Source organism: Papio anubis, chromosome 1 (assembly GCF_008728515.1).
Source record: "Papio anubis isolate 15944 chromosome 1, Panubis1.0, whole genome shotgun sequence".
Taxonomy (NCBI): Eukaryota; Metazoa; Chordata; class Mammalia; order Primates; family Cercopithecidae; genus Papio; species Papio anubis.
Window position 1 is genome coordinate 7,780,684 of NC_044976.1, and position 60,948 is coordinate 7,841,631.

General features: G+C 47.6%; 1 protein-coding gene and 1 long non-coding RNA gene across 9 annotated transcripts in view; one reads left to right on the top strand and one right to left on the bottom strand.

Moving 5' to 3' along the window:
* LOC116274127 overlaps window positions 1-5,886 on the bottom strand; it is an 11,940-nt gene extending 6,054 nt beyond the window's left edge. The window contains exon 1 of the long non-coding RNA XR_004182630.1: window positions 5,250-5,886. This is a non-coding gene — a long non-coding RNA (uncharacterized LOC116274127). The remainder of the gene's footprint in view (window positions 1-5,249) is intronic.
* A 10,571-nt stretch (window positions 5,887-16,457) lies between these two features.
* CA6 (carbonic anhydrase 6) lies at window positions 16,458-59,604 on the top strand. 8 transcript variants are annotated; one of them, XM_031664213.1, is made up of 10 exons: window positions 16,458-17,903; window positions 21,777-21,961; window positions 23,755-23,895; window positions 27,182-27,361; window positions 36,821-36,969; window positions 38,575-38,667; window positions 42,773-42,842; window positions 47,798-47,955; window positions 51,609-51,723; window positions 59,233-59,604. In XM_031664213.1, the coding sequence occupies exons 3-10, from the start codon at window positions 23,805-23,807 to the stop codon at window positions 59,322-59,324; spliced, it is 948 nt and encodes a 315-aa protein (XP_031520073.1). In that variant the 5' UTR covers window positions 16,458-17,903; window positions 21,777-21,961; window positions 23,755-23,804; the 3' UTR covers window positions 59,325-59,604. The 8 variants fall into 8 exon arrangements, with proteins under 8 accessions (XP_031520073.1, XP_031520072.1, XP_031520076.1 ...); XM_031664212.1 differs by lacking the exon at window positions 21,777-21,961 and having other exon boundaries at window positions 16,458-17,966; XM_031664216.1 differs by lacking the exon at window positions 21,777-21,961 and having other exon boundaries at window positions 16,458-17,966; window positions 23,773-23,895.
* Window positions 59,605-60,948: the final 1,344 nt, after the last annotated feature.

The window sequence follows — 60,948 nt, forward strand, 5'->3', positions numbered from 1 at the left end:
CTATGCCAGTAATCGTTTTTGCAAAATTTTAAGAGGCCTGGCAAACAGACCCAGGATGTGGTCGCACCTAGAAAATTCCCAAGCCTTTCCCCCTCTATCAACCCCCCGCTTTGCTAGCCTGGGGCTGCCTTCTCTGACTGTTTGTAAAGGAGCAGCCCGGGAGGTTAATAAACTTGCTGGCCTGACTTTGGGTCTACTTGTCTTACATTTTAGTGCCAAAACCCGGAGAGGGGATAGGCTCTGGCTGGGCATCCTTAAAGGACTCTCCCTCTCTCTCTCTCTACTCCCCACTGCCATCTCCCCCTCTCCCGGCTGACCTTCCCTTCCCAAACCTGCCAAAGACCTGAAGGATCTCCTAGACTCTTCCATTGCTGGCAACTGCATCCACCATCAGGGCCTCCACAGGGGTGAGTAAGAGAGACCCTTGCCATTTACCTGGAACCCTTGACCAACTATTTCTTGCCTGAAAGACCCAACGCTGGACCAAGGGCTTCCTCCAGCCTCCAGGCCTTTGGTTCCTCCATCTCGGGGATGCTTGATTTGGGGGTTACCTCCCTTCTCCCAGCACGATCGGCAGGACAGGGGACACCTTCTCCCGCTGTTCTTGTCATTGGCAGTCTCTTCCTCCTCTACCCTCTCCTTCCCTTCACTATGGGAGCCTCTCAGTCTACCCCTTCCAAGACTATCCCCCTTGGGTGTCTCCTGCACAATCTCAATGCTCTCTGCCTCTGCTCAGAGGTCCGTCCTAAGAGGCTTATCTTTTACTGTAACACCACATAGCCTCAATATAAATTAGACAGTGGTTCCCAATGGCCCGAAAATGGCCCCTTTGATTTCAGTGTACTCAGGGACTTAGATAACTTTTGCCACCGCAATGGAAGCTGGTCTGAGATTCCTTATGTCCAGGTTTTTTTCACCCTCAGTTGCTACCCTTCTCTTTGCCGATCCTGTTCAACCTTCCAAATCCTCCTTGCCTGCTCCAAGCCCGACTCGTCTTCTGCTTCCCTCCTGTCAGCTCCAACTGACAACTCCTCTTCTTTTGACCCTGCTGACTTTTCCATTCCCCAACTGTACCCTAATCCTCCTCCCCATCACCCTGACCCTTCACCATATGCCCCAGCTCCAGCTCTGTCCCCTTCTCCTCCTCTCTCAAACCACCTGGCTTCAGACTCTAAGTCCTTTCTGTCTCCACTTCTTACCTGCTCCCAGACCCAGCATGCCCAATAGCCAGCTTCCTTACTCCCACTCCGAGAGGTCGCAAGAGCTGAAGGAATTGTCCATATCCACGTTTCTTTCTCTGTTACTGATCTTCCCCAAATCAAAAAGCATCTTAGGTCCTTCTCCTCTGATCCAGATACTTATATCAAAGAATTTAAATATCTCACCCAGTCTTATAAACTTATTTAGTATGATCTCTATATTATTCTCTTTTCTACGCTCCTTCGGGAAGAGAAGGAAAGAGTGTGGCTCTCAGCCCAGGCACACGCTGATGACCTCCATTGGCAAGATCCTACTAAGCCAGTAGGGGCTGCGGCAGTACCCCAGGAAGAGCCTTCCTGGGAATACCAACCCACAGACCCTGGCCGAGTGTCCCATAACCATATGGTTACTTGCCTCATTGTAAGCCTTAATAAAGCTGCTCATAAAGCTGTAAACTTTAAAAAACTCAAAGAAATTTCCCAAAGGGCAGATGAAAACCCTGCTGAGTTTCTTTCCCACCTTACAGAGGCTCTCCAAAAATATACCCATGTCGATCCTACCGCCTGTAAAAGGACTATTGTCCTCAATACTCATTTTATTTCCCAATCAGTCCCAGACATTTGGCGCATACTTAAAAAGGCTGAGGATAGCCCTCAAACCCCACAGCAAGACCTCCTTAACCTGGCTTTCGAAGTCTTTCATAACAGGGTTGAGCAAAATAAATTAAAGCCCAAAGAGATTGTGCTAAATACCAGCTTCTAGCAACGCCTATCCATCAGCCTAGGCATAGTACCCAAGGGCACAAAAGATCCAATAGCAGCGTCCCTCCCAGGCCTTGTTTCAAGTGCGGCAAGGAAGGCCACTGGGCTGGGGCATGTCCTAGTTCACGAGGGCCAAAGAGCCCTTGCCCGGTTTGTCAACAGACAGGTCACTGGAAATCTGACTGTCCCCTCAACAAGCAGACAAGCCTGTCCCTCCAGACTTCCACCTCTTCAGCAACACAAAGGATGAAGAGCTGCTTGCACTCCCACAGCAACTTGGCCTCGCTGCTAAAGATTGACAAGGCCCAGGGCCCCAGGCCCCATCTGCCATCACTGCAACCTCTGCCTCCCAGGTTCAAGTGATTCTCCTGCCTCAGCCTCCCGAGTAGCTGGGACTATAGGTGCCTGCCACCGCATCCGGCTAATTTTTGTATTTTTAGTAGAGACGGGTTTTCACCATCCTGGCCAGGCTGGTCTCGAACTCCTGACCTTATGATCCACCCACCTCGGCCTCCCAAAGTGCTGGGATTACAGGCGTGAGCCACCACACCCAGCCAAGGATGCCTTCTTCAGCATTCCTTTATACCTGGATTCCCAAGACCTCTTTGCTTTCACCTGGACTGACCCTGACATCCTCCAGTCACAACAACTCACATGGACTGTCCATCCTCAAGGCTTCAGGGAAAGGCCTCATTTATTCGGACAAGCTTTAGCCCAGGACCTCACCTCCTTAGACCTCTCTCCTAGCCATCTCCTTCAATATGTGGACGACCTTCTCCTTTGCAGCCCTTCTCTAAAAGACTCTCAAACTCACACAGTGACTCTTAAATTTTCTCACTGCCAAAGAGTATAGAGTTTCCCCTTCCAAGGCCCAGCTCTCCACCCCCAAAGTGACTTGCTTAGGAGTTCAACTTTCTCCTGGGGCCCAGGCTATGACCCCAGCCTGAGCAGCACTCATAAACAATCTGCTCCCACCTTCCTCCAAAAGCAAAGTCCTTTCCTTTCTAGGGCTGGCATGCTTTTTTAGAATATAGATTCCCAACTTTGCCCTTCTGGCTCACCCCCTCTATGAAGCAGCCAAAGGCCCCCTCAACAAACCCCTAAACCCCTCATATACTCCCCAATTTCCACAAACTCCAAACCATTCTTGTCACTGCACTGGCTCTGTCCTTATCTGATATCATGCAGCCTTTCACTCTCTATACTGCTGAGAACCGAGGAAGAGCCCTCGGTGTACTAGGGTAACAGAAAAGAAATCCTCCTTCCTTTGCCCCTGTAGCCTACCTCTCTAAACAACTCGATAACACAATCAAAGGATGGCCTGCTTGTCTTAGGGCTTTAGCAGCAGCAGTCATTCTAGCTCTAGAAAGCAGTAAACTAACATTCAACCAAAACACCACCATCCACAATCCTCATAATCTATAAGATCTCCTCTCCTCCCGAGCATTAAGCTCCCTTCCTCCTTCCCGGATTCAATCACTCCATGCTCTTTATCAAAAATATCGAATTCAGCCTTGCCAAGAGTGCTACCCTCAACCCAGCATCCTTCCTGGGAATACCTTACTCCCTGTATCCTCTTCTCCTCCTACTCATTCTTGCACTGACATCCTAGACCACCGGTAGCCACATTTCCCAAACATTTCCTCCGAGCTTCTCAGCGACCCTGATGACCAGCTATTGATAGATGGCTCCTCTTCTGGGTCCACTGGCTCCCGCAAACTTGCTGGATACGCAGTTGTTTCTCTTGACTGAGTAATTGAAGCCAAACCCCTACCTCCAGGAACCTCCTCCCAAAAGGCAGAACTTACAGCTTTCACCGGAGCCCTAACCCTTTCCAAAGGCAAATGAGTCAACATTTATACAGACTCCAAATATGCCTATCACATCCTTCATTCCCATGCCACCATCTGGCAAGAGAGGGGATTCCTTACTGCCAAAAGGACCCCCATCACTAACAGCCCCCTTATTTACCAACTCCTTCAGGCTGTACACCTCCCAACTCAAGCAGGAGTTCTACACTGTCAAGGACACCAAACAGGATCAGAAAACATTTCAAGAGGGAACAGAAAAGTTGATGAGACAGCAAAAGAAGCCTCCCTTTCGTCTGCCCCTGCGTCTCTCCTCCTCTTGTCCCTGCAATCCAAGCCCAGTATTCCCTCACTGAGAGAGCTTCACTACTACAACAAGGGGCTCTGCCCTCACCCTCACTGGAAATTATCCTACCGCCTTAGCTAACAGAGCTACCAACTGCCAACTACGACTGCTCCAAGCTCCCTCACCCTGCCATTCAGGGTCCCATAACCCTCGACACCACTAGAATTGGCCAAGTCCCCTTATGTATCACTTCTTCCAACAGACACATACACATAGGCACCATCCCTCCTTCCACCTGTAATTCAACCCAAACCATCTCTCACCCTTCTTCCCACACCTCATTCCGAGTAGGTTGTTCAGTCTTTCCTGAAGCCAACGGTCTCTTCACTCAGCCCCTTCGCATCACCTCTCCCCCTGCCTCTCAGACACAGAAACGCCTTCCCCAAACAGGGGTTCTCAAAGGGGTCTTTCTCTCCTCCTCACTCTGGGTTGCTGAAGCCAAGCCTAGTCCCTCTAAATGAGGAAGGTACATGCTACAGCATCTGTTCTCAATTCACTTGTGTGTTTGTATCAATACCTTGGGCATCTTTTTCCTCTGTGGATCCACAACCTACTTCTGTCTCCCTACTGCCTGGACAGGTACCTGCACCTTAATTTACCTTACCCCTGATATTAATCTCGTTCCCTCAGACCAAGAACTCCCTATTCCCGCCATAGTCCATGCCCATTCAAAGAGGGCAATACAATTTATTCCTTTGTTAGCAGCCCTTGGGGTCACAGCAGGTGTTGGACTAGGAGCTGGAAGCTTAGCAACTTCATTCTCATATTTTCAGTCACTCTCCAAAGACTTTCAAGCATCATTAGAAGAGACTGCAGATTCTATCACTCACCTCCAAAATCAATTAGGCTCTCTAGCAGTTACCCTACAGAACAGCAGAGGCATTGATCTTCTTACAGCCAAAAAGTCTGTGTCTTTTTAGATGAACAATGTTGTTTCTATCTCAACCAATCTGGGTTACTATGAGACGCGGTGAAAAAACTCAAATACCGAGCACAAAAATTAAGGGACAGTCAATCCACATCGCCCCAGTGGTTCAGTAACTCCTGGGCTCCCTGGCTTCTGCCCCTCCTAGGTCCTGCCATAACCCTCTTTTTCCTTTTAGCATTTGGCCCCTGCCTCTTACGTCTCCTTACCCAGTTTTTACAGAACCATATCAGAGCATTCACCCATGGAACAATAGAAGACATGACGCTGCTCCAAGGCTACCAACGGTTCCAAACCCAACCTCCAGCAACCGGCCTTTCCGTTTAACCAGCGACCCTCTTCAGCTTGAAGTAGCCAAATGAGAATGGCGCCCCTCTTCTCTTATCTATTATTTATTAAAAGGCTGAAATATTTGAGACAAAGCTACCCCTCCCTTTCCCCATAAGCCTCACAAACAGCTCTTGTAACTCCTCTGTGAGGCTGTTAAACTGCTATAACTTCCTCCTTAGACTGCCCCCATCACCCGTCTTCTTTGTTCTATGCTAGTAATTGTTTTTGCAAAATTTCAAGAGGCCTGGCAAACAGACCCAGGATATGGTCGCCCCTAGAAAATCCCGAAGCTTTTCCCCCTCTATCAACCCCCTGCTTTGCTAGCTCAGGGCTGCCTCCTCTGACTATAAAGGAGCAGCCCATCAGCTTAATACACTTGCTGGCCTGACTTTGGATCTACTTGTCTTTTCTCTCAGCAACACTTACAGTCAGGAGTTTGAGACCAGCCTGACCAACATGGTGAAACCCTGTCTCTGCTGAAAATACAAAAATTGGGCCGGGTGTGGTGGCAGGTGCCTGTAGTCTCAGCTACTTGGGAGGCTGAGTTGGGAGGATCCCTTGAACCCAGGAGGCGGAGGTTACACTCCAGCCTGGTTGATACAGTGAGACTCCATCACAAAAAAAAAAAAAAAAAAGAAAGAAAAGGAAAAAGAGAGTAACCTGGGGCTCATGCTAGGTTTAAGCAAACACTTCTAACCAGGGTTATTTACACCCATGGGTGGGTCCATCTGTAAGTCTTAAGGATTTTAATGATTCTTAAAAACTACTCCCAGCTGGGTGTAGTGGTACGTGCCTGTAGCCCCGGCTACTCAGGAAGCTGAGGCAGGAGCATCAGTTGAGCTCAGGAGCTTGAGAGCAGCCTGGGAAACACAGCGAGACTCTGTTTCTTTAAAAAAAAAAAAGCCGATTCATGTTCATGAAGGTGGGAATATTGAAATCCCAGGCCCAATCCATTAACAGACCCTAACAGGTCTACCTTCAATGTATTTTCTAAGTTATGCTTAGAAAATATACACTGAAACAGTGTGTATCTGATGATGTATCACTTAGGAATGCTTTCAGATGCAAGTAACAGAATATCCAACTACCAGTGACCCAATAAAAGAGGAGTGGCCGGGCACGGGCATGGTGGCTCAGCACTTTGGGAGACCAAGGCAGATGGATCACTAGGTCGGGAGTTCAAGACCAGCCTGGCCAAGATGGTGAAACCCTGTCTCCACTAAAAATGCAAAAATTAGCCAGGTGCTGTGGTGCATGTCTGTAGTCCCAGCTACTCAGGAGGCTGAGGCAGAGAATTACTTGAACCTGGGAGATGGAGGTTGCAGTGAGCCGAGATTGCACCACTGTGTTCCAGCCTGGGTGACAGAGCGAGACTCTGTCTAAAAAAAAAAAAAAAAGAGGAGTAATTTTTCTTGGAAGACAAGACATCTGGTGGCAATTGCTGGTACTGCTTCAGGTGCCCTATGAAGCTTTTGAGGATCCAAGCTCCTCTTCTCCTTTGCTCCACTGTCATCAGCATGCTGGCTTTTTATCTTCATGGTTGCAAGATAGCTGCCACAGCTCCAGGCATCAGACCTAATTTTAGAACCAAAGAAGGGAGAAGAAGCAATGTTGTCAGGCTCGCCTGCTCTCCTCTGTCTTGTTTTTTGTTGTTCTTTGTTTGAGACAGGGTCTGGTTCTGTTGCCCAGGCTAGACTGCAGTGGCACAATCACAGTTCACTGTAGCCTCTACCTCTTGGGCTCAGGTGATCCTCCTATCTCAGCCTCCCCAATAGCTGGGACCACAGGTGTATGCCACCACATCTGGCTAATTTTTTTTTTTTTTTGAGACAGAGTCTTGCTCTGTCACCCAGGTTGGAGTACAGTGGTGTGATCCCAGCACACTGAAACCTCTGTGTCCTGGGTTCTAGTGATCCTTCCACCTTAGCTTCCTGAGTAGCTGGGACTACAGGCACATGCCATCACAACTGGCTAATTTTTGTATTTTTAATAGAGATGGTGTTTTACCATGTTGCCCAGGTTGGTCTTGAACTCCTGACCTCAAGTAATCACCAGCCTTGGCCTCCCAAAGTGATGGGACTACAGGCATGAGCCACTGCACCTAGCATGGCTGACTAATTTTTTACATTTTTTTTTGTAGAGATAGAGTCTCACTTTGTTGCCCAGGCTGGTCTCAAACTCCCAGCCTCAACTGATCCTCCTGCCTCAGTCTCCTAAAGTGCTGGGATTACAAGCATAAGCCACCGTGCCCAGTTGCCTATCTTTATAAGAAAGCAAAACCTTGCCCAAAAGTGTCTCCAGCACCCTGTAGGTCTCATTAGCTAAAAGTGAATGACATGTCTACCCTTAGCCACAAGAGGGGCTGGGAAGGGGGCAAGGGAAGGGGATTGGTGTCTGCCACAGTTGAGTAAATGGAAGAGATTGATCAATAAAAGATGACACTTATATAAGGGACCAAAAAAGCCCAGCAAATATAGACTGAAAACTACAAAAGTCTTGGGAAGATCATTCAGCCATTTATTCATTCATTCCTGCTATTCAATCCTGTTAGGATTTTTACATCTAAGTTCATGAATGGCACTGGCTTATAACTGTTTTTCATGCTGTTCTTGTTAGATTTTGGTGCCAAAGATATATGAGCCTCACAAAATGAGCTGGAGAGAGTTCTCTGCTTTTGGCAAACTTTTCCTGTAAAGGGCCAGATGGTAAACACGTTGCATTTTCCAGGCCCTGTGTCTCTGTTGTGACTGCTTGAAGCAGCCGTTAGAGTGTGAGAGTAGCCACAGACGATACGTAAAAGCCAAATTGGGCCCACAAGCTGTGGTTTACCTAGCCCTGTCTAAGCTATGTTTTATGTAATTTTGGAATTGTTTGTTTCTTCAATGTTTGGGAAAACTTGCCCGTAATATGTTATGGGCTTGTTTTTGATTCATGAGAATAGTTTTCCACTGTTGGTTCAATTTATTTAATAAATACAGAATTATTCTGTTGTCTCCTCTTAAACATTGTTAAGTTATATTCTTGTAGGAATTTGTCTATTTGATCTACGTTCTCAAATTAATGGATAAAGAACTTTTCATTATTAACTTCTTAAAATCATGGTAAAATATACACAACATAACATTTACCATCGTAAACTTTTTGTTTTTTTTCCGAGATGGAATCTTGCTCTTGTCGCCCAGGCTGGGGTGCAATGGCACGATCTCGGCTTACTATAACCTCCGCCTCCTGGGTTCAAGCAATTCTCCTGCTTCAGCCTCCGGAGTAGCTGGGATTACAGGCACCCGCCACCACACCGAGCTAAGTTTTGTATTTAGCAGAGATGGGGTTTTACCATGTTGGCCAGACTGGTCTCAAACTCCTGACCTCAAGTGATCTGCCCACCTCGGCCTCCCAAAGTGCTGAGATTACAGGCATGAGCCTCTGTGCCCAGCCTGTCCTAATCATCTAATCATTTTCAGGTGTATAGTTCAGTTATGCACGTTCACATTGTGGTGAAACCAATCTCCAGAACTCTTCATCTTGTAAAACTAAACATTTAAGCCACTTACTTGTTTATTTATTTTTTGAGACCAAGTCTCACTCTGTCGCCCAGGCTGGAGTGCAATGGCACAATTTCAGCTCACTGCAACCAATGCCTTCCTGGTTCAAGCGATTCTCCTGTCTCAGCCTGCCATGTAGCTGGGATTATAGGCGCCCACCATCACACCCGGCTAATTTTTTGTATTTTTTTTTTTTTTTTTTTTGAGACGAAGTCTCGCTCTGCCGCCCAGGCTGGAGTGCAGTGGCCAGATCTCGGCTCACTGCAAGCTCCGCCTCCCGGGTTTGCGCCATTCTCCTGCCTCAGCCTCCCGAGTAGCTGGGACTACAGGCGCCCGCCACCTCGCCCGGCTAGTTTTTTGTATTTTTTAGTAGAGACAGGGTTTCACCGTGTCAGCCAGGATGGTCTCGATCTCCTGACCTTGTGATCCGCCCGTCTCGGCCTCCCAAAGTGCTGGGATTACAGGCTTGAGCCACCGCGCCCGGCCAATTTTTTGTATTTTTAGTAGAGACAGGGTTTCACCATGTTGGACAGGCTGGTGTCGAACTTCTGACCTCAAATGATCCACCTGCCTTGGCCTCCAAAAGTCCTGGGATTACAAGTGTGAGCCACTGCACCTGGCCTTAAGCCACTTTTAAGTGTACAATTTGATGGCATTAAGTCCAGTCACAATGTTGTGCAACCATCACTGCTATCTAGTTCTAGAACTTTTTCATCATCCCAATCTGAAACCCTGTATCCCTCAAAAAATAACTCCCCATTCCCCTCTGTCTCCAGCCCCTGTTAACCACTATTCTACTTCCTGCCTCTATGAATATACCCATTCCAGGTACCTCATATAAGTGGAATTATATAACGTCTGTTCTTTTGTGCCTGTCTTATTTCACTTAGCGTAATATTTCCAACTTTCGTCTTCATCATGGCATGCACCTCTCCGAATCCCATTAGCTCAAAGTGCATGACATGTCTACCTTTAGCCACAGAGGGGCTGGGAAGTGGGTGACCACTTTATTTTTTATTTTATGTTTATTTATTTATTTTTTGAGATGGAGTCTCCCTCTGTACCTCAGGCTGGAGTGCAATGGCACGATCTCAGCTCACTGCAACCTCCACCTCCCGAGTTGAAGCGATTCTCTTGCCTCAGCCTCCCAAGTAGCTGGGATCATAGGCACCCGCCACCATGCCTGGCAAATTTTTTTGTATTTTTAGTAGAGACGGGGTTTCACCATGTTGGCCAGGCTGGTCTTGAACTCCTGACCTCAGGTAATAAACCTGCCTTGGCCTCCCAAAGTGTGGGATTACAGGTGAGAGCCACCATGCTCTGCCATGAGCATTCTTTTTTTTTTTTTTTTGAGATGGAGTCTTTCTCTGTCGCCCAGGCTAGAGAGTGCAATGGCCGGATCTCCACTCACTGCAAGCTCTGCCTCCTGGGTTTATGCCATTCTTCTGCCTCAGCCTCCCAAGTAGCTGGGACTACAGGCGCCCGCCACCTTGCCCGGCTAGTTTTTTTTGTAGTTTTTAGTAGAGACAGGGTTTCACCATGTTAGCCAGGATGGTCTCGATCTCCTGACCTCGTGATCCGCCTGTCTCGGCTTCCCAAAGTGCTAGGATTACAGGCTTGAGCCACCGCACCCAGCCGAGCATTCTTATACATGTCTGTTGGCACCCAAATGTACAGATTCCTGTTGGGTATATACCTATGAGCAGAACTGTTAGGTCATAGGATTTGGATGTATCAACTTTAGCAGATAGTGTTTTCTGAAGTGGCTGAACCTATTTCCTGCACCCTCACTAGCAATGTATGACAGTTCGCATTGCTTTGCAATCTTGCTCACATTTGGTATTGTCAGTGTATTAGTCCATTTTCACACTGCTAATAGACATACCCGAGACTGGGTAATTTATACATGAAAGAGGTTTAATGGACTCACAGTTCCACCTGGCTGGGGTGGTCTCAAAATCATGGTGGAAGGCAAGGAAGAGCAAGTCATGTTTTACATGGATGGCAGCAGGCAAAGAGAGTTTGTGCAGGGGAACCCCCTCTTATAAAACCATCAGATCTCGTGAGACTTATTCACTCTTATGAGAACAGCACAGGAAAGACCCTCCTCCATGATCAATTACCTTCCACTTGGTCCCTCCCACAACACGTGGGAATTGTGGGAGCTACAATTCAAGATGAAATTTGAATGGGGACACAGCCAAACCATTATCAGGTAGCTTTTTAAATTTTTGCCTGCAGGGTGAGGATGACTTTGTAGTGGTATCACTATGGTTTTAATTTTCATTTCTCTTGTCACTAAAGAGGTTGAACCTCTTCAGATGTTAATTGGCCATCTGGAAATCCTCTTTTGAAAGGTACTATGAGTCTTGGCCTATTTGACTATGAGCTGGATTTTTTTTTCTCATTTATTTGTAAGTGTTCTTTATATGTTCTGGATATGGGTCATTTGTTGGTTATATGTACTGAAAATATCTTCTCCTGCTATGGGGCTTGACATCTCACTTGGTATGATATGTTTTGATGAACCAAAGGTTTTAGTTTTTCTTTTTTGGGGGGTACAGTTGGGGTCTTGCTATGTTGTCCAGGCTGATCTTGAATTCCTGGCATCAAGTGATCTACCTTGGCCTCCCAAAGTGCTGGGTACAGACAAGAGCTACCATGCCCCTCGAGTTTTTAACTTCTGTGTTGCTCATATAATCTCTCTCTCTCTCTTTTATTTTTTTTAAGACAGAGTCTTGCTCTGTCGCCCAGGCTGGAGTACAGTGGCACGATTTCGGCTCACTGCAAGCTCCACCTCCATGGTTCACACCATTCTCCCGCCTCAGCCTCCTGAGTAGCTGGGACTAGAGGCGCCTGCCACCACACCTGGCTAATTTTTTGTATTTTTATTAGAGACGGGGTTTCACCGTGTTAGCCAGGGTGGTCTCAATCTCCCGACTTCATGATCCACTGCCTTGGCCTCCCAAAGTGCAGGGATTACAGGCATGAACCACCATGCCCGGCCCATAATCTCTTTTTTTTTTTTTTTTTTTTTTGAGACTGAGTCTGGCTCTGTCGCCCAGGCTGGAGTGCGGTGGCCGGATCTCAGCTCACTGCAAGCTCCGCCTCCCGGGTTCACGCCATTCTCCTGCCTCAGCCTCCCGAGTAGCTGGGACCACAGGCGCCCGCCGCTTCGCCCGGCTAGTTTTTTGTATTTTTTAGTAGAGACGGGGTTTCACCTTGTTAGCCAGGATGGTCTCGATCTCCTGACCTCGTGATCCGCCCGTCTCGGCCTCCCAAAGTGCTGGGATTACAGGCTTGAGCCACCGCGCCCGGCCCATAATCTCTTTTTTTAATATCCTATTTAAGAAATTCTTTTTTCTTTTTTTCTTTTTTTTTTTGACAGAGTCTTACTCTGTCTCCCGGGCTGGAGTGCAATGGCATGCTTTTGGCTCACTGCAACCTCTGTCTCCTGGGTTCAAGCAGTTCTCCTGTCTCAGCCTCCCAAGTAGCTGAGGTTATAGGCATGCACCACCACACCCGGCTAATTTTTGTATTTTTAGTAGAGATGGGGTTTTGCCATGCTGGCTAGCCTGATCTCAAACTCCTGACTGCAGGTGATCTGCCCCCTTGGCCTCCTAAAGCTCTGGGATTACAGATGTGAGCCACTGCACCCAGCTCTGTTTAAGAAATTCTTTTTTCTTTTTTCTTTTTTTTTTTGAGATGGAGTCTCACTCTGTCACCCAGGATGGAGTGCAGTGGCACAATCTCAGCTCACTGCAACCTCCGCCTCCTGGGTTCAAGCGATTCTCCTGCGTCAGCCTCCAAGTAGCTGGGACTACAGGTACGTGCCACCACACCCTAATTTTTGTATTTTTAGTAGAGACGGGGTTTCACCGTGTTAGCCAGGATGGTCTCGATCTCCTGACCTTGTGATCTGCCTGCCTTGGCCTCCCAAAGTGTGCTGGGATTACAAGCATGAGCCACTATGCCCAGCCAAGAAATTCTTTAAAAAAAAAAAGAAATTCTTTAGTAGCACAGAGACTGAAGAAAAAAATTCTTGCCAATTTCCTCATTTATTCAGGTATTGAATTTCTCTCAATAATCTTTGGCCAGGTGTGGTGGCTCGCACCTGTAATTTCACACTTTGGGAGGCTAAGACAGGCAGATCATTTGAGCGCAGAAGTTCCAGACCAGTCTGAGCAACATGACAAAAACCCATTTGTACAAAAAATGCCAAAAAATTAGCTGGGTGTGGTGATGCATGACCATAATCCCAGCTTCTCAGGAGGCTGAGGATTGCTTGAGCTGAGGAAGTAGAGGCTGCAGTGAGCCAAGATCATGCCGCTGTACTCCAGCCTGGGCGATAGAGTGAGACTCTAAAATAATAATAATCTTTTATTAGTTATTCATGGGCATCTGATATTTTCTGATGCCATTGTAAAATGGTAGAAGTTTTTAAAGAAAGACTTAATTTTAGTATAGTTTTAGATTTACAGAAAAGTTACAAAGACCGTACAGAGTTCTTGTAGTGGTATAATTTTTAAAATTAAAAACTTTACATTTCATTTTCTAATTGTTGCCGTTTTGTAGAAATACAATTGTATTTTGTATATTGACTCTTTTTTTTTTTTTTTTTGAGACAGAGTCTCTCTCCCTGTTACATCTTTTTTATTTTTAGATCAATATAGTGAAAGTTTGCTGGGTGCAGTGGCTCAGGCCTGTAATCCCAGCACTTTGGGAGGCCAAGGCAGGATGATCACTTGATCTTAGGAGTTTGGAACTAGACTGGGTAGCATAGTGAGACCCCATTTCTACAAACAATTAAAAATTAGTTGGGGATGGTGGTGCAAACCTGCAGTTCCAGCTACTTGGGAGGCTGAGGCAGGAGGATCACTTCAACTTGAGATTTTGAGGCTGCAGTGAGCTTTGATTGCACCACTGTACTCCAGCGTGGTTGATAGAGGAAGACTCTGTCTCTAAGAAAAAAAAGCATGGGGCCAGGCACAGTGGCTCATGCCTGTAATTCCAGCACTTTGGGAGACTGAGGCAGGTGGATCACGAGGTCAGGAGTTCGAGACCAGCCTCGCAAACATAGTGAAATCTCGTCTCTACTAAAAATACAAAAAATTAGCCCGGCGTGGTGGCGAGTGCCTGTAATCCCAGTCATTTGGGAGGCTGAGGCAGGAGAGTCGCTTGAACCGGGAGGTGGAGGTTGCAGTGAGCCAAGATCACACTACTACACTCCAGCCCTGGTGACAGTGCAAGGCTCTGTCCCCAAAATAAATAAATAAATAAATAAAAGAAAAAAATATGGTAGAAGTTTGTGTGGGCACTAAGTAAAAGACTGTATATTTCTTTTTTCTTTTCTTTTCTTTTTTTCTTCTTTTTTTTTTTTTCTTGAGACGGAGTCTCACTCTGTTGCCCAGGCTGGAGTGCAGTGGTATGATCTTGGCTTACTGCAACCTCTGCCTCCCAGGTTCCAGCGATTCTACTGTCTCAGCCTCCCGAGTAGCCGGGATTACAGGCGCATACCTGGCTAATGTTTGTATTTTCAGTAGAAACGGGGTTTCACCACGTTGGCCAGGCTGGTCTTGAACTCCTGACCTCAGGTGATTTGCCTGCCTCGGCCTCCCAAAGTGCTGGGATTATAGGCCTGAGCCACCGCGCCCGGCCACAAGACTGTATATTTCTGATGCGGAGCTTCCCTCTACATGCCAAACTGTGATTCAGCCAAAAGTTGACTCTTGTATCTTGGGTGAGGGAGGCCACATTCAAGGAGTGCTGGTCCCACTAGCTCCCGGCAGGCTGACCACATTGGGTCTTTTTTTTTTTTCTTTTTTTTTTTTTGAGACAAGGTCTCACTCTGGTGCCCACGCTAGAGTGCGGTGGCGTGATCTTAGCTCACTGCAACCTCTGCCTCCTGGGCTCAAGCGATTCTCCCACCTCAGCCCCACAAGTAGCTGGGACTACAGGTGCAAACCACCACACCTGGCTAGTTTTGTTTGTTTGGTTGGTTGGTTGTTTTTTTGAGACGGAGTCTTGCTCTGTCACCCAGGTTAGAGTGCAGTGGTGGTGATCTTGGTTCACTGCAACCTCCAACTCCTGGGTTCAAGTGATTCTTCTGCCTCAGCCTCCCGAGTAGATGGGACTACAGGTGCGTACCACCACGCCCAGCTAATTTTTGTATTTTTAGTAGAGATGGGGTTTCACCATATTGGCCAGGCTGGTCTTGAACTCCTGATTTCATTATCCGCCCGCCTCGGCCTCTCAGAGTGCTGGGATTACAGGTGTGAGTCACCGCGCCCAGCCCCACCTGGCTAATTTTTGTATTTTTTGTAGAGATGGGTTTTCACCATGTTGCCCAGGCTGCTCTTTAACTCCTGAGCTCAAGTGATCCACCCACCTCAGTATCCCGAACTGGTAGGATTACAGGCATGAGCCACTGAGCACGGCTCACATTGGGTCTTTGACCCTGCTTCTCTCTTTACTGTTGTGCAGGTTACCAGGACTTTTCCAGTCTGGTCAGCTGACTCTGGTCATATCACTGTGACCATTAAGAGCTCAGAAAGGCGGGCGCGGTGGCTCACACATGTAATCTCAGCGCTTTGGGAGGCCGAGGCAGGTGGATCACGAGGTCAGGAGGTTGAGACCATCCTGGCTAACACGGTGAAACTCTGTCTCTATTAAAAAATACAAAAAATTCTCCAGGCGCAGTGGCGGGTGCCTGTAGTCCCAGCTACTTGGGAGGCCGAGGCAGGAGGATGGTGTGATCCCAGGAGGCGGAGCTTGCAGTGAGCCAAGATCTCGCCACTGCACTCCAGCCTGGGCAACAGAGTGAAACTCTGTCTCAAAAAAAAAATAAAAAAAATAAAAAAAAAAGAGCTCAGAAAAGTTCCTGGCAATAGTACATCCTCTAGACAGGCTAACCCTTGTTCATTTGGCTCCTCTATGACCCTCTTCATTCCTGGTATATTTCATGATATTGCTGGGTTATTACTTCGTTCTCTGAAGTCTAAATCCAATTTTCAGCAACTCATGGTTTAATTTATCTTGGTAATTCCCAATATCTTTGTGGCAGGCTGAATAATGACCCCCCAAAAATGTCCACATCCTAATCCCCCGGAACCTGTGTACGTAACATTACAGGGCAAAGGGGACTTGCAGATGTGATTAAGTTAAGGCTCTGGAGACGAGATCATCCTGGATTATCTGGGTAAACCGTAAATGTAATCACAAGGACCGTAATACGAGGGAGGTCAAGAAGACCAAAGGAGGAAGTAAGGGAGGGGGCAGTTAGGGGCTGGTTAGTAGATAGAGAGGGAGGGTCTCTGGAGAAGGACGGAGAGAGACAATGTTCACAGGAACAACTGAAGAACAGCTGAGGGGAAGAAATGTGGTTAACAATTTCCCCTTGTGCCAGGATGTTGCTCAAAAGTGACTGTCCCAACTAAGGCGCAGGTGCAATAAATCAACCCAAATGTCCTTCACTTAACCCAGCTCATTATAATGTCATTAACATAACATTAGCATTGTGGTTTTAGCCCCCCTGTGGGTTTTGTTTAGGCCCTCATGGATAATAACCAGGATGGAGTCACTCTGGCCAACCCCAGGCATAGGTAGATGCAACACTCCTAGGAGGGAATTTTACCCCTCCCATTGGAGCAAAGCCCACGGAGACTTCCTGGCTGTTGCGGCATAAAAGACACAGAACTCAGTCCTGTTTCTGGCAACCTGCTTTTGTTGCAGTAAACTGAGGAACGGAGAGACCAATAGGAGAGAGACCGGAGGATTGTTTATTTTAGGTATGCACTGGCTCAGCGGACTCACATCCAAAAAGCTGAGCATTGAACAAAGACAGAGCGGGGTTTTTTATAAGTGGCCTTAGAGAAGCAAAACAAAAGCAGTTAATCATATGGCGGCAGATCACGTAATCTATAGCATAACATAACTTGTGACCTTGCATAGCTGGTGGCCTTGTAGCAGCATTGAAAGAAAAACAAGAACTGGCTAAATACAGACATTTGTAATACATAATAATGCTTAAGAAGCCTGAGAAAAGAGTAACAGTAAAAGAATCTTTCTGTCTCTCTTTTTTTTTTTCTTCAACCTTGCTCTAGAAGCGGGGGAGTGTCTGGAGCCCATTCCTTTAGCCTTGGCTATTTCAACAGCATTATAACTGTCCTTGAAATGAGCTTGCTAGGCAGAGGAAAACTTGTTCTTTTCTTTTTCTTTTGAAACCTTGCCTTGCCACATTCTGGGCCTTAGCTTTTGCTTTTCTTGGAGTGAATAAGTGCAGTACTTATTATTAATATTATTTTTAAATTTCTGCCTCACTTTCAGGAACCCTCTCTTTGCTGAGAGTTTTCCTTTTGTTTAATAAATCCTGTTCTATTCTACTCCCTCTCCACTGTCTGTGTGCCTTATTCTTCTTGGTCGTAGAGCAAGAACTCAGACGTAGCTGCACTAAGGACTAAGAAAACTACAAAGGAAGCAAGAGATTGGAGTGATTGAAGGAAGAGACCATGAGCCAAGGAATGCAGGTGGCCACTAGAAGCTGAAAAATGCAAGGGAACCAGATGGTCCCCTCAGAACCTCTGAAGGAGCCAGCTCTGCCCACACCTTGACTGTAGCCCAATGAAACTGATTCTGAATTTCTGACCTTTAGATTTGTAAGAGAATGAACTTGTGTTGCTTTAAGCACTGAATTTTTGGCAATTTGTTACAGCAGCAGAAAACCAATATAGTCCTCTGCTTGCCTAATGGGTCCCTTAGGCATGAGGGGAGGGTGAGGACTCATTATGGATTTGACCAGGAAGGGTAGATTTGACCTGCTTATTGACCACGGAAGGGTGGAGCTGAAAGACATACGAACCTGCCTTGCAGATGTAAACTAGGGGTGGAGCATGCTGAAGAGATATAAGCAAGACTCTGGTCTACTCTAGGAAGTAGAAGGTAGTGCCAGCAGGAGATACAAACAGAACATCCAATTCTCGTGGCAGGAGGACGGTGAGTTTGCACAGAGAAGGGGCACAGGATGTTGATGGCAGGCTGAGCTGTAAATATTTTTAGGTATTTGATTCCTATTTTGCTTATACCTAAATTAATGATAGAAAAGAGGATTTCCACTAGGGTTTTGGTCTGATTGTTTTTGGATGTGGGTTACTGGTACCCAGTGGGGAAGAGGATTGAGACACAGGAGGAGATGCCTGTGGGGAGACACCCCTACCCGACAGGTGCTGAATTCCAGGAGGATGTGTGAGGCTGGAGATGCTCTCTAAGACTGCGAAATTCATCACCAGAAGGCTAGTGAGAGAAAGCAAGGGTACCCCCATGGAGTTGGACCTGACTGTGGCTGGATATTCTGCAAGTGGGTTAGTTCACACAATGACTTACTCATGTTGATGCTCCATTTATATGGATATAGCTGAAAGTCAGAAAGGAAATATAAATCTGTGAGTGTAGCATCGAAATGCCGAAGGCATGTCAGAGTGTGTGTACTTTAGGTAGAGGACAGCCTCTGGGCTCTTGGCTCAGCTCTCTCCATTCTTCTTGTACATGTAATTCTAAGAAGTGTGGTCATCTGGTTTCTGCCAAACAGATGAGGAAGCCAGGAGATGAGAACAGACAGACAGACAACCCTAAGAGGCAACAGCTGGAAGCTTATGTTAGAAATGCTAACAGTGGGCCGGGCATGGTGCCCCACACCTGTAATCCCAGCACTTTGGGAGGCGAAGGCAGGTGGATTACCTGAGGTCAGGAATTCGAGACCAGCCTGACCAACATGGTGAAACCCTATCTCTACTAAAAATACAAAAATTAGCCAGGCGTGGTGGCAGGCGCCTGTAAACCCAGCTACTTGGGAGGTTGAGGTCAGAGAATCACTTGAACCTGGGCAGTGGAGGTTGCGGTGAGCTGAGATCATGCCATTGCACTCCAGCCTGGGCAACAAGAGTGAAACTCCATCTCAAAAGAAAGAAAGGAAAGAAGGAGAGAAGGAAGGAAGGAAGGAAGGAAGGAAGGAAGGAAGGAAGGAAGGAAGGAAGGAAGGAAGGAAGGAAAGAAAGAAGGAAAGAAAGAAAGAAAGAAAGAAAGAAAGAAAGAAAGAAAGAAAGAAAGAAAGAAAGAAAGAGGGAAATGCTAACAATGAAAAAACAAATCAATTCACACACAATAGTACCTCCAGCTGCTCCTGCCACTCAGCCCTTCCCAAGAACTTCCCAATCTCCCTACAATCCACCAATCCAGGGTTAACTCCTGGCAGAGCAGGGAGCTTCCAGACTCTCTTCCACACCAAGTCTGGCTTCTGTTGTGATTGGTTATGCCCCGGCCCTATGGATACCCGTGAGCATAGATGTGCATTACTTTAGTAATCAATTAAGTTAGCTAACTTTCTCCTCTCAATACCTGGTAAAAGAAACCCAAAAACATCACAGTTAGGGGTCTTTTCTTTTCTCTCTCTCTCTCTCTCTTTCTTTCTTTCTCTCTCTTTCTTTCTCTTTCTTTCTTTCTTTCTTTCTTTCTGAGACGACAGAGTCTCCTTCCTGAGCCTCCCAAGTAGCTGGAATCACAGGCACATGCCACCATGCCTGGCTAATTTTTGTATTTTTGTAGAGGCAGGGTTTCACCATGTTGGCCAGGCTGGTCTCGAACTCCTGACCTCAGGTGATATGCCCCCCCCTTGGCCTCCCAAAGTGCTGGGATTACAGGTGTGAGCCACCGTGCCTGACCAGGGGTCGTTTCTTGCCCGGAGAATTTTATATATATATATGTTATAGGCCCAGCGGACATCAATATATTACAATGCAGGAGAATAACTGATGTTCATATTAGTGGAACTCGGTCATTAAGAAAAGTTTAATAACATTCAGTTTTATCTATTTAAAAATGTACCATGCATTTTAGAGGTTTTAATCATTTTGGTGCTTACAAAGGATTGAGCCTGTAACCATCAGAACTCACTTGTTCAGAGTGACTCATTCTTCAGGATGAGCTCACACTCCTGCATGAAACAGAACAATAGCCTTTGTGTGTTACTTACAGCCAAAATATGCATATTCTTGTGTAGCCAGACTCATTCTTTTTTGTTTGTTTGTTTCTTTGTTTTTATTGTTGTTTTTGAGACAGAGTCTCGCTGTGTTGCCCAGGCTGGAGTGCAATGGCACGATCTCAGTTCACTGCAACCTCTGCCTCCCGGGTTCAAGTGATTCTTGTGACTCGGCCTCCTAAGTAGCTGGAATTACAGGCACACACCATCATGCCCGGCTAATTTTTGTATTTTTAGTAGAGACGGGGTTTCACCATGTTGCCCAGGCTGGTCTTGAACTCCTGACATCAGGTGATTCACCCACCTCGGCCTCCCAAAGTGCTGGGATTACAGGTGTGAGCCACCGCGCCTGGCCCACCAGACTCATTCTTTTATGCTGGTCCTGTGCAGCCTGGGCTAATGGTGCCTCCCTAGTCATTGGTTCATCATCTGTCCTTGCTCACCTGGGCTGACAGTGCTTCCCTGCTCACCTGGGCTGATGGTGCCTTCTTGTCCACCTGGACTGGCCATGCTGCCCTGCCCCCTTCTTTTTCCTTGCCTCAGTGGGCCTTATCAAGGGGCAGTGGTAGAACCAAGGAAGAACAAAGGCTCCTTTCTCCCTTTGACCTTATGTTGTAATAATGATACGCTTGTCAACTCATCTCGGACAGCCAATCCAACCATAGGCCCTAGAAAAATAGGAGTTTAGAATTAAAAAAACAACCTTGATCAGCCAAGGATGTGGTTGGATGAAGGCAGAAGGAAGCTCATAGCATAGAGAGACTCACTAAAACTAAAAGCAACAAAAACAGAGCGAACATAGGGCATGCACCTGTTGTCCCAGCTACTTGGAGAGGACGAAGTGGGGGGAGGTTGCTGAGGCAGGCGGATCACCTGAGCCCTGGGAGGCTGCAGTGAGCCATGATTGCACCCCTGCACTCCAGCCTGGGCAACAGAGTGAGACTCTGTCTCAACAAAGAAACCAAAACCCAAAAAACAAAAACAAAAACCCACCACCACCACCAGCAACAAAAGCAAACCCGAACAAACAACGTGTCTCCCAAATCCAAGAAGAAGACTCATGTTCAAAGGTGATGGAAAATTTCAGGGTTGAAGTAGACAAGGAGTCAGAAAATAGGCAACCCTACTTACCATACCCGATTCTGGGTCCAGCGTGTCCTTGGCAGGGTGCTGCATGGTGAAGGGACGTGAGTGACCCTCTCTCTAGAAATGTGCCCTCGCTGGCAGATGGCCTTGCTACTCCAAGAGTCCATCATCTGATCTGACCCCCTTATTGCCTTAATCACTCACTTTCACACCAATTCTCAACACCAGCCAGGTCAACAGGTTGCCGGCCAGCCCAGGCTCTTGCCTGAGCGAAAGACAGGCAAAACCAGGGCAAAGCGTCAGATGTGATGGGTGGATACGCTGCACAGCAGTTCTGCGGCAGGGCTGCTGTCATCACAGCCACACAGATGCAGTATGTGCACTGTGTTTTAAGGAGCTGTGTGAGGCAAGGAAAGTCCCAGGGCCCTCCTGGGAAGCCAGCCCCAAATGCCTGCGGCAGGGCAGTGAGACCCATGGGGCTGGGAGCTGCCAGGAGTGGTGGGCCCTCTCCATTTCACTGTGCTCTTCCCGGAGCACTCCTCTCTCTGACTCTCCAGGGCCCTTTCCTTCCTCCCTCCCTCTCTGGGCAGTCTTCCCCTCCTCCGTGGCCCAGGCTTTCTCTGAGCTCCTTCCCGCTCCAGTCCCCCTCGCCTGGGCTCATCCAGTCCCCCCAGGCTTCCACGACAGCCTGATATTTCAGTCTCTGCCCGTCTGCTGCTCCCTGATTCTTTCTGGGTCTCCCAATTCAGATTCCCAAGAAAAAATTCAGATGACCGAGTTCGTGTTTTCCTGCCAGTTCGACGTCAAGGGTCCCGCCCAGGCTTGTAAAGGGTCTTGCTCTCCTCAGCAGAGGTGGGGTCTCGTGATTTACAAGGTAGCCCTTTCCCCAGGGCTGGGAGTCAGCAGGTGTGCGTCACTGATTTAGCAAGGACAGGTGAGTGGGTTTCTCATTTTTGCAAAGAAATGGTCCATAAGCTGGAGATTGCAGCATTTTTCCTCCTGTTCCCTCACTAACCAGCTGGGTGGCAATGGTAAGTCACTTCCTTTTCCTGTAAAGTGAGGGGTCTGAATAGATGCTAATGCCATTTGCTACACACCAGGCACTGCTCCAACTACTGCAGGCACATTTATTGATGAATTTCCACAAAGGAGGTGCTATCACTAACTCCTTTTAAAGAAAGGAGGCGGCCAGGTGCGGTGGCTCACGCCTGTAATCTCAGCACTTTGGGAGCACCAGGCGGGAGAATCGCTTGAGTCCAGGAGTTTGAGGCCAGCCTGAGCAACATGGTGAAAACCTGTATCTACAAAAAATACAAAAATTAGCAGGGCGTAGTGGCATGCGACTCTGGTCCCAGCTACTTGGGAAGCTGAGGCAGGAGGATTGCTTGAGTCCAGGAGAAGTGAGCTGAAATCGTATGACTGCACTCCAGCCTGGGTGACAGAGAGAGACCCTGTCTCAAAAAAGAAAGAAAGAGAGAAAGAAAAGAAAGAGATAAAGGAAGAAAGAAAGAGAAAAAAAAAAAGAAAAGAAAAGAAAGGAAAGGTGAGGCACAGAGCACTGAGTAACTTGCCCAAGGTCACACAATTAGCAGGTGGCAGAGATCCGGTCTAGTTTCAGAATTCTTGCCCTTGACCATGCTTTGCTCTCTCTCTGAGATTCTTTCAGCTCTTGAGCTTTAGAAATTGAAGTTTCCAGCAAGTTCTTTACAGCAGCTGATGTTCTCTATTAAATGACAGCGGGGAGTCTTTGAAATATTCAAGAGAGCCTGGGTTCACTGCTAACATCCTTGTTGTGAAGGCCTGCTGCCGTTTGCCATTCCAGGACCAAGTGGATAATGAGTTAAGCTAGGCTGGGAGGGGGTTCAGCTCCCCACAACAAGGCAGGGGCAGCCCTTTGTGTCCGGCAGCATGGTAGTCCCCGTGCAGGAGCTCCAGCTGCCCTTTGTGTTTGACCTTGTGGAAGGGCATGGGAAACGCTGGCCTGTCAGCAGGCATAAACTCAAAAGTTTCTCCTTCAGCTAGTTTCAGGGACGGTCTAGCCAAGTAGATACACAGGATGAGGTAATCCATGGATCCTGTGAGGGCAGTTGGCTGATTGACTTAGGTGTGCCCAAGTGCCTGTAGGTGTCAGAACAAATCTATGCAGAAACGCGGACACCCACACCAGCTCGGATGGCCTAAAGGCACGCATTGGAACGTGGCTCATGAGCTGGGACCCGGGATCAACCGCTGGTTTAAGGAGAGGACCGTGAAATGCCCGAACGTGGATTCCAGGCCGTCTCCCCGGGTGCCTGGCTGAGGGCAGCCACGTGTCTGCAGCGGTGGCGTGTGTCCACGACTGAGACAGGCAGAGTTTGCAGGCAGCGGTAATCCATCAGCAGTCCCCAGATCTCTAACGTCAGGCGAAAGGGCATAGGAAGTCCCACTGTCCAGGAAAGTCCTTCATCCTGCTTCTCCCTGCCTTGGGCCTTTTCCCATTTCCGCGGTCACCTGTCCACAATGGCTGCACTGTGCAGCCCTGCAGGTGCTCCTGACACTGAACAACCAGACCCATGGACTGACCGGATATGAAACTGACGTGGGAGGAGATCAGGCAGGTGCTGGGGCTGCCTGGCCCAATGCACAGAGCCAGAAAGGCTGTTGTGGGGAGGGTGTTATTGTTTTAGTGGGTGCAGCAATGAGTGGCTTAGCCAGTTGGGCGGATCACTTGTAAATTGTTATTTACAGTTTCTGATCCTTTAAAAGAAGAGCTTCGCGGGAATCAGTCTTCATTCCAGATGTGCAGCACCATGAGGGCCCTGGTGCCTCTGTTGTCCCTGTTCCTGTTGGGTGGCCAGGCCCAGCATGGGTCTGACTGGACCTACTCAGGTAAGCCCCTAGCCCCTGCACACTCCCTCAGTTACCCTCACACCCTTACAACAGGACAAGCGCCCTTCTTTTTTTTTTTTTTAGACAGAGTCTCACTCTGTTGGCCAGGCTTGAGTACAGTAGTGTGGTCTCCGCTCACTGCAACGTCCGCCTCCCGGGTTCAAGTGATTCTCCTGCCTCAGCCTCCCGAGTAGCTGGGATTACAGGCACCTGCCATCATGCCTGGCTAATTTTTGTATTTTTAGTAGAGAGAGGGTTCCACCATGTTGCCCAGGCTGGTCTCGAACTCCTGACCTTAGGCGATCTGCCCACCTCCCAAAGTGCTGGGATTACAGGCGTGAGCCAGCACGCCCGGCCAAGAGTCCTCCTTTAGGGCATTTCCCAGGATGGCCAGGCAGCCCACCTGCCATCTGTTGGGGATCTGCTCATTGTGGCTTCAGATGTTACCTTTTCAGTGTCTCAGAAGGTATGGAGAACAAGCTGAACTGAAACTTCAAATAAGGAAAAGAAGGAAATAGCTTTCCCTTTCACAAACTCCTGATTTATTTACAGGCTTTTTGCTTTTTTTTTCCACTCACAGTGTTGGCTGGTTCAAAAGCACACTCACTGCTTCTCTTCGTAAAGACATTTGCTTTGTTGGTCTGTGTAAGTGGAAAATAAAGTTCTTAGAAAAGACTCTCGCTAACCTCACGGAAGGTGCTGTGGGGTTTACAGAGACGCTCTTTTCTTGGCGGAGAATTTCATAGTGAGCGGATTTTACTTTCGAACATCTTACTTGACATAAGAACCAGTTCCCACGCTGGTCTGGCCCAGGCGGTAAAACCAGACTTTTTGAGACAGAATTAGCTTTGTTGCCAAAGCTGGGATTCAGTGGTGCCATCACCAAATCCACTGCAACCTCTACCTCCGGTTTCAAGCAATTCTAGGTGTCTCAGCCTCCCAGTAGCTGGAATTACAGGCACTCACATCACCATGCTGGGTAGCTTTTTGTATTTTAGTAGAGATGGGGTTTTACCACGTTGGCCAGGCTGGTCTCAAACTTCTGACCTCAAGTGATCTGCCCACCTTGGCCTCCCAAAGTGCTGAGATTACAGGTGTGAGCTACCACACCAGGCCCCAAACCAGACTTTTAAAATGTGAAATGTAAAATCCTGGCATTCAGCATGGGTTCTGGTCCACATGTGAGCCAAAGCTAGAAGGCCGTGTCTGTGGGGTTTGTGGACACTAAATGGCCCTTTCCAGGGGCAGTGAGGAGAGCTTCTTCCCGCGTCCCCCTCCTTTCTGTACAAGACCATGGACTGGGGTCCATGAGGAGGCTGGTGGCCACTGGCCGATGCAGGAAGTGAGACAAACATCTGCTTCCTGCAGAGTCCGCCCCAGCTCAGCTGCTCCAGAAGCATTCCTTCAGGATGAATGGGATGATCTGTTAAGTCAAGGGCAACGGAATTAGGGACATCCTGGGAGGTTCAGAAAGTCCAGCCAGCTCTGACCAACCGCTGTGTTCCTGAGCACAGTGATCTTACACATGGCAGCGCCTCAGAAGCCTGGGGCATTCTGCTTCACTTGGCCAAGCAGTGCAGGCAGGTGGCTCAGAGGTGAAGGAAGAGAGAATTCAGACAATGAAGTCCTTGTCCTCCCCAGGCTCTGCCCAGCCTCTGAGACAGTGGGCTTCCTGGAAAGCTACTAGGGACTCTGGGAGAACCTGAGAGTAGTATAGCTTTTGTAAATGACTTTCAGGGACACCTGAGAGATGTTCCAGTATTGACAGTGGCCTGGGCCAAAGCATCTTGCTCTGAGAAGGGGTTGTGCTAGAGGCCTCTTGCTTGATTACAAACCAAAAAGCGCTGAGAGGCCCCGGTACAAACACCTTTTTTTTTTTTTTTTTTTTTTTGAGTTTCACTCTTGTTGCCCAGTCTGGAGTGCAAAGGCACGATCTCGGCTCGCTACAACCTCTGCCTCCTGGGTTCAAGCGATTCTCCTGCCTCAGCCTCTCGGGTAGCTGGGATTAAGGGCTTGTGCCACCACGCCCGGCTGATTGTTTTGTATTTTTAGTAGAGACGGGGTTTCTCCATGTTTGTCAGAGTGGTCTCGAACTTCCGACCTCAGGTGATCCGCCCGCCTCGGCCTCCCAAAGTGCGGGGATTACAGGCGTGAGCCACCGCGCCCAGCCACAGACACCTTTCTTAAAACAAGCTGTGTACTCACCACACAGCTACCCCCGCACAGGGAACAGAGGAGAGATTCTCCATGCCACATGGCTGACACCAAGCTCCACAGCTGGTTGGGGGCCAAGTCACCTATGATAATGACTCATCTATGTTACTCTGTCCCCTATGATTATCAATCCTCTCTGAAAAGATCAACTTTCTCCTTATGAGTTCTAAAAAAGTACTCACTCTGGGTTGTCCTGGAACCTGATGCTTCCCTAGTTTCCCTGAATCCATAAGTGTAGACACCTAGATGGTCTTTACCATACTGGGAATCCATAAAAGGGGCTGGAGCAAGAAAATAGTGGTGGGGGGTTCCTGCAGCATGGGGAGGTGGGGGCTGTGTTCCTGTTGGGGGCATGGAAGGACAATGGGGCCCTTAAGAGGAAATGAGGAAGAGGCCTCAGGAACAGCACAGGAACGGCAAGCCAAGGATCCCTCCCTGCATTCATCAGGCGGAAATAAGTCAAAGGAGAGCAAAACGTTCTGTATAAAAGATTCTCAGGCCGGGCGCAGTGGCTCACGCCTGCAATCCCAGCATTTGGGAGGCCAAGGTGGGTGGATCACCTAAGGTCAGGAGTTAGAGACCAGCCTGGCCAACATGGCAAAACCCCGTCTCTAATAAAAACACAAAAATTAGCCAGGAGTGGTGATGCATGCCTGTAATCTCAGCTACTTGGGAGGCTGAGGCAGGAGAAGCTCTTGAATCTGGGAGGCAGAGGTTGCAGGGGGCCAAAAACACACCACAGCACCCTCGAGTGGGGGAGAGAGAGAGACCCTGTAAAAAAAAAAAAAAAAAAAAAAAAAAAGACTTTCATTGATTTCAAAACACTGTCTTGCTCCCAGGGCCAGCAGTCGCCACAGGAAAATTAGAGGTTAGGACCAAAGCCCCTCAAACACCACAGTCCTTGGAGTTGACCTCGTTGTCTTTTCGGCCTCCTTCTGGGGGCCCTGCTTCCGCTTTCTGGAAGGTGCCGCCGTGGGTCCCTGCCCAGCGGGCCCTGGCCTCTGGCCCGGTGAGGTTCCTGCAGAGTGGGCTCAGCCAGGCAGCCCCTTGAACTATCTCTCTCCTGTCTCAGAAGGAGCACTGGACGAAGCGCACTGGCCACAGCACTACCCCGCCTGTGGGGGCCAGAGACAGTCGCCCATCAACCTGCAGAGGACGAAGGTGCGGTACAACCCCGCCTTGAAGGGGCTCAAGCTGACGGGCTATGAGACCCAGGAGGGCGAGTTCCCCATGGTCAACAACGGCCACACAGGTAAGGGGAAGGGGTGGCGAGGGGCTCCAATCCATGGGCAGCCCCTGGCAGCCTGCAGGGGAAGGCAGGTGACACGTGTCCCTGCCAGGAGTGGCTTACACAGAGACACAGAGCATGGCCTCGGAACTGGAGGCCTCGAACATGAGGCTCGAACATGAGGGCTGAGCGGCCCGGAAACCTGGTGGCTCTTCCAGAGAGGGCAGCATCTGTCTTTCCACTCAGCTCCCTGCTGGTCCCTTCCTGCCATGTTATCCTCTTACTCGAGCTCACCCAACCCACGCAGCAGGCGACAGGCAGGACAGGCCGTGCTGCTGAAGCCACCTTTCCCACGGGGACTCTCTGTCCATCAGCTGGGGTCAGCTTTTCCACAGTTCCTATTTCAGTCTATTCAGCTCAAAGCACCTGACAGGTAGGACCAGGGTTTCTCAGAGTTTTAAGAAGGAAGCTCTGGTTTTCTGCTCCCTACAAGAAAGAAGGTGAAGGTCAGACAGAAAAAGCAGGGCCGTGGGGATGCCCCACTTCAGGAATCCAATATGAGAAACTGTAAATTTTTTTAATTTTTTTTTTTTGAGACAGAGTGTCACTATCTTGTCCAGGCTGGAGTGCAGTGGCATGACCTCAGCTCACTGTAGCCTCCACCTCCTGGGTTCAAGCGATTTTCCTGCCTCAGTCTCCTGAGTGGCTGGGATTACAGGCATGCACCACCACGCCCAACTAATTTTTTTTTTGTATTTTTAGTAGAGACAGGGCTTTCACCCTGTTGGCCAGGCTGGTCTGGAACTCCTGACCTCAAAGTTATCTGCCCACCTCAGCCTCCCAAAGTGCTGGGATTACAGGCACGAGCCACCACGCCTGGCCTGGAAACTGAAATCTGTGCTTTACTTGTACAGAACATCCTCCTGATTTTCCAAGTTGGCTCGACTCCTCTGAGCCTCATGACTACCCCAGGAGGGGGCATTTTTTAGGCAGGAAGTCTGAGGCCTCAGGAGGTCGAGGGACTCACCCAAGGCTACACAGTGTCTGACGGCCAAGATGGGCTCACACCCCCAGATGTCAGGTTTCTTGGCCACATCCTTCTTAGGTACTGCACTCTCTCACTCCTGCCTGGGTTGAGACAGTTCCCTGCCTGCCACACAGCAATACAACAGTCACTGGACTTGGCCAGGCATGGTGGCTCACATCTGCAAACCCAGTACTTTAGGAGGCTGAGGTGGGAGGATCACTTGAGGTCAAAGTCTGAGACGAGCCTGGGCAACTTGGTGAGACTCCATCTCTACAAAAAATCAAAACGTTAGCCAGGAGTGGTGGTGAGTGCCTGTAGTCCCAGCTACTTGGGAGGCTGAGGTGGGAGGATTACTTGAGCCTGGGAGGTTAAGGTTGTGGTGAGCCGAGATCACCACTGTACTTGAACCTGGGCAACAGAGCGAGACCCTGTTTCTTTAAAAAAAAAAAAAAAGGGTCACAGGACTTAGTTTTCTTATCTTGAACCTGGGCAACAGAGCGAGACCCTGTTTCTTTAAATAAATTAAAAAAAGAAAGGTCACAGGACTTAGTTTTCTTATCTTGCACAATCAAGAAAATAAAACTGGCCTGGTGAGATGGCTCATACCTGTAATCTCAGCACTTTGGGACCCCGAGGTGGGCAGATCACCTGAGGTCAGGAGTTCGAGACTAGCCTGGCCAACATGGTGAAACGTTGTCTCTACTAAAAATACCAAAATTGGTTGGGCGTGGTGGCGTGTGCCTGTAATCCCAGCTACTTGGAAGGCTGAGGCAGGAGAATTGCTTGAACCCAGGAGGCGGAGGTTGCAGTGAGCCAAGATCATGCCATTACACTCCAGCCTGGGCAACAAGAGCAAAACTCCACCTCAGAAAAAAAAAAAAAGAAAGAAAAAAAGAAAGAAAACCAATTGTCCTTTATAGGACTGGTGAAAGTAGCAAATTGGAGAATGAAGCTTTGTCTGTAAAAGGACTCAGGTTTATGTGGCCAAGAGCCCTGAAATACACAAAGAATGAACAAAAACTTCATTTTCATTATAACATCAAGCTCTTGTTTCCAAAATTACTCTCTGACGCTTCCAGATTGGCAGGCTGAACTCTTCCTCCTCTCCTTGTCCTCTCCTTGTGGAGAAAGGGTGAAGCACAAAGGCCAAAGGCAGTGGCTTTGTTCACCCTCCCTGGACAGCGGGCGGGAAGCAATCAGTGATGGAGGGATCTCCAGGGGCAGCCCCTGCTGAGTGCGGGGTTCGTGCTGAGGGCCCGGGAGAGGGAAGGCATAAGGAAGAGAAGAGCCCAGCTTCCCAAGGGGCTTGCAGTGGCTCGCTCCTCCCAATTTCCAGAGGACCCTGTCCTTTCTTCCTTTGGGGCTGTGCTCAAATTTCTGTGGTCTGGAAACCTGTTCCTTTGGGGTTCTCACCTCACACGACAGCATGCCGGACATTAGAGTGGACCCAAAGTTCACATTAATTATATATATATTTTTTTAAAATTTTCTTTTGAGACGGTGTCTTGCTCTGTTGCCCCAGCTGGAATGCAGTGGTGCAATCTTGGCTCACTGAAACCTCCACTTCCCAGATTCAAGCGATTCTCCTGCCTCAGCCTCCCCAGTAGCTGGGACTACAGGCGTGTGCCACCATGCCCACCTAATTTTTGTATTTTTAGTAGAGATGGGGTTTTGTCATATTGGCCAGGCTGGTCTCGAACTCCTTGCCTCAAGTGATCCGCCCATCTCAGCCTCCCAAAGTGCTAGAATTATAGGCATGAGCCACCGTGACTGGCCATAATTCTATTTTTTGATGTAAAGGGGTTTTTTTTGAGATGGATCTGTCACCCAGGCTGGAATGCAGTGGCATGATCTTGGCTCACTGCAACCTCTGCCTCCTAGGGTCAAGCAATTCTCATGCCTCAGCCTCCTGAGTAGCTGGGATTACAGGTGTGTGCCACCACTCCCAGCTAACTTTTGTATTTTTTGTAGAGATGGGGTTTCAGTATGTTCGCCAGGCTGGTCTTGAACTCCTGGCCTCAAGTGATCCACTAACCTTGGCCTCTCAAAGTGTTGAGATTACAGGCGTGAGCCACTGCACCTGGCCTGATATAAAGTATTTTGAAAGATTTTTATAATTTAGCTTTTGAAGTTATTTGGCTATTGCCACTGGCTACTTTTCAGCAAGCTCCAAGCACATTCAGGAATTCTACTGAAGGGGGAAAAAAAATAACCTACAAACTTTGATTCTAATGAGAGTTTGATGAATACTAAGCTTAACAATAAAGTTGACGTGATGTATTAAAGATTTGTTGATTTTTGGTTTTGCAAGATTCTTTTATTTGAGACGAAATCTTGCCCTATCGCCCAGGCTGGAGTGGGGTGGCACGACCTCGGCTCACTGCAACCTCTGCCTCCCTGGTTCAATTGATTCCCCTGCCTCAGCCTTCCCAGTAGCTGGGATTACAGGCACGTGCCACCACGCCTGGCTAATTTTTGCATTTCTAGTACAGATGGGGTTTCACCATGTTGGCCAGGCTGGTCTCGAACTCCTGACCTCAAGTGATCCACCTCCCAAAGTGCTGGAATTACAGGCATGAGCCATCACGCCTAGTCAGGTTTTGACAGGTTTCTAATCACATGTATCGAGCAATCGTTTCAGTGTCATGAAAACCCTGTGGTCCACCTGTTCATCTCTCCCTTCCTTCCTAAACCCTGGCAATCACTGATCTTTCTATTTGACCTATAGTTTTTCTTTTTCCAAAATGTCACATAGTTGGAATCATACAGCATGTAGCCTTTTCACACTGGCTTCTTTCACTGAGTAATATGCATTTAAGGTTCCTCCATGTCTTTTCACGGCTTGATAGCTCATTTCTTTTTAGTGCTGAATATTCTATTGCCTGGATGAACCACAGTTTATCCATTCCCCTATCCAAAGACATCTGGGTTGCTTCTCAGTTTTGGCAGTTATGAATGAAGCTGTTATAAAACCTGTGTGCAGGCCAGGCATGGTGGCTCATGCCGCTAACCCTAGCACTTTGAGAGGCCAAGGTGGGAGCATCACTTGAGCCCAGGAATTCGAGACCAGCCTGGGCAATGTAGTGAGACCTACAAAAGTAATCAAAAAATTAGCCTGGCATGGTGGCTCAAACATACAGTCCTAGCTACTTTGGAGGTTGAGGTGCGAGGCTCACTTGAGCCTGGGAGGTCAAGGCTGCAGTGAGCTATGATTGCACCACTGCACTCCAGCCTGGGTGATAGCGAGACCTTCTCTCAATCAATCAATCAATCAATTCCATGTGCAGGTTTGTGTGTTTTCAATTCATGTGGGTAAATACCAAGAGCTTGCTTGATTATATAGCAATGTCAGAGGCGTTTGAACCAGACTGACCCATCTTTTACAGGGGGTGGGTAAAATAAGGCTGAGACTTACTGGACTGCACTCCCGGGAGGTTAAGGCATTCTAAGTCACAGGATGAAAGAGGAGGTTGGCACAAGACACAGGTCATAAATCTTGCTGATAAAACAGGTTGCAATCAAGAAGCCCAACAAATCCTACCAAAATCAAGATGGCCACGAGAGTGACCTCTGGTCGTCCTCACTGCTACACTCCAACTAGCACCATGACAGTTTACAGATGACACGGCAACGTCAGGAAGTTACCCTATATGGTCTAAAAAGGGGAGGCATGAATAATCCACCTCTTGTTTAGCATATAATTAAGACATAACCATAAAAATGGGCAACCAGCTGCCCTTGGGGCTGCTCTGCCTATGGAGCAGCCATTTTTTATTCCACTACTTCCTTTTTTTTTGGAGACAGAATCTTACTCTGAGGCTGGAGTACAGTGGTGCTATCCTGGCTCCCTGCAACCTCTGCCTCCAGTTCAAGTGATTCTCGTGCCTCAGCCTCTCAAGTAGCTGGGATTACAGGCGTGCACCATCATGCCCCCGTTAAGTTTTAGTAGAGACGAGGTTTTGCCATGTTGGCCAGGCTGGTCTTGAACTCCTGACCTCGAGTGATCTACCTGCCTCGGCCTCCCAAAGTGCTGGGATTGCAGGCATGAGCCACCATGCCTGGCCTATTCCTTTACTTTCTTAATAAACTTGCTTTCACTTTATTCGGTAGACTCACCCCAAATTCTTTCTTGTGTGAGATCCAAGAACCCTCTCTTGGGGTCTGGATCGGGACCCCTTTTTGGTACCATATAGACCAAGTTGGAAAGAATGGACGTTGAAATAGTATTAAGTCTTCCTATCTGTGAACATGGAATGTTTCTCCACTTATTTAGTTCTTCCTGATTTATTTCATTAGTTTTATGATTTTCTGTATATAGATTTTGTCCATATTTTTGGGCAATTTTTGTATTTTTAGTAGAGACGAGGTTTCTCCATGTTGGCTAGGCTGGTCTTGAACCCTTGACCTCGGGGAATCTGCCTGCCTTGGCCTCCCAAATTACTAGGATTACAGGCATGAGCTGCTAGGCCTGGCCTCCTCATTTTAAAATTAAATTTAAATTAGATTCAACATTTCAATAAAGAGAATTTCAAATTGAAACACAGGCTGTTGAGACACACAAATTGCTACAAAATTTCTAAAACTAACTCCCAATTGATCTGTTTTGCTGTAGGCTAGTAACAGTTGGTGGGCCGGCACTGATCCGTTAATACATATTGCCCAGGTGTAGTGGCTCTCCTATAATCCCAGCACTTTGAGAGGCCAAGGCAGGCAGATTGCTCGAGCCCAGGAGTTTGAGACCAGCCTGGGCAACATGGTGAAATTCTGTCTTTACAAATAAACTTAAAAATTAGCTGGACATGGTGGTGTGTGCCTGTAGTCCTATCTACTTGAAGGGCTGAGGCAGGAGGATTGTTTGAGCCTGGGAGGTAGAGGCTGCGGTGAGCTGAGGTCACGCCACTGCACTCCAGCCTGGGTGACAGAGTAAGACCCTGCCTCAACAACAAAAAATATATATTTAAATTTTCCAAAATATATTTGATAGGCTCCAGAAAAACTTAAATGCCTGAGGTACTGGGCCTCTAGTGTTCAGTGTTATCTTAATATATACTGTTTTCTTAATAATTGCTATTGGCTACTTCTTTTATGAAGTTCCTTGAAGATACGGATAATCGTGTATTCATCTTTTTCATCACGGTACTTCCCACAGATCCTGACAGAGCAAATTCAAAATGTTCACTGAATGGTGCATTTGAGCAGAAAAGACCTGAACATAAAAGGATAAGTCCTCAAACAGGCGCCCATGAGTAACACAGAATTCTACACAGGTTTTGATTTTTTAATGCTCCGCGGGGAGGCAGGAGGCTGGTTGTTCCTTTCTCTTTTTCAATTTTATTTATTTATTTTTGAGATGTAGTCTCACTCTGTCGCCCTGGTTGGAATGCAATGGCCGTCATCTTGGCTCACTGTAAGCTCTGCCTCCTGGGTTCAAGTGATTCTCCTGCCTCAGCCTCCCGAGTAGCTGGGATTACAGGTTTGCACCACCATGCCTGACTAATTTTTGTGTTTTTAGTAGAGATGGGGTTTCTCCATGTTGGCCAGGCTGGACTCGAACTCTAGACCTCAAGTGATCTGCCCTCCTTGACCGCCCAAAGTGCTGGGATTACAGGTGTGAACCACTGTGCCCGGCCTCAACTTCTAGTGAAATAGCTTTTCACTAGAAAAATTTCAAAAGTAGTACAGAGATTTTCCACATGCTCTTTGCCCACTTCCCCTAACACTAATATCTTATAACCATAGTACAATTATTATTATTATTATTATTATTATTTTGGAGATGGAGTCTCATTCTGTTGCCCAGGCTGGAGTGCAGTGGCACAATCTTGTCTCACTGCAACCTCTGCCTCCCAGGTTCAAGCAATTCTACTGCCTCAGCCTCCTGAGTAACTGGGATTACAGGCATGCACCGCCATGCATGGCTACTTTTTTTTTTTTTTTAGTAGAGACAGGGTTTCTCCATGTTGGTCAGGCTGGTCTCGAACCCCCAACCTCAGGTGATCTGCCCATCTCGGCCTCCCAAAGTGCTGGGATTACAGGTGTGAGCCACCACGCCTGGCCACCATGGTACAATTATTATTGAATTTAAATGATATAACACAGTTAACTCCAGACCTCATTTGAATGACATGACTTTCTCACTCCTATATTTTTCTGGTCCAGGGTCTAACCCAGGATTCCACATTGCACTTCGCTGTCAGGTCTCTTTAAGTCTCTTCCAATCTCAGTCAGTTTCTCAGTCTTTGACTTCCACGACCTTGACAGTTTGCTGATTGTTTCTTGAGCACAGCAAATTCTTGGATTATGTGGCTTTTCTCTTCTGATAAGAAACTGGTTACATTGGGTTCCCATAAAGGGGAGCAGCCTCTTCTGGAAGTTGAGTTGATTTGCAGATCTGGAAGTTTCAGCCAGTTGACTTTTGGGAACAGCCAGTTAACTTTTGGCCTTGCCTTTTCAAAAGCACAGCGATGGCCAGGTGCGGTGGCTCACACCTATAATTCCAGCACTTTGGGAGGCTGAGGTGGGTGGATCACCTGAGGTCAGGAATTCAAGACCAGCCTGGCCAACATGGTGGAAACCTGTCTACACTAAAAATACAAAAAGTAGCCAGGCATGGTGGCGGGTGCCTGTAATTCCAGCTACTGGGGAGACTGAGGCAGGAGAATCGCTTGAACCCAGGAAGCAGTGAGCTGAAATCTCACCGTTGCACTCCAGCCTGGGCGACAAGAGCAAACTCTGTCTAAAAAAAAAAAAAGCACAGCAACAGGCTCAGGTTTGTGGCTCTTTTCCAACTGGGCCTGTGTGGGCCTGTCAGTGTAACCAGAAGTAACACATTCTGTCTCCCGGGGGCTGTGTTTTGGGGAAATTGTGAGGACCTCTCTCATTTCTTCTGTGGTGCTGACTGTCCATTTCGGGAGCTCTGCTCGGGTCCTCAGTTCCTCAGCTCCCATCCGCTGTTAGCATTGCTGACCTTGCATGCCTCCTTTTCTTGCAAGCATTGATTTTTGAGGCCAGCCACATCTCAAGCTCTAAATACCAAGCACTTGTTCTGCCAAACGGCCGGTGAAAACCTTTCAGGCCAGATTACTGCGTTACAGCACATTACGTTATGAATTTAATCATAGCTCCCTGCTCCTTTAGACAATTTGGAAAGGAAGAAGGGGGGCATCTGACGGGTTTTAAATACCTCATATTTGCTGTCTTTTAAGAAAATGTTCTTGTTTACAGCCACCACTGATGACTTTAAATAGGAAGATCTTGCCGGGCATGGTGGCTCATGCCTATAATCCCAGCACTTTGGGGGGCTGAGGAGGTCGGATCATTTGAGGTCAGGAGTTCGAGACCAGCCTGGCCAATATGGTGAAACCCCGTCTCTACTAAAAATACAAAAATTGGCCGGGCGTGGTGGCATATTCCTGTAATCTCAGCTACTGGGAAGCCTGAGGCAGGAGAATCACTTGAACCCAGGAGGCAGAGGTTGCAGCGAGCCTAGATCATGCCACTGCACTCCAGTCTGGGTGACAGAGTAAGATTCTGTCTCTAAATAAATAAATAAATAAATAAATAAATGGGAAGATCTTGCTCATGAGACACATGCTGCCTGGCCGTTTCCAATGCCAAAGTTCTATCCTCATGGGTATTTTTCTTAGTCACTTTTCTTAGTAACTGAGTCCATTTTTCCATTTTGTGTAGTTCATTCCAAAAGACAGAGATTTCAGCTGGGTGTGGCGGCTCACGCCTGTAATCCCAACACTTTGGGAGGCTGAGGCAGGTGAATCACTTGAGGTCAGGAATTCGAGACCAGCCTAACCAATATAGTGAAACCCCATCTCTACTAAAAATACAAAAATGAGCCAGGCGTGGTGGCGGGCACCTGTAGTCTCAGCTACTTGGGAGGCTGAGGTGGGAGGATCCCTTGAAGCCAGGAGTTGGAGGCTGCAGTGAGTTGTTCCAGTAAGTCATGATCGTGCCACTGCACTCCAGCCTAAGCAGCAGAGTGAGCCTGAAAAAAAAAAAAAAAAGAAAAGAAAACAGTTCTAAGAGGCCCCATTTCCTATTCTTATACCTTCGGCAAATTCCAAAATCGGCCAGAGATAGAGAGTAGAATTCTAGTTTCCATGCCCATTGACCGTATTTCAGGACCTTCCCTTTCCCTGGGGCCAGCAAGCCGGACCTGCCACTATGTGGTCCTGCCTTTGGCCTGTTGGTTCTGAGCGGGAAGGTGTGTACTGGGGAGAGGCACTTGCCCAGTCTGGTTTACTCGGTGCCTGGCCTCCATCCTGACCTCACCCTGTGCCCTGTGTGCAAACGCCTCTTCTCCTTTGGCGACCCTGCTCATGGCATGCTAAGCCAGTCTATGGTATTGACTTGCCCTAGGCTCAGACAGGTGGGAGGTGAGCAGAGAAGCTACCCAGCCTGTAGGCCTGACCCCTCTGTGTTCACCTACCTTTTCTCTCCAGTGCAGATCAGCCTGCCCTCCACCATGCGCATGACAGCAGCCAACGGCACTGTGTACATAGCCCAGCAGATGCACTTTCACTGGGGAGGAGCATCCTCGAAGATCAGGGGCTCTGAGCACACCGTGGACGGGATCAGACATGTGATCGAGGTACCTGAGGACTCCCACTGTGTACTCTTTCCTTCAAACCCTGTAGTCACTTTCCTTTTTATTTATTTATTTTGAGACAGAGTCTTGCTCTGTTGCCCCGGCTGGAGTGCAGTGGCGCGATCTCAGCTCACTGCAACCTCCACCTTCTGGGTTCAAGCAATTCTCTTGCCTCAGTCCCTTGAGTAAATGGGATTACAGGCACCCACCACCATGCCCGACTAAGTTTTGTATTTTTAGTGGATATGGAGTTTCACCATGTTGGTTAGGCTGGTCTTGAACTCCTGACCTTAGATGATCCACCCGCCTTGGCTTCCCAAAGTGCTGGGATTATAGGCGTGAGCCACAGTGTCGGCCATCACTTTTCTTATTAAAATAGCCAAGGCTGGGTGCACTGGCTCACACCTGTAATTCCAGCACTTTGGGAGGCCAAGGCAGGGGAATTGCTTGAGCCCAAGAGTTCTAAATCAGCCTGGGCAACGTAGCAAGATCCTGTGACTAAAAAAAAAAATTAGCCAGAGTGGTGGTGCACACCTATAGTTCCAGCTTCTGAGGAGGCTAAGGTGGGAGGATGGCTTGAGGCCAGGAGGTTGAGGCTGCAGTGAGTCCTGATCATGCTGCTGCACTCCAGTCTGAGTAACAAAACAAACAAAAACAGCCAAAAGACTTTGTGCAAAGGTAGCAGTTAAGTTATCCTGAAGTTGAGTTTATTTTTTATTCACTCAGCAACCGTTGATGGATCACCACTGTGTGGCAGGGGTTCAGGCAAGGTCCTGCCCTTACAGGACTCAGGTGGGCAGGACTTCACAGCCCACAGGGTGTGGCAAGCCCTCCTTTGTTTCAGCTGGATTTTTATGTGTTTGATTTTCTTTTTTTGTTTTTTGAGACGGAGTTTTGCTCTTTTGCCCAGGCTGGAGTGAAGTGGTGTGATCTTGGCTCACTGCAACCTCTGTCCCCTGGGTTTGAATGATTCTCCTGCCTCAGCCACCCGAGAAGCCGGGATTACAGGCACCTGCCACCATGGCCAGCTAATTTTTGTATTTTTAGTAGAGACGGGGTTTCGCCATGTTGGCCAAGCTGGTCTCAAACTCCTGACCTCAAGTGTTCTACCCGCCTCAGCCTCCCAAAGTGCTGGGATTATAGGCATGAGCCCCTGCGCCTGGACTATGTTAGATTTTCTGAGTTCCCTCTTTTGCCAGAATCCATCCATAGGATGACTACATGTTAACAGTGGTTGCCTGGGACAAGGGGCACGAGCTCACTCTCCCCGCAAAGCCCCCAGACACCCCAGGAGAACCCTATGTCCTCATGTGACCCCTTCAGATTCTGCCAGCTTGTCTGCCTGGAGGGAGGGTGTGGTTGGGAAATGGCCTGAAACTGCCACCTTCCAGAATCCCACTCTTGCTCTTTCCATTCTTTGGGAAGTTTCTGCTCTTGATTCATGGGATTTGCAGCCCAAGTGGAGGGAGATAGAGGTCCAAGTTGCTTGTGTGGAACAGTCTCAGGCCTCAGATGGAGCACCTTCCTTTCTCTTCCTTCTTCCCTGGAAATCTTAAGCATCCAAATTTCTATGAACTGCCCTTGACGCATCCTACCTTGCTCTTACAGATTCACGTTGTTCACTACAATTCTAAATACAAGAGCTATGAGACAGCCCAAGATGCGCCGGATGGTTTGGCTGTACTGGCAGCCTTCGTTGAGGTAAGCAGAAACTACCCACGTGTGTCTGCAAAATGTAGTTGAACAGTCTTCTTCATTATCACTCTCCATCTTTTCCTGAGCTCACAGTTCTTGGAAACATTGACTGGATGGAAGATCACTGTGCTTCTGTGCTGTCAATCTCCAGACCTTAGTTACCATGGACAAGCTGACTTACAAGAGCTGGAATCCCAGAGGGGTTGCGTAGACACAAATTGTTCGAAGGGCAAGGGGAAACTCTGCAACCCAATCAGACAAAGGCAACACCTCTGCATTTCCTTTATTTATTTATTTTTTTTTGAGAAAAAGTTTCACTCTTGTCGCCCAGGTTGGAGTGCAGTGGCACGATCTCAGCTTACTGCAACCTCCGCCTCCCAGGTTTCAAACGATTCTCCTGCCTCAGCCTCTCAAGTAGCTGGGATTACAGGTGCCTGCCACCACGCTTAGCTAATTTTTGTATTTTTAGTAGAGATGAGTTTCACTATATCGGCTAGGCTGGTCACGAACTCCTGACCTCAGGTGATCCGCCCACCTCGGCCTCCCAAAGTGCTGGGATTACAAGTGTGAGCTACCACACCCGGTCAACACCTGCATTTCTAAGAAAATCTAGACGGTGGGGCTGGGCGCGGTGGCTTATATCTGTAATCCTAGCACTTTGGGAAGCCAAAGTGGGTGGATCACTTGAGCTCAGAAGTTCAAGACCAGGCTGACCAACATGGCAAGACCCCATCTCTACTAAAAATACAAAAATTAGCTGGGCATGATGGCGGGCACCTGTAACTCCAGCTACTTGGGAGGCTGAGGCAGGAGAATCACTTGAACCTAGGAGGCGGAGGTTGCAGTGAGCCAAGATCACGTTATTGCATTCCAGCCTGGGCAATAAAGCTAGACTTTGTCTCAAAAAAAAAAAAAAAAAAAAAAGCTGGGCACGGTGGCTCACGCCTGTAATCCCAGCACTTTGGGAGGCCAAGGCAGGAGAATAACTTGAACCCAGGAGGTAGAGGTTGCAGTGAGCTGAGACTGCCATTGCACTGCAGCCTGGGCAACGAGAGTGAAACCAAAACCAAAACAGAACAAAAATGCCAGGCATGGTGGCCTATGCCTGTAATCCTGGCACTTTGGGAAGCTGAGGCAGGCGGATCACCTGAGGTCAGGAGTTTGAGACCAGCCTGACCAACATGGAAAAACCCCGTCTCTACTAAAAATGCAAAATTATCAGGGCGTGGTGGCACATGCCTGTAATCCCAGCTACTGCGGGGACTGAGGCATGAGAACCACTCAAACCCAAGAGGCAGAGGCTACAGTGAGCCAAGATAATGCCACTACACTCCAGCCTGGATGACAAAGCGAGACTCCATCTTAAAAACAAAACAAAACAAAACAAAAGTTGGGCATGCAAAGAAATAGGAAAATGTAATCCATATTTAGGAGGAAAAAAATAACTCAAATCAATCAACAGAAACTGACCTGAGTGGACCCAGAGCGATTAGGCAGACAGGACTTTAAAACAACTATCAATGCTGTGGCTAAGTGAAAAAAAAAAAAAAAAAAGGCTGGGCGCGGTGGCTCACGCCTGTAATCCCAGCACTTTGGGAGGCTGAGGCTGGCGGATCACAAGGTCAGGAGATCGAGACCATCCTGGCTAACACAGTGAAACCCTGTCTCCACTAAAAATACAAAAAAAAATTAGCCGGGCGAGGTGGCAGGCGCCTGTAGTCCCAGCTACTCGGGAGGCTGAGGCAGGAGAATGGCGGGAATCCGGGAGGCGGAGCTTGCAGTGAGCTGAGATTGTGCCGGTGCACTCCAGCCTGCGCGACAGAGCGAGATTCTGTCTCAAAAAAAAACAAAAAAAACAAAAAAAACCACCAACTATCATAAATGTTTGAAGAATGAAAGGAAACTATGTTCAAAGAATTGAAGGAAAATATGATGACAATGACTCAAAAAGGGAATCTCAATAGAGAAATAGAAACTTTAAAGATGCACCAAATGGAAAGTCTAGAGTTGAAAAGTATAATAAACAAAATGAAAAAAATCACTAGATGGGCCCAAAGCAGATGTAAGGCAGCAGAAGAAAAAAAGAATCAGTTCATTTGAAGATGGAGCAATGAAATTATCCAATTTGAAAAACAGAGAAAAAAGACAGAAGAAAACCGAACAGCCTTGTAGACTCACGGGGACAACATCAAGTATAGCATCACACACACATACACACACACACACACATATATATATACACACACATATATATACACACACACACACACACACACACATATATATATATATATAAAAATGGGAGTCCCAGAAGGAGAGGAGAGAGAGAAAGTGGAAGTAAAAAACCAAACAAAACAATGGCCAGAAAGCCTCAAATCTGAGGAAAAACATAAATTTACCAATCCAAGAAACTAAAAAAACCCCAAGTCTGATAAATAAACCCCAAGTCTAGATACATCAAAAATTAAACTGCTGAAAGCAGCAAGATAAAAGGGATTTATTATATGTAGGGAAATGACCGTCCAATTAATGGCTGACTTTTCAAGTCATCAGAACATGGTGGAATGACTGTCAATCAACAATTCTATATCCAATCAACCACCCTTCAACAATGAAGGTGAAACAAAGACATTCCCAGATATACAAGAACCAGTATAATTGCTAGCAGGCCTGTCTTACAAGTCATATATAAGGATGCTCTTCTGGCTGAAAGAAAATGATACCAGACAGTAACTCCGATCCACAGAAAGAAGTGAAGAGTACTGGAAATGGAGAACAGAGAAGACTACACACATATATTTTTTGTGTTTTCTTCTTTTAATTTCTTTTTAAAAACCATCAAGATTATTTAAAGCAATGACTATACCACTATATATACCACTGGCTTATAATATATGTAGATGTAATGCATATGACAAAAATAGAAGAAAGGACGAGGAAGAAATAGAGCTCTTTTGAAGCAAAGTTGCTATATTTTACTGAAATTAAATTAATATTAACCTGACATAGATTGTGATTGAGTTGTATATGGTAATCACTTGAGCAACCACTAAGAAAATAACTAAAAATGATTAAATGGTACATGAAAAGTATTTGCTTAACACAAAAGAAGGCAGTAAAGGTGGACCAATGCAACAATAAAGGCACGAGACATCTAGAAAACAAATAGCAAATGCAGTCAGAAAGCCAAGAAAGCCAAATTTATGCACAGTGAAAGAGATCAACCACTTGACTGAAAAGAACCATTGAAAATAGACCTTTTTCACCCAAAGCAACTTTTCTGACTTTTAAAGCCAATACTCATTCTGAAAGAGTGATCTGGTGTTGGGGGAATTGTAGTCATTCTGCCTTGGACATCTGGCTCTCCGTTGGAAGTCCTGAGGATGAAGAAGGGAGCTCGTGAGATCAAGCCCTCCTCATCACAAAGAATCTGACTGTGGCTGACACTGCCCAAAACAAGCACACAGGCTGGGTGTGGTGGCTCACACCTGTAATCCCAGCACTTTGGGAGGCCGAGGTGGGCAGATCACGAGGTCAGGAGTTCGAGACCAGCCTGGCCAACATGGTGAAACCCCGTCTCTACTAAAAATACAAAAAAATTAGCCAGGCGTGGTGGTGAGCACCTGTAACCCCAGCTACTCAGGAGGGTGAGGCAGGAGAATAGCTTGAACCCGGAAGGCGGAGGTTGCAGTGAGCTGAGATCACCCTACTGCACTCCAGCCTGGGCAAGAGAGAAAGACTCCCTCTCAAAAAACAAACAAACAAACAAACAAAAAACCTACAAACAAACGAACAAAAACAAGCGCGCAGGGGACTTTTTTGGAGTAAGTATTGGCCATTTCTGAGGGCATCACCAAAGACTGAGAAACTTCTTTGCCTGGAAGCTGCCAAAATACTTAAGATAGTGCCTTTCTGGAGGGACTCCTGAACCTGTGTGGTTGGTAGCAAAGAACAGTCAGACTGTCTCTGCCAAAACACAACAGGGCACAGGCTGCCTCTCCTTACTCTCTAGGCTCGGCCCAATCAGCTAGAAAGCTGAGTGGCTGGATGAGTAGAGATGGTGCTGGGGCCTCTTCTTCACTTATGCTCAGTGCTTTGCGTTTCGTTGCAGGTGAAGGATTACCCTGAAAACACTTACTACAGCAGCTTCATTTCTCATCTGGCCAACATCAAGTACCCAGGTAAGGGAAGCCAACTGTGGCTGCAGGAGGGAAAGGGAATGAGTGTGAGTGTGAGAGTGAGGTGTGCCCAGGGGGCAGGGGATTGATGCTGGTGGGGAGGGTGGCCAGTGGGCCCTGCCAAGGGAGTCCACCCCTCCCTGTGCCAGATTACTTGTTCCAGTGATTTCTGCTGTTGGCTTAGGCAGCAAACCTCTCTGAGAAGGCTGTGCATAAATTCGATGTGTCACTTCCTATGATTGGAACTTCTGGCTGGAGTTGCACTAAGTGGGGATATCCTCGCTTCGATGACTGTCACCTCAGCTGGCAGTGACAGTCCTGGCGGCTAGAGAGATGTCCGCCTGGCTCCAGGCTGAGATGAATGTCAAGAGGGAGGCCCTCGTCATCCCGCTTGGACATACAGACACTCGGGGTGTTCTTCCGTCCCCTCTGCCTCCAGAAGGCAGCATTCTTGTAAGAGCCATCTCCCGCCCAGGGTCAACCCTTGACTTTGAGCTATAACCACATCAGCTCTGCATTCTCGACTTCATGTGTCCCATTCCGCCCGCACCTCCCAGCCTCCCAGTCCTCTGACTTCAGCACCCAGCCCCTCCTGCAACTCACCTGACCCGAGTCCTCCAAACCTGGGGCTTCCACATTCTCGCTCCTAGTGACGCCTGTGTTCTTTCATCTGTCTCCCAGCTGAGATTCTACCCCAACACTCTGAAGTCTCCCTCAATACTCCCATGCAAACACCCTCTACGCCCTCACTCCTCTACCCCTCCACAGACTCACTGGCAAAGCTCCAGACCAACTCAGAGCTGGCAGCCAAAGAGCTGGATGCAGTTGGACAGGAATCCATAGACATCTAACTGGTATTATTATCGCTATTATTTTTGAGACATGGTCTCGCTCTGTCGTGCAGGCTGGGGTGCAGTGGTGCGATCGTGACACAGTGCAGCCTCAACCTCTGGGGCTCAGTTGATCCTCCCACCTCAGCCTCCTGAGTAGCGGGGACGACAGGTGCACTACCATGCTTGGCTGGTTTTTTGTATTTTTAGTAGAGACAGGGTCTCACCATGTTCTCAGGCTGGTCTTCAACTCCTAGGCTCAAGTGATCCACCCGCCTCAACTTCCCAGAGTTTTGGGATTATAGGCATGAGCCACTGCACCTGGTCAACTGGTATTATTTTTTTATTTATAGCTACAAATATGAACAGTGCCCAGAAATCCTAAAGTACCACCGTGGGCATTTTCTTTCTGACCTCCCAAATTCTTGTCACACGCTTTCTCCTCTCTCCTGAAGCCCCTGTGCCCGGGCTCCAGCAACTCCCCTGGAGCTGATGCTCCCACGCTCACTCCATTGAGAAGGCAGAAGCCACAGGCCAGAAACACTCCACTCCTTAACCCACGTGCATCTGGACCAAATTCCACGTCCCCTCTTCAGCTGCAATGGATGACAAATCCCTGCTCTTGTCAACACCACCCCTCCCATGTGGTCCCCAACCCCACTCCTCTTCCACGCTCAGGGCCTCCTTTCCTGCCATTCTCTGTCCTCTCTTCTGCATCACTGATTTCTCTTTTTCTTTTTTGAGATGGAGTCTTGCTCTGTCACCAGGCTGGAGTGCAGTGGCACGATCTCAGCTCACTGCAACCTCCACCTCCCGGGTTCAAGTGATTCCCCTGCCTCAGTCTCCTGAGTAGCTGGGATTACAGGCACACACTACCACGCCTGGCTAATTTTTTGTATTTTAGTAGAGACAGGGTTTCACCATGTTGGCCAGGATGATCTTGATCTCCTGACCTCGTGATCTGCCCACCTCAGCCTCCCAAAGTACTGGGATTACAGGCGCGAGCCACCGCGCCCGGCCTGCATCACTGATGTCTTACTCTTTATTAAAGCCTACTGTTCAGCACACACATCTGCCCTAATTCCTCCCACCTCCAAACACAAGCAAACAAACGTATCTCCTGACCTTACCATTCCCCAGGTGCCCCCCAGTTCTCCGGCTCCCCTTGAAAAGGTCATAGAATAGTCCTGTTCTCCTGTCTCACCCACCCCACCCTGAGCTGTCCCTGCTCCACCGAGCCGGAGTGATGGGCAGATCTATGGGCCACTCTTCTTCTCTTGTCTTAGTTTACCTTCAAAGGGTGGTCCGGCACGCCCCAGCTCCGCCCCTCACTCTCTGGCTCCTGCTCTAAATGTTGGATGGAGTCAGGCTCTGTCTCATCTCAGTGACTCCATGCAGTCCCACAGCCTGAATTAAAACTCACCACTTAAGGCCGGGAGCGGTGGCTCACACCTCCCAGCACTTTGGGAGGCTGAGGCGGGTCCATCACCTGAGGTCAGGAGTTTGAGACCAGTCTGGCCAACATGGTGAAACCCCGTCTCTACTAAAAATACAAAAATTAGCCAGGCGTGGTGGCAGGTGCCTGTAATCCCCGCTACTCGGGAGGCTGAGGCAGGAGAATCGCTCGAACCCGGGAGGTGGAGTTTGCAGCAAGCTGAGATTGTGCCATTGCACTCCAGCCTGGGTGACAGAGTGAGACAACATCTCAAACAACAACAACAACAACAACAACAACAAATTTACAACTTAAACCATTTTAAATGTCCAGTTCAGTAGCATTAAGTACATTCACATTGTGGTGCAACCATCACACCCCTCCATTGCCGGAACTTTTTTCGTCTTCCTAAACTGAAACTCTGTACCCGTTCAACAGTAACTCCCCATCTCCCCTTCCAGCTTCTGGTAACCACAGTTTCTGTCTCTAAGAATTTGACTATTCTAGGTACCTCATATAAGTAGAATCATACAGTATTTGTCTTTTTTTTTTTTTTTTTTTTTGGTCTGGATTATTTCACTTAGCATAATGTCTTTTAGGTTTGCCCACATTATAGCATGTTATCAGAATTTCATTCCTTTTTAAGGCTGAAGTGGCCAGGCGAGGTGGCTCACACCTGTAATCCCAGTGCTTTGGGAGGCAAAGACTGGCAGAGCACTTGAGGTCAGGAGTTTGAGACCAGCCTGGCCAACATGGTGAAACCCCATCTCTACTAAAAATACAAAAATTAGCCGGGTGTTAATGGCAGGTGTCTGTAATCCCAGCTACTCAGGAGGCTGAGGCAGGAGAATCGCTTGAACTCGGAGGGCGGAGGTTGCAGTGAGCTGAGATTGTGCCACTGCACTCCAGTCTGGGGGACAGAGCGAGACTCTGCCTCAAAAAAAAAAAAAAAAGGCTGAAGGGAGTATGATGTTTTATTCATCCATTTATCTACCGGTGAGCATTTGGGTGGCTTCCACCTTTTAGCTATTGTGAAGTGACGCTGCAATGAATATGAATATGAGTGTACAAGTATCTCTTTGAGTTCCTGCTTTCATTTCTTTTGGGTAGATAGGAGTGGAATTGCTGAGTCATGTGGGAACCTATGTTTTTTAAATTTTGTTTTGTTTTGTTTTGTTTTTTGAGACAGAGTCTCTCTGAGGTGGGAATGCAATGGCTCGATCTCAGTTCACTGCAACCTCCGCCTCCCAAGTTCAAGCACTCCTCCTGCCTCAGCCTCCCGAGTAGCTGGGATTACAGGCATGTGCCACCATGCTCAGCTAATTTTTGTATTTTTAGTAGAGATGGGATTTCACCATGTTGGCCAGGATGTTCTCTAACTCCTGACCTCAAGTGATCCGCCCACCTTGGCCTCCCAGAGTGCTGGGATTACAGGTGTGAGCTACCACACCTGGCCGTATGTTTATTTTTTGAGGAACCATTATACTATTTTCTATAGCGGCTGCATCATGATTCTGGAATTCTTGGCTTTCACTTAAATACGTTAGAGTTACAAAAATAAATCTCTACCACAGAGTCCTTTTGGAGGTTATGTCTTGAAATCTTCCAATAATGATAAAACTTAGAACTCTTTTGCCTACTCATGGCACCCTGAGACATTGTGGCCTTGGTTGAACAGGCCTATCTACGTATGCCTCAAAACTATATTCTCTGCCTTTAAGAAGCGCAAAAGCGCTCAGGGAAAGTGAAACAAAACCCAGCTCAATCCTGTGTTGCCTCGAGAGTCTCGTGCTGAGCTCAGGGGCTCAGCGTCGTTGACGTGAATGGAACAAGGGCCACTCTAGAGCAGGAGCAGATGTGGCTCCTGTAGGAGCTTTGCAGGTCCTGGTGGGAGTGGCCCCTCCCTACGCCCCACGTGTGGCTGGGCTTGGTTCCCAGCGGGCGTGGCAGGAGGCGCTCAGGACCAAATGCCTACACCTGGACCCTGGCTTGGTTCTGATTCTGCATTTATTATTTTTTAAAAAAAAATTTTTTTTTAACTTATTGTAGAGACGGGGCCTCCCTGTGTTGCCCAGGCTGGTCTTGAACTCTTGGCCCCAAGCAATCCTCCCCGCCTTGGCCTCCCAGAGTGTTGAGATTCCAGGCGTGAGCCACTGCGCCCGGCCTGATTCTGCATTTACAACTGCTGTCTACCCACTTCTCAATGAGCCCAAACCAAGGCATTTTGGTCTTTCTTCGAGGGCACTTACCCAGAAGTCTCCAGGGGCCAGATTTCTTTCTTTCATTGATCATAAAATGTGTCCTCTGCCTAGCCATGATAATGGTGACCACAGCAGTTACACTTAGGAGTCCTTCCCTATGTAGTGGTTCAATGCCAGCTGCTTTCCAGACGTTACCTCCTTACCCTCACAGCAATCCTGCTGACTATTCCACAGATGAGAAAACGGCCGCAGAGCGAGCACGCAGCCAAGAGCACTCAGCCAGGAGGAGGTGTCTGAGTGCGTCTATCCCCAAAGTCTCTCCCCTCAATCCCTTCCAGGGAGAAGTAAACTGGGAAATTGTTTCCTAATCATCAGCTTCTATATTCTGCTGAACTCGAGAGATTGGAACCTGGCGAGGCCTGGGCCTGAGCTGTCCTCCTGAGGGGCAGCGGTGGTCCCTGACATTCTGTTACCTTCTGTCTTCTTGGTCAGGACAAACAACAACCCTGACTGGCCTTGACATTCGGGACATGCTGCCCAAGAACCTCCAGCACTACTACAGCTACCACGGCTCACTCACCACGCCTCCCTGTACCGAGAACGTCCACTGGTTTGTGCTGGCGGATTTTGTCAAGCTCTCCAGGACACAGGTAACGTATGGCATCGCTGTGCCGAAGCCTTCCCATTTGACTGCCTGGTTAACAAGGGTGCTCCCCAGCATCTCAACGAACGTCAACAACTGGGGGGTCCTACGGTGTTTTCTGTGTGCAGGGCTACTGTGCCTCATCTATCCAACCTTTGTTTTTTTTTTTTTGGAGACAGAGTCTCACTTTGTCACCCGGGCTGGAGTGCCGTGGCACAGTCTTGGCTCACTGCAATCTCCGCCTCCCAGGTTCAAGCAATTCTCCTGCCTCAGACTCCCAAGTAGCTGGGACTACAGGCATGCACCACCACGCCCGGCTAGTTTTTGTTTTTAGTAGGGACAGAGTTTTACCATGTTGCCCAGGCAGGTCTCAAACTCCTGGGTTCAAGCAATCTGCCTGTCTTAGCCTCCCAGAGTGCTGGGATTACAGGTGTGAGCCACTGCGCTTGGCCATCTCCTTTTCTTTTTTTTTTTTTTTTTTTTTTTTGAGACGGAGTCTCGCTCTGTCGCCCGAGCTGGAGTGCAGTGGCCGGACCTCAGCTCACTGCAAGCTCCGCCTCCCGGGTTTACGCCATTCTCCTGCCTCAGCCTCCCGAGTAGCTGGGACTACAGGCGCCCGCCACCTCGCCCGGCTAGTTTTTTTTTTCTTTTTTTGTATTTTTTAGTAGAGACGGGGTTTCACCGTGTTAGCCAGGATGGTCTCGATCTCCTGACCTCGTGATCCGCCCGTCTCGGCCTCCCAAAGTGCTGGGATTACAGGCTTGAGCCACCGCGCCCGGCCTCCTTTTCTTAAACTTTTCATTTTCTTAGAGAAAGGTGGAAGAGACCCCTGCTCAAGGACACCCACACCCCACAATGTTGCCAATCAGGCTGGAAGTGCCCCCAGACACCTGACAAAAGCAAATGGTAAATTATCTCTGGAAAAAATGAGCTTAAATCCAGACCTAGAAGAATTTTCACAAAGAAAGTTACCTGAAATTAGCTCAATTAAGAAAAAAAATACAAAACATATGAGAAAAAAAGACATTATAAATGAGAACCAGCAGAATCAGACCTACAAAGATTTCACTTAGTGGAATTATCAGACAATTAATAGGACATAAGAATGTTTAATATGTATAAATAAATAAGAGGTTTAAATATGAGCAAAGAACAAAAAAGTCTAAAAATGGACATCCAGACTTGGTACAAAAACACAAATAGAATTTCTAGAAATGGAAAATCAGTATCAAAAATTAATAATCCAGGTCACTCGCGGTGGCTCATGCCTATAATCCCAGCACTTTGGGAGGCTAAAGTAGGTGGATCACCTGAGGTCAGGAGTTTGAGATCAGCCTGGCCAACATGGTGGAACCCCATCTCTACTAAAAGTACAAAAAATTATCCAGTCGTGATGGTGGGCGCCTGTAATCCCAGCTACTCGGGAGGTGGAAGACTCACTTGAACCCAGGAGTTGGAGTTTGCAGTGAGCCGAGATCGCACCACTGCACTCCAGCCTGGGCAACAGAGCAAAACCCTGTCTCAAAACAAAAACAAAAACAAAAACAAAACAACAAAAAATTGGCCAGGCATGGTGGCTCAACGCCTGTAATCCCAGCACTTGGGGAGGCCAAAGCGGGCTGATCATGAGGTCAGGGGTTCTAGACCAGCCTGGCCAACATGGTGAAACCCTGTCTCTACTAAAGATACAAAAAATCAGCTGGGCGCAGTGGCGCGAGCCTATAATCCCAGCTACTCAGGAGGCTGAGGCAGGAGAATCGCTTGAACCCAGGAGGCAGAGGTTGCAGTGAGCTGAGATCACACCATTGCACTCCAGCCTGGGTGAGAGGGCGAGACTCCATCTCAAAAAAACAAAAATACAAAAACAAAAAATAACCCAATGAATGGGTTTGATAGCATGTTAGATACAGTTTGAGAGAATTAGTAAATTGGAGACGGCCAATAACACCATCTAGAATGCAGCACAGAGAGAAAGAGAAGGAACTATGAAAAGAAGTGAAGAGACATAGTGTACTGGAAAGGTCTAGTAAATGTCTAATCGAAATCCTAGAAGGAGAAGAGAGGCAGAATAGGGAAGAGTCGTGATTTGACAAAATATGGACTGACAATTTTCAGGAAGAGATACCAAGTCATATATTCAAGAATGCCAACTAGTTTCTCTCTCTCTCTCTAGGTGTGTATATATATATGTGTGTGTTTGTGTACACAACACCCTGCACTAAACACATCACAGTGAAATCATCGAAGACAAAGAAATAATTTAAAAATTAGCCAGAAAGAAAAGACAGATTATCATGAAAAGAGTCTTATTCAAGACAGAGTTGATTCAACATAGCGACAGTGAAAGTCAGAAGGGAGTGGAAACATAATTTCAAAGTGCTGAGGGAAAAAAATAGCCAATATAGAATTGTATGTGCAGCAAAAGTGCCTTTCAAGAATATAGACAAAATACAGACATTTTCAGGCCAGGTGAGGTGGCTCACACCTGTAATTCCAGCACGACGGGAGACTGAGGAGGGTGAATGACCTGAGGAGTTTGAGACCAGCCTGGCCAACATGGTGAAACCCCATCTCTACTAAAAATATAAAAATTATCTGGATGTGGTGGTGGGTGCCTGTAGTCCCAGCTAGTCAGGAGGCTGAGGCAGGAGAGAATAACGTGAACCCGGGAGGTGGAGGTTGTAGCGAGTTGAGATTGTGTCACTGCACTCCAGCCTGGCGACAGAGCGAGACTCCATCTCAAAAACAAACAAACAAACAAACAAAAAAACCCTGATATTTTCAGAAAAACAAAAATTGAGTTTGCCACTTGATGTATTTCTGCTTACTTCTTTCTCTCCTTTCTACTATTGGACAAATACTCATATAAAAAGCTGAAAAGAGAGATTCTGTTGGAAGAATGCACGGATAGATTAGTTCTGGAATAACGCCTGATACACAGCACCCAGAACCTCCCCTGGACTTGAGATCTTCTTACAGTTGCTTCATCAGGGTTATATAAATCCGAGTTCTAGCCCAGTTGTTAATTCTTTTTCCTTTTTTTTTGAGACAGAGTTCCGCTCTGTCTCCCAGGCTGGAGCGCGGTTGTGTGATATTGGCTCACTGCAGCCTCTGCCTCTCAGGTTCAAGTGATTCTCCTGCCTCAGCCTCCTGAGTAGCTGGGATTACAGGTGCACATGACCATGATCAGCTAATTTTGGTATTTTTAGTAGAGAAGGGGTTTCACCATGTTGGCCAGGCTGGTCTCTAACTCCTGAGCTCAAGTGATCCACCCACCCTGGCCTCCCAAAGTATTGCTTTTTTTTTTTTTTTGAGACAGAGTCTTGCTGTATCGCCCAGGCTGGAGTGCAGTGGTGCAATCTTGGCTCACTGCAAGCTCCGCCTCCCAGGTTCACACCATTCTCCTGCCTCAGCCTCGCCAGCAGCTGGGACTACAGGTGCCCGCCACCACGCCTGGCTAATTTTTTTTTATTATTAGTAGAAACGGGGTTTCACCATGTTAGCCAGGATGGTCTCCATCTCCTGACCTCGTGATCCGCCCGTCTCGGCCTCCCAAAATGCTAGGATTACAGGTGTGAGCCACCTCGCCCGGCCAATTGTTATTTCTTTTAAACTACCCAGTGCCTCTTCCCCTCCATCATGCACTCATGTTGCCCCCAGGTTTGGAAGCTGGAGAATTCCTTACTGGATCACCACAACAAGACCATCCAAAACGATTACCGCAGGACCCAGCCCCTGAACCACAGAGTAGTGGAATCCAGCTTCCCGAATCAGGGTGAGTGAGACTCATTCTGGATCATGTTCTGCAGTTTAACTCCTGTTTTGCTCCTTCCTCTAGGTGGACCCATCTCTTCTGGCAATGGTAAGGGAAGGAGAGTCATTTCAGTAGCGGGAGGCTCAGGTGGGCCAGGCTGCACGGGGCTTGGGCAGAGGGTGATCACTTTCTCCCAGTCCAGGCAGGGATGCCAGTGAGTAGAACACAAGAGACGATCAGGAGAGACAGCTACGTGATTTATTACCTACATAGTCTTGGCTAGAGACAGCAGGAGAAGCAAAAAGACCACAACATCTGGAAGCTCTCATAAGAGTGTAGGTTCAAGTTAACCTTTTTTTTTTTTTTTTTGAGACAGAGTCCCGCTCCGTCACCCAGGCCGGTGTGCAGGGGTACAATCTCGTCTCACTACAACCTCCGCCCCCTGGGTTCAAGTGATTCTCCTGCCTCAGCCTCCCCAGTAGCTGGGATTACAAGCACCTGCCACCACACCCAGCTTTTTTTTTTTTTTTTTTTTTTTTTTTTAACAGAAATGGGGTTTTTCCATGTTGGCCAGGCCAGTCTCAAACTCCTGATCTCAAGGGATGTGCCCACCTCGGCCTCCCAAAGTCCTGGGATTACAGGCGTGAGCCACTGCACCTGGCCAAGTTAACCTTATTAACCCCACTGAGATTATTTCCTGCACAGCTTGATCGTAGTCTGTGTTATGAACCCACCCCCAATGCCTCCTATACGTTCTCTCAAGGTGGAGTTAACTAGACCACATATTGTTCACGGCATCTGCCTGGGGCGCAGGCCCCAGACCCCAGCGTGCTGGAAGTAGGTGCAGGCAGGCCAGCCTCTGCTGCATCCTGCAATTCCTTGGATCAGGCTCCAACTGTGTCCTTGGCTCACCTCGTCTCTGTGTTGGCAAGAATGTAAATATTTCACAGCCTCCTCATCTTTATTTTGTCTGCTTTCTGTAAAGTTGTGATGAATGCATTGTCTTTACAGCCCATTCTGTTAACCATTCCTGATACTTTTATATTTTCCAATACAGTAGAATCAGTATCCTAACAATATGGTTTACTCAATATTATCCCACTTTTTTTTTTTTTTCTTTTTTGAGACAAGGTCTCACTCTGTTACCCAGGCTGATGCTTAGTGGCACAATCACAGCTCACTGCAGCCTCAACTGTCTAGGCTCAAGCGATCCTCCCACCTCTGCCTCCCCAGTAGTGGAGACTGCAGGCACACACCACCACAGCCAGCTAATTTTTTTTGAATTTTTTGTAGAGATGAAATCTATGTTGCTCAGCCTGGTCTCAAACCCCTGGCCTCAAGCAATCCTCCCCACTCAGCCTCCCAAAGTGCTGGGATTATAGGCACGAGCCACCTCATTTGGCTTATCCCACCTTTATATGTACCTTTTAAAACTTAAATTTCCGCCAGGCATGGTGGCTCACGCTTGTAATCCCAGCACTTTGGGAGGCCAAGACAGGTGGATCACGAGGTCAGGAGATCGAGACCATCCTGGCTAACATGGTGAAACCCCGTCTCTACTAAATATGTTAGCCGGGCAAGGTGGCGGGCACCTGTAGTCCCAGCTACTCGGGAGGCTGAGGCAGGAGAATGGCGTGAACCCAGGAGGCGGAGCTGCAGTGAGCTGAGATGGCGCCACTGCACTCCAGCCTGGGCGACAAAGCAAGACTCCGTCTCAAAAAAAAAAAAAACTTAAATTTCCACCCCCTACCCCAATAAGGCTTATTTGTGATTTTCTCCCCACCTTTCCTTCCTGGTTCACTTATTGAATTAACAGGGGATATAGGTGTTTTCTATATTGTTTCCTCCAACACAATTCAATCCTCCAATACAATTCACTCCTCCAATACAATACTAGCAGAGGAAAAAAACTGACGTCAGCTATAGTGATCATTTCTCCATACTGTACTATATACAACATTAACAGCAAGAATTCTTTTTTCCAAAGGCAATGTCGTCTTTAACAGGTCCAACTGCAAGCAGGCTGACCAAAGGGAGCTTAGACTCATGCATCTGTCTCCTAATTCTTTTGGAGTCTCTCACTCTGTCGCCCAGGCTGGAGTGCAGTGGCACAATCTCATGGGCTCACTGTAACCTCCGCCTCCCGGATTCAAGCGATTCTCCTGCCTCAGCCTCCTGAGTAGCTGGAATTATAGGCATGCCCCCCTACACCAGGCTAATTTTTGTATTTTTAGTAGAGATGGGATTTCACCATGTTGGTTGGCTGGTCTTGAACTCCTGACCTCAGGTGATCTGCCTGCCCTGCCTCCCAAAGTGCTGGGATTACAGGTGTGAGTCACTGTGCCTGGCCTGTCTTCTTGTTCTAAATGTTGCCACGTTTCCCCTGGTCTTTCCAGCTGCAAAACTAATGGTATTACACTATTCTGTAGCAGATACGGCACCAACAGACTGCGTTGATAGCTTTCAATATGTCCGGACAGTCATGAAATGCTTTCTCCATTAGAGGGTCAGCTACAAAAACAAGACGATCTCCTCACGAGGGGGCTCTAGCAATTTAGTTACTAGGTACCAGCCCCAGACTGAGGTACTCCATGTGGTGATTTGTCTGTAGGTCCACTGAGAATCGCTGTTCAGGATTTATTACTTCAACTCCCAGTTCAGCATCAGAGGGCTTCCTTACCCCCAGGGAACCTGAATTGTGGCCTCCCTTTGCTCATTATAGAACAGAGAACTGGGTATCATCTTGGCCCACCTTCCCTCAGGAATCACCAGACTTCCCAAAAATACGATGCGGGTATGGTAACTGGCCGTCCCCCTTCTCTGTTTTTGTGAGGACTGTACAAGGTTTAACCATTTCCAACTAACTGTTCTTTTCACAGATTATACTCTAGGCTCCGAATTCCAGTTTTACCTACGTAAGATTGAGGAAATTCTTGAGTACTTAAGAAGAGCATTGAACTGAGGAAAGCTAAGAGGAATATTCAGTATTAACTAGCTTGAAGTCTGACCTAACCAGAAGAGGCGCCTGTCCCCTGCAGCCACACCCTGCCCTGTCTAAGAAACCATGTGTGTCTGGAACAGGCTGCTCCCCCTGGGGCAGCTGTTGAGCTTCTGATTAAAAGAGGGGAAACTGTCATCCTGGACAGGAAGTGAGATGCTATCATCCTGGACAGGAAGTGAGATGCTATCATCCTAGACAGGAAGTGAGGTGGCTTCAGTTCACGAGAAGGGATCTGAGTTAGACATCACCAGTGGAAATTGATTGGAATAGAAAGTTAAAGGAAATAGAACCCTAACTATTCTCCTATCAAATCATATATGTTGACCTGTCTAAATTATAAACCAGCCTGACCTTTCCTTTAGCATTAGATGTAATAAAATAATTTTGGAAATTTGTCATTAAAAAATTTCTATTATTTTGTATCACTTCAAATATCCCTTCTTTTGTCCTGCCCACTTCCCACTGCCCCCCTTCTCCCCCCTACTCCCTCCCCACTTCCCCCCCTCCAACACCACACACAGGTGAAGGCATAGAGATCAAGGTGGGAGGGATTAATAAAGATTAATAAATTAATAAGATTAATAAAAAGGAGAGAGGTGTTTTTTGTTGCTGTTGCTTATTTTTTTGAGATGGAGTCTCACTCTGTTGCCAGACTGGAGTGCAGTGGCACTATTTCGGCTCACTGCAACCTCCACCTCCTGGGTTCAAGCAATTCTCCCGTCTCAGCCTCCCCGAGTAGCTAGGACTACAGGTGCGCACCACCACGCCCAGCTAATTTTTTGTATTTTTAGTAGAGATGGGGTTTCACCATGTTGCCCAGGATGGTCTTGATCTCTTGATCTTGTGATCTGCCCACCTCAGCCTCCCAAAGTGCTGGGATTACAGGCGTGAGCCACTGCGCCCAGCCTTTTTTTTTCTCCTTTGAGACAGAGTCTCGCTTTGTTGCCCAGGCTGGAATCCAGTGGTACAATCTTACTGCAACCTCTGCCTCCTGGGTTCAAGCAATTCTCCTGCCTTAGCCTCCTGAGTAGTTGGGATTACAGGCGCGCACCACCACGTCCAGCTAATTTTTGTATTTTTAGTAGAGATGGGGTTTCACCATGTTGGCCAGGCTGGTCTCAAACTCCTGGTCTCAGGCGATCCTCCCACCTTGGCCTCCCAAAGTGTTGGGATTACAGGCATGAGCTACTGCCCCTGGTCTAGGAAGAGATTCTTACATTGAGAATTTATCAGTGGGGGGTTTGGAGCAGGGGGTGTTAGTCAAAGAGAAACAGGAGATGAGAAAGAAGAAGGGCTCCCAGGACAGAAGGAAGGAAGAGAGGGGACCTCACTGCAAACCACCTTCTTGGTCACATAGTGCCTGGGCGTTGTTACCAGACCCAGGTTCAGGCATCCCATTAGTTATGTGGGATGATAACATGACCCCACAGGGCTCATAGGGCTGTGACTTCATTAAATAACACTGAGAGTGACCAATATTTTTTATTTTTAGTTTTAGTTTTTTGAGACAGGGTCTAGCTTTGTTGCCCAGGCTGGAGTGCAGTAGTGATCCTAGCTTCATGGTAGTCTCAGCCTCCTGGGCTCAAGCAATCTTCCTACCTTGGTCTACCAAGGTGCTGGAATTATAGGCGTGAGCCACCACACCTGGCTGCTACTATTTTTCTTGGTCACTTATGCATTCCCTTCATCGATGCCCCTTCCTTACCCACGCCCTAGCTTTCTCCTCGCCTCTGACTGAGACCGCTCTGGCTCTTCTGAATTCCTGCTGCTCTTGTTACCACCTTTATTTTTCCATGTCATTATTTATGATATCCTAAGCACTTCCACCACATATGACTGCCCTCAGCCCCAGTGGCCACCCTCAGTGAACTTGCATTATCCCCAGTTTACAGAAAGCAAACCAAGATGTCGACTTGCCCGAGATCTCCTAGGTGGCAGATGAAAAGCCAGGACTTCAACTCAGGTCTCTTGTATCCACATTCTTTTAACTATAGGAAGCCTCCCTTTCATTTTCTCAACAAGCTTTCTTGTGCACCTGCTCTGAGCCCGACATAGCACTAACTGCTGGGGGTTCCAGAGATGGGTGAGGACAGCTCCCACACTCCTACAGCTCGAGTCTGGTGAGCAGGACAGACACTGAAATAAGCAATCATCGTATCTCTGTACGGTGGAGGGAACGTCTACGTTTAAAATCCAGGTGCTTGGCCTAGGTTTTGAAGGCTGAAAAAGAGTTCACCTGGGGAACCAAGTCAGAGAGGGGCGGGGTTATTGTAACCCGAGAGCGTAGCATGTGCTGATGGAAAGACACCCAGGGAAGTGGAAGCGATTGGGCATGGTCAGAGGACCAAGTTCAAGGATGCTGGCACGGAAAGCGGGGGTGTGGCCAGGGGAGGTCAGGCCATCACTAGTATCTTCTGTGCCACTGAAGGGTTTTGGATTTTACCCTGTGGGTGATGGCAGAGACTGCAGGGTTTCTGCAGGGGAATGACGTGGCGAGATTCATTCTTTCCACCAGATAATGCATGTCTATAATGAATGAGAGATGCAAGAGTGGACTGTACAGCCAAAGAGCTTACTTATATTCCTGTGGGGAGGGAGACAAGGAAATGAAGATGAACATGGGATTACACTCACCTGCGCTCAGGGATCCAGCCCTCCCATCCCTGAAAGTCTATCCTTAAGAGAGAATTGTGGCCGGGTGTGGTGACTCACGCCTATAATCCCAGCACTTTGGGAGGCCGAGGCAGGTGGATCATGAGATCAGGAGATTGAGGCCATCCTGGCCAACATGGTGAAACCCTGTCTCTACTAAAAATACAAAAAAATTAGCCGGGCATGGTGGCAGACACCTGTAATCCCAGCTACTTGGGAGGCTGAGGCAGGAGAATCGCTTGAACCCGGGAGGCAGAGGTTGCAGTGAGCCAAGATCGTGCCACTGTACTCCAGCCTGGCGACAGAGCGAGACTCCCAATCCAAAAAAAAAAAAAAAAAAAGAAAGAGACTTGCAAAAAAGCCATTCATGCTGACCTTATTTACAGGAAAATACAGGAAACACCACAAATGTCCATCAGTTGGGGATTGGTTGACTAAACCAGGGCTATTCACACAGCAGAGAACTGCATAGGGAATAATCTCTAGGCTACATTTTTTTTTTTTTTTGAGATGGATTCTCATTCTGTCACCGAGGCTGGAGTGCAGTGGCGCGATCTCAGCTCACTGCAACCTCTGCCTCCCAGGCTCAAGTGATTCTTCTGTCTCAGCCTCCTGAGTAGCTGGGATTACAGGTGCATGCCACCAACGTCCTGGCTAATTTTTGTAATTTTAGTAGAGACGGGGTTTTGCCATGTTGGCCATACTGGTCTCAAACTCCTGACCTCACATGATCTGCACACTTTGACCTCCCAAAGTGCTGGGATTACAGGCATGAGCCACTGCGCTTGGACTGTAGGCTACATTTTTAAGCCTGCAAAAAGCAGTTTTACAGATGGCACAAGAAGAGTTAGAAATATGAAAATAGTTAAGTATTTATGTTTTCAAGCACAAACAAGGGAGAAAGAAATAAAAAATAACTTAAAATGGTTCCTAAAAAGAGAAGGCAGGAGAAGGGTGCTGAGGGTGGGGTGGGAAGGTAGAGTTTTCTGGATGTACCCTGTTTGGTAGTTTTGACTTTGGAACATTAGGCTTTATGTAATTGCAAAGCAAAATTAAGCAAGTAAGGAAAAAAGCATTCCTGAAACATGAAACACGAGTTATGTTTCAACATAAAAATATAGCGGAACAACTGAACAATTGTACTTAGGGCTGGTGACAGAAACACTGAAGGATTTTTTCATGTTATTTTAGACACAGTAGTTTTCATCTACCTACCTGGTGCAGTGTATCTTAAGGACAAGAAGAAGTACCAAGGAATCTTAAACAGTACTTAGGAATCCTCTTAATAATTATATTGGTATTGTTACTTTGAAATTGTGTGTGTGTGCAGTTACTATCCTCTACTACTATATGTGCACAAACAATGATGTTAATGTCCTTACTAACAAGATTTTCAGCATAAAAAACAGAGATCCAAATTTAAAAATCAGGCTGGGCTTCATGGCTGACACCTTTAATCCCAGCACTTTGGGAGGCTGAGGTGGGAGGATCGCTGGAGTCCAGGACTTTGAGACCAGCTTGGGTAATACCATGAGACCTCATCTCTACAAAAAATAAAAATTTAGCCAGGCATAGTGGTCCATGCCTGTGGTCCCAGCTCCTCAGGAGGCTGAGGTGGGAGGATTGCTTGAGCTGGGGAGGTGAAGGCTGCTGTGAGCCGGGGAGGTGAAGGCTGCCGTGAGCCGGGGAGGTGAAGGCTGCCGTGAGCCATGGTTATATCACTGCCCTCCAGCCTGGATGACAAAACAAGACCCTGTCTCAAAAAAGAAAAAAAAAAAAATTGACAAAGCTAGATAAAAAACCCTGTAATCATAAATTTAGGAATATCAGTATAAATATATAAAGTCTTTTTTTTTTTTTTTTTTTTTTTTTTTTAGGGACAGAACCTCGTTATGTTGCCCAGGCTGGAGTGCAGTGGCTATTCACAGGCATGGTGCCGTTACTGATCAGCACAGGAGTTTTGACCTGATCCATTTCTGACCTGGGCTGGTTCACCCCTCCTTAGACAACCTGGTTGTCCCCTGCTCCAGGGAGGTCACCATATTGGTGCCAGACTTAGTGTGGACACCCCATTGGCACAGTGCACTGCAGCCCAGAACTCCTGGGCTCAAGCTGTCCTGCCTCAGCCTTCCAACTACCTGGGACTACAGGCATGCACCACCGCACTTGGCAATAAATTCTTTTTTTCTTTCTAAAAAGCATGTATTTCCTAGGTCTGTTCACTGAAATGTCCTACCAACAAAAACAACCTACAAGCAATGAACACCTTATAACCAGATAACAGTTCCCTTTTTTTTTTTTTTTTTTTTTTTGAGACAGAGTCTTGCTCTGTTGCCCAGGCTGGAGCGCAGTGGCACGATCTCAGCTCACTACAATCTCCACCTCTCGGATTCAAGTGATTTCTCCTGCCTCACCCTTCCAAGTAGCTGCAGTCACAGGCGTGCGCCACCAAACCCGGCTCATTTTTGTATTTTTAGTGGAGACGGGGTTTCGCCATGTTGGTAAGGCTGGTCTTGAACTCCTGACCTCAAATCATCCACCTGCCTCGGCCTCCCAAAGTGCTGGGATTGCAGGCATGAGCCACTGTGCCTGGCCCAGATAGTGGCTTCTAAATACCATTTTTCACTATGAGGAATCAGGGAACCTTGGAGAAATGACTGATTCCAGACGTGGAACAAGAATATAGAAGATGGGCTGGGCACAGCGGCTCACTCCTGTAATCCCAGCACCGTGAGGATCATTTAAGACTGGGAGTTTGAGATCAGCCTTTGCAATGGAGCAAGACTCCTGTCTCAAAAACAAAACAAAACAAAAAAACCTATTTAGAAAGAACCTGGGATATCTTTTTAGGCCGGAAAACAAGAAATCTAAGTACTGGATTTATGTCAAAAAAACACTGGGGCCATCTTGAAGGGGCTCCTGGGTCAACTTAAGCATCCAAAAGAACAATATCGTAAAAAGAATAATAACTGCAATGGATTCGAAATTGAAACACTAAATATATAGAAATATATGAGTTCATCATGGTCCTAAAAATAAGCGAAAGAAAATGCACTGGTCAACTTTGGAGGTTGCTAGGGAAACCATTTATTTTTCTGTAAATTGGCAAATGAAGGAATGGGTCAAGTATATGTCCTGCCTTCCCTGTGCACACTGTAGCTGAGAGAGCTCATGGTTGGTTGCATCAGTTTCCTGTGGCTGCTGTAACAAATGACCACAAACTGCATGGTTTAAAATATCAGAAATTTATTTATTTTCTCACGGTTCTGGACACCAGAAATTTGAAATCAGGGTGCTGGCAGGACCAAGCTGCCCTCAAAGATGCTGGGGGGCTTCCCTTGTCTCTTCCAGCTTCTAGTGGTCACGGGCATTCCTTGGCTTGTGGCTGCATCACTCCAGTCTCTGCTGCCATCCTCACATGGTCTTCCCCCTTTTCTCTGTGCCTTTGTCCATCTGCTTTCCTCTTATAAGGTCATTTGTCATTGGACTTAGGGTCCTTTTGGATAATCCAGAACTCAAAATTCTTTACTTGATTACATCTCCAAAGATCTTTTTCTTTGTTTTTTCCTTCCTTCCTTCCTTCCTTCTTTCCT

What these genes read in the sequence shown, in the direction of transcription:
- CA6 (XM_031664212.1), top strand. Translation starts at nt 23,805, where the DNA reads ATGTGCAGCACCATGAGGGCCCTGGTGCCTCTGTTGTCCCTGTTCCTG. An exon ending in TACTGGCAGCCTTCGTTGAG is followed by an intron (nt 38,668 to 42,772) that starts GTAAGCAGAAAC and finishes GTTTCGTTGCAG; the next exon opens with GTGAAGGATTACCCTGAAAA. An exon ending in TCAAGCTCTCCAGGACACAG is followed by an intron (nt 47,956 to 51,608) that starts GTAACGTATGGC and finishes TGTTGCCCCCAG; the next exon opens with GTTTGGAAGCTGGAGAATTC.